This window comes from Euphorbia lathyris, chromosome 3, assembly GCF_963576675.1.
Source record: "Euphorbia lathyris chromosome 3, ddEupLath1.1, whole genome shotgun sequence".
Lineage (NCBI taxonomy): Eukaryota > Viridiplantae > Streptophyta > Magnoliopsida > Malpighiales > Euphorbiaceae > Euphorbia > Euphorbia lathyris.
In genome coordinates this window covers 103,168,713-103,238,295 of record NC_088912.1, presented here as the reverse complement: position 1 = coordinate 103,238,295, position 69,583 = coordinate 103,168,713, and the positions used below count along the sequence as shown (strand labels likewise).

The 69,583-nt window shown below is 34.5% G+C and overlaps 1 protein-coding gene and 1 pseudogene across 1 annotated transcript; one reads left to right on the top strand and one right to left on the bottom strand.

The window, feature by feature from the left end:
- Positions 1 to 37,330: 37,330 nt before the first annotated feature.
- On the bottom strand, positions 37,331 to 41,083 carry LOC136223847 (uncharacterized; annotated as a pseudogene).
- A 7,827-nt stretch (positions 41,084 to 48,910) lies between these two features.
- On the top strand, positions 48,911 to 50,361 carry LOC136222840 (uncharacterized). The gene is made up of 2 exons (XM_066010540.1): positions 48,911 to 49,071; positions 49,128 to 50,361. Exons 1-2 carry the CDS (start codon positions 48,911 to 48,913, stop codon positions 50,359 to 50,361), a joined length of 1,395 nt encoding a protein of 464 aa, XP_065866612.1.
- The last annotated feature ends 19,222 nt before the right edge of the window (positions 50,362 to 69,583 follow it).

Here is a 69,583-nt window from a genome sequence, read left to right as displayed (position 1 = left end):
TGTTAGTTTTGAGATCTTTCCTATGAATTCCGAGTTTGTTGTATCTGTGACTAATTGATTTCCATCTTTAATATAATTTCATTATTTATTTCAATTGCATTTTTATCTATATGTTTATGCTTCTACTTAGATTGAATTAAATCATTCAAAAGTCCAATTATATACTTGGTTCATATTGCGAGTCTAAATTCGACTGTCTATACCGAAGCCTGTAGATATTGACAACATCCACAATAAAGGACCCAAATTCCTGAACTTTAGAGCTAGTTATGGCATGTAACACAGGAATTGTGTGTTACGGACCCTAGAAGGATAAATCAGTTTAATTGCTTTAAGTTTGTGCAAATTCAGATTAAGGTATTAATTAGATTGTTCATCATATTGGATTTTGTATTATCGTACCATTCCATAACATTCTAGGAGTTTATGATTTGCTTTGGATCAACATATGAGTAGAATAATTTAGAACAAAACCCAAAATATACTTTTCCACCACCTAAATAACATGTGAAACCTGGTAGTTTGGTATTTTCGGTATAAATCATGTGGATTCAATACCTGGACTTGTCCAGATTATTACTTGATAACGATGAGGTACACTTATTCCTTATTAAGCCTTTGAGTGTCAGCTCGAGGTGCATCACCCTCACACACTTGGATGTGCCCAAGGGGTACCCCACTTTAGTGAAAGTGTGAGCACATACTTGATGCTTGGCTACCATATGCACGTGCGCACGTGCGCACGCCGCCGCTGTCCGTCCGATCCGAACCGGGTGTGGACTCTATATTTTTTATTGAAAAAAATATATTTTTTTATTTAATTAATTTAATTTCGGAAATAATATTTAAATTTATTTATTTTTGAAATTCTTTAATTAAATATTTTTTTATCTTTCTCAAACAACTCTTTTGATTTAGTCTTTCGGAATTAGTCTTTCCTGTTCCCCACTTTCATGATTTATCTCCCACCTTCTTCTCCACCAAAACTACAACACAACTCTATTTTCTTCTATAAATAGTTGTGTGATTTTTGTTTTTATACACTATAAAATACTTTCTGCTTTCTGAAATTCGAAACTAAGCAATAATTTTAGTGTAGTCAGACTGAGTTCGTACTGTGCAAATATGACTCATACTTCTCTTCCAGAATGGGATATTTTATCCTGAAGGCGACCATAATACACACTACTTACACTTTTTGGTAGTTCTGCGAACGTCTTAAAGAAGCGACATTGTCCGCGACTCATCCCATTATAGTGTTCAACCTGCGTTTATAGTTTTATATTAATCAACTCCTCGCTTGAATAAGATATCCATTATTTCATGTATTATTTTTGTTTAAATATAGGATTAGTAACCACCTCTTATAATCATTCATCAGTGCTCGACCACGAGTAGCTTGACTGGTTTCAACATAATCCGTCCTAATAATTAAAAAATAGATATAAAAATAATATTATTATAAGAAAGGCATAACATATTTAATTATTAATTCATTAGACAAGTCTACTGAAATTTACAAGAAGAATAACACATAAAAAACATTATCTAATAGATCAAATTCTCCAATTAATGAACATTTCTTGGGCAAGTGCATTTCTAGAATTGGACCAATAGTCCCAACCAGGTAAAACATAAATGAATTGCATATCACGTGAACAAACACCTAATCTATTCATTGAAATTGTGACTTTTCTTGTTTGACTTTTTGCTTTATCCTCGATTGGTACTGGTACTGACACATTAATAAAAGTACCATCTAATGTGCATATACAATTCTACAACAAAGTAAATCGTTCACTTTTGTTAATCTTTATGTAGCTTAATTCAAGTGGTGAAGAGTGTAATACCAAATCGTATGCCTTGAAAGGTCTCCATCTATTATAAGTGCAATCATCGGCTACTTGTGTAGGTTTCTTATCTAAAATCGTATGAAATTTTAGAACAACTTTAAACAAATGTTGAATTGTCTACTTACACTTTCTCCACTTCTAAAAAGAATAAATATTCATTGTCCTATTCTTTTTATGGTGAGCTAATATGTAACACTCGTTTTCATTAACTATAAAATATTAAGGCTAAATTCCAAAAAAAAACCCATGTGGTTTCATCGATTTCCAAAAAAAAACCCTGTGGTTTGTTTTTACAAAAAAAGGACTGTGTTATACGCCGTTATCCGAAAAACGGAAAATGACTTAACACCGTTAAAATTGATAACGTGGCAAAGGGTAAAATTGTCCGAAAATCTTCTTCTTCTTCAGATATTCTTCTTCATCGGATCTTCTTCTTCTTCAATGTCAATCCACCTTTAAAATTTACCAAATGCATCCCAAATTCAATCAATAAAATTTTACCTACAAAGCTGCTAGATTAGTATCAGATTATTTCAATCACAACAACTCAAATTAACCCAAAATTAAATTAAAAATTTCAATTCCACAACTCAGCAGAAAAAAGAGAAAATTTAGCAGAGAATGAATAAGTTTAGCAGGTAAGAAGAAAGAAAAGGGATGCGGCGATTAGGACGAGAAATCCGACATGGATTATCAACCATAAAGTCTGAACAATTCAACCACGAAAAGTCTCGAAATAATCACGAAAACACGTTCTTCCCCACCTTTGGGTTCTCCGTCTCCGGTCCTTTTGGCCAAAACACGTTCTTCAGCAATTTCTCTCCTTCTTCTCCGACGAACCGATCTGCCACGTATTCAAAAATTTTGGGATCTTTCAATTACCAAGTCACGCTTTGCTCTTCCGTATTACATCGGCACAAGTGGGTCGATTCGGAAAGCTTCGTACACCGCTGATTTCATCAGTGGCATCTGTTCAAGAGCAGCCATAGTCACCTCTCCACCGTTTGATTTCAGTGGGGCTGCAGTGGAGAACAAGGTTTAGAAGAGATTTGGGGTAAATGGAATTGAGATTGCAGGAAAGCAGAAGGGAGAGAAGATGAAGCCATGTTTGTGTAAATTGAAATTGATAAGATGAAGGGAGAGAAGATGAAGCTTTCTACAATGGAGAGTTAAAGGTTTGAAGAAGAAGAAGAGGATAAAATGAAGGGAGAAGATGAAGCTTTCTACAATGGCGGTCTTTTGGGGATTTTTTTTAATTTATTTTTGTTATTTTATTTTTTTTATTTTTTTATTTTAATTCAGACCTTTTTACCCCTCTGCCATGTCATCAAATTAACGGTGCTAAGCCATTTTTCGTTTTTCGGGTAACAGCGTATAACGCAGTCTTTTTTTTGGTAAAAACAAATCACATGGGTTTTTTTTTGGAATTTACCCAAATATTAATCGAATAATCATAGAATAGAAGAATAATTACAAAAAAAATATATATATATAATTTCAGAACAATTCAACACAAAACCAAGCTAATAAATTTCAACACAAATTAAATACAAAATAAGTGATCAGGCCTTTAAACCCCGCTTTTTATTTTTTGGGTCAATTACATGAATATCATAATTAAGTACAAAATTACAATTAAGTCATATCAACAAACTTAATTCTTAATATGTCACTATTTTCTATATATTATGATTTTACATCATAATTTAAAGATTCTAAACTTCAATTCATAAACCATAAACCGTAGAAAATATATTCTAGACTTCTAATTTATAAATTCTAATCTTTAAATATATTAAAAGTACTGATTTTAACTAGTTTGACATAATCCAAAACTATGACTTGATATAGTTGTAAATAGTTTTTAAAAGATGAATTTCTATGTAATTTTCCCTTATTTTTCTTTACCTAAAATAATACTATTTCTATTATTTAAGATGACTAGTTAACAAAACAATTTAAAAAAACAACACTTCAACTAAAATGATATTTAGATTTTTAAGGTCACATGTGAAATAATTTCAATTACCTCAAGGAATGAATTAGTATAACTTTCTATAGGTTGTAGTTGTATTCAATATAAATAGGTAAACAAGCTTCAAACTAACTATTCAAATTATTAAACAATGTCATACAACATCTCCCTTTTATAATGATAAAATATATAATTAATCTCATTAAAAACTTCCTTAAAATAAATTTACGGAAAAAGTACAAAAATAAACCTTATGGTTACACCTATTTTCGATCGGCATCATTGTGGTTTAAAAATTTACAAAATGATACATTGAGGTTCATTCTGTTAGCAAACACATGCCAAATTGACTAACAGTGTTAAAAATCAAAGGAAAAAGAGTTAATTTTGTCCTTATATTTATTTATTTTATAAATTAACCCACTTATTATCTAATTATTACAAACAAACCCCAAAATAAAGATTTAGAAAAAGATGGAAATTCAATTGATTTTAGAGAGAGAAATTAACAAAGAGAAGAGAGAAAAAGAATAAGAAAATTAAGAAATTAAAGAGAGATGGTGTATTTGATTTTTATTTTTTTATTTTGGGGTTCGTTTGTGATAATTAGATAATAAGGGGGTTAATTTATAAAATAAATAAATATAAGGACAAAATTAACTTTTTTCCCTTTAACTTTTAACACCGTTAGTCGATTTGGCATGTGTTTGCTAACGGAATGAACCTCAATATACCATTTTGTAAATTTTTAAACCACAAGGGTGCCGATCGAAAATAGATGTAACTATAAGGTTTATTTTTGTATTTTTCCCTGAATTTAATTCAACATAGAGTTTAACAAAAACAAACTTCAACATTTAAAACCTCCTTATACTTAAATAAGCTGGTCTAAAGAAGGTAAATCCTAAGCTGGATGTTTCCACATACTGACTGATCTAAAATGAGCGTCATTATTCTCTTATTCATGTAAGAGTATGGTGACAATGGGTGAGCTGTCAACTCAATAAGATAGTTAAATAAATATATTATACACCCAAATGCGCAAATAGTAATTTTATGCCATTTAATTCGTAAATGACCAAGAAACATCTAAAACAATTAATATTTAACGGTCAGTTTATTTAAAGGCCACGCTTATCATAGTCTAGTAATACTCATTGGTTGCATGACCATAATTAATATCTCGGGTGTACCATTTTGTAACAAATACCCGGTATCCTGTCATATTTTTTTTAGGTACCTTATCGTAATAAATACCTGGTACCTTGACACCATATCGTAACAAATACTCATTTTTCTCAATTTAATTTGCAACCACTGAATATACTAGCCCAGAAAAGCTTTTATTCTCACAATTTTCAACCTTTCACAAAGTTCATTTCACACATACAATGTATGTTACTCAATTCTCATATAAACCATCAATACCATTCTCAATTCAGTTAATGTCACAAAGATCATCATTATTATCTCATGTGAACAAACAAACTCAAATCAAACCAACAAGCAATTACCATCATCATCAAGTCAACATATAACAAAACATACCAAACATATATACTAAATATTCAATTAACCACTTACCTTTAAAACCAAAATAAAATCTAATTAAATGGTTCCTCTGGTCTACTTTCCACTTGATCTTCGTGTCCTAAAAACAATTTATTAAACATAACTACTACTCACAAGTTCATAAAATTATGGGTGCAAATATTATTACCCACATTCTAATATTACAAAACAGAGAATTAAGATAATATCTAATAGTATGTATATAAGTTACATCAAGAAAAAAACAAGATGTGAGCATTTCAAGGTAATCTCAGTCCACAACTGGTCGAGGCTATGGCAATCAAAGAAGTACTGAGTTGGATTAAGCTGCATCGTCCCAAGGAGAGAATTCAAATTCAGTCGAATTGTCTAGTTACCGTTAAGGCAATTCAGAATGGATTGGAAGGTTCCTCGTATTTAGTTGACATTATTTCCGAATATACTCATTTAGTACAAGATTTAGAGTTGTGCTATATCTCTTTTATTAAACATTCAGCGAACACGGCTGCTCATGCTCTCGCAAAAGCGATCAGTTCTGTGTCTATTCGTGGTGAGTGGGCATGTCCACCACCATTTCTTAGTGATATTCTTTCATTTGATTTATGTTAATAAAAGCTTGGTTTTGATTAAAAAAATTTATATCAAAACAATATAAAGACATTGATTTAAAATACTTATCTTGTTAAATATAAGGAATCTATTATTTCAAATAAGGACATTTTAACTCAAGGTTTCAAATCTAAAAAGTTAAAGTAGTTGCAATACTAGAAAAGACAATATATTAAATTAGGAGAAAGACATGAAAAAGAGGGTTAAAGGAACAAAGAAACAATTAAGAATAACAAGAAAATTACTTTTGTTTTATATGAATGGTACCCTTCACAAACAAAATAAATTAAAATAATGTTGAACAAATTGATAGAAATGGAAAATGTAATCTGAATGAAAAGTAAATGGATTAAACTTTGAAACACTAAGACCCAAAACAAATTGTACCTAATGAAGTTTTGTCTTATTTGCCAAAAAGAATAGTACTTTGACGATTTTTCTAGGTTTTGGAATAAAGATGTGTTCTTATTCTCTAATTTAGACATTTAGATTTAGAAGACAATTTTACTAAAATAAATAATTGCTTCTTTAAATTAAATAATAGAAAAAGTAATTCCTTAACCGAGAAAATATTATCAAAGCAAATATAATATATAATATCATTTGAAATAAAATAAAATTAATATATCTATTTTAATTATTATAAATATCATAAATATTATTTTACTATAATATTAATGAATGCATAAACCTTATCAAAGCAATATGGATATTAAAAGGCTTGCCGTGGAGTCTGATAATATGGAGGCTATTAGTATGATCTCTAATAATCATGCTTTTTGTCTTAGTAGCCAGAACCTTATCAAAGCAATAAGAAGTCTTGGCTCCTCCTTTGAGTCCTTAGAGTTCAGCCACATCTACAGAGAACAAAATCGAATTGCGGATCGCTTGGCGGCGGCTGAGCACGAGGGGATGTTAGGTGTTTCCACCCTTTCTGATCCTCCTATCTATCTTTCTTCTCTCCTTTTAGATGACAGAGTTGGGATTAGCTTTCCTAGGCTGATCCCAGGTTAGCTTTTGTCTCGGTGTTGGTTTGTTTTCTTTCCTGTTTCTACCAAAAAAAATGAATGCATAAACCTAATAAATGCATATATTTTATAATATTTTTTTTTTGCGAGCGTTACATAATATCTATAAGAAGATTGCAACAGTTTCTTTAATTGACATATTTATAGTTTCTTTTAAACTCTACATATCTCTAAGCATATCTCACAAAAAAAAACTCCAAATGTAAAATCTATTCATCTAAATTTCACTCTTCCATTTTGTTATTACTTTCTCTAATAATTAGTATTCTTAAATTAGCAAATCTTAATCTCTTTTTATTTTTCTTGTTTCATCTCATATTTTGTCCATTAAAAAAGTTGAACCCATAAAAAATCATATTACATGCATAATAAAAAATATATATTAACAATAGTGAGAATAAATTGTAATTCTTGTATATTTTGCTTCCTTCTCATCGATAAGCCAAAACGATCCATTTATTTAAGACTGACGTATGAACCTACTAAGTACCAGTAAATATTAGTTAGCATTGACTAAAATATATAATATATAATCGATTATAGTTAGATATGTCATCCAAAAAATAATTTTATTCTATAGTGGTGAAGTACACAATGTATATGCATAAGTAAAGTTATATCAATATAATAATCATCCAAATGAAATACTAATAGAACAATATGAATTAGGATATTATATTGTAAAAACAAAATTTCAATTTTATTTTAATATTGAATGATACGGAAAGTTGATTATGGTTCATATTAAAGGACATGGAAAATTGATTATGGTCATAATACAATTAAGATATTTGCACAAGCAACATTAAAAGACCAAAGTAACTAGACTCTATCTAAATGGCTCTAGAAGTAAAAATACAAAATAAGATATAAAGAGTTTACAGGTTATTTAAATTTTATTAAGTTTAACAAAGAGCCAATAATTTTAGACATATATGAAAACATATTTCTCTTATTTTTTATTGATATTTTTCAAGAAAAGAATTTTCATTCATTTATGTCGTTGGTTGATTGATATTGTTCTTTCTATTTTTAAGAGACAACATAATTAAGTTTAGATCCGATAATTTGACACGAACAAACTCCCACATGTCACTCAAAATGCTTATTACTAACATAAAATTTGGGAGAAATATAAAACCATTACTTGTTTGTATTTTAGAATGAATCTTAAGGCATCATAATGTTATGAGCTGCATATGGTTTCAGCTGAAATGTATTTATGATTGTGCAGGTACCAAGAAAAAATTTCCCCGATCCCCAAAACAAAAAAAATATAAAAAGATTCCCAATTCAATCTAACCGATCCAAAGAAGAAATTAAATCAGAAAATGAATAGTTAGTCAATTCAGAGGCATCCAATAAAAATATTTCGACTGAGGGACATTTTACATCTGAAACCTAAACACAAGTGAGGTAGGGGTTAGTATCCCCGAACTGACCCCTAAAAAAACACTGCAGTATTTCCCGAATTTTTTTGACGGGGATCCCCGAATTTATATCAATTAAAATTATATAAATATTACAAATATGTTATGTTATAATATAATTTTAACTTATTAATAATTTTTTTTTTTTTTTGGTAAGAAGGGAAGAAAAAAAAACAAACAAACAAAAACCTAACCCGGGATCAGTCTAGGAAGACTGACCCCAATCCTATCTTCAAGAAGATAAGGTAACAGAAAAGAAGGAGGACCGGAAAGGGTAGAAACACCTAACATCCTCCCATGCCCAGCAGCTGCCAAGCGATCCGCCACGCGGTTTTGCTCCCTATAAATATGGGAAAAGGTAAGAGAATCGAAGGCAGGACGAAGCCTCAAGATGGCTTTAATGAGATTCTGACTCTTAAGACAAACAGCATGTCTATCCGAAATCCTGTTGATAGCCTCCAAATTGTCAGACTCCACCGAAGTCTTTTAACACCCATGCGAATGGCGAGTTTAATGCCAGACAAGATCCCCCAAAGCTCTGCAGTAAAGGAGGAGCCCGTACCTAAGTTATGGGTAAACCCAGCCAGCCAGGCGCCACCAGCATCCCGAAGAACTCCACCAGCAGCAATTCTGCCATTACTAAGGCAGGAGCCATCCGTATTCAACTTGACAACCCCTTCCCTGGGCTTCCTCCAACCAACTAACTGGACCTCTTTAACCGGGGAGGGGTGAACCAGGGACTCTCCTTCAAAACTCTTTGTAATAAGAGAGAGTTCAACTATTTTTTTAACTTATTAATAATAATTCTATTAATGCTTACACTTACAACTTTAATAAAAAAAATTGTTTAGTTTACTAATTTCAGTTCTTAATTTGTATGTGTATTGATTGATTTATGAAAAAAAAAAAAAAAACGATATAACTGTAAAATGGGTCAAAACATCTATATTTGTATGGAATATTTGATTTTAAAGTTTCTAAAAACATTGATAAATTTTGAATTAATAGTGAATTACATTCAATTTTGAATTAACTCTATTATCAAACATAAAAAAACCAAAACAATATAATAAGAATATTTGACAAGGAAAAGACTAAATCTACACTTATCCAACATATATTCTGAGATCTATCAAGATTAAAAAACTCCCTTAAAAACAACAACATTACATTCCCTCTATACACCATAAACCACAAAATGACACTCGTCTAATCTTAGATATAAATGATTTACCACAAGCTTTTATTGAGAACAGCATTCCCTCGACGAGCATAAAGTTAAATTAAGACACTTTTTATCTATCAAGTCATAAGATTTAATTGATTAAGTTGTTTAATCATACAGTAAAACCTCTATATAGGAATACGTTTGGGACCAGACAATTTGTATAACAATTGTGAGGTTATTCTTATATAGAGTTTGGTACCCAAAAAAAATCAACACTTAAAGTTTATAAATTTAATGTTTAGCATATCAAGTCTACGAGTTTTATTTCCAATACCTAAAGAATTGGAAGAGTTTTGAGTTTAGTTTCCAATACATACAGAAAAGAGTTTTATGGGAAAATGGTAAGAATTTATAGTTAAAGTTGGAATTTGTGTGCCAACTCATATTTAATCTCAATAATTTTTAAATTTTTTAATAAATTTTGTTTAAATCCTTAATACATATATACATTATTTACATAATTATTCTTATATAGAGGTATAGTTTCTAAAGGTGAGACTTGGATTATGTATAACAATTAACATTTGGGAGGTTATTCTTATTTATAACCGGCCCAAGTTGGGACCGAAATTTTTTATAACAAATTGGAGGTTATTCTTATATAGAGTATTCCTATATAGAGGTTTTACTGTATAATAAAAAAATGAAGAGATTATAAAGTACAAAATTACACAACATACCCCATTGTTAAGTTTCTTTAAATGAATAATTGGACTAGCTTCTCGTTCCTCCAGAGTCTAATTCGTTTTTGCACTATAATAATCATCCACTTCTTTAGGAGAATTTGAATCCCCTATAATTACATAATAAAATCCTCACATCAGAACAAAAAAAAAGTTGAGAGAGGAAAATAAAAAACAAAATTGCATTATTTGAATACTCCATCTCTAGGACATCTCATAAAAAGTGATAGTGTGTTCGCTTTCAACAGTTGCTTCAGTTCACATTCACAAACTAAAACTGACATTGATGCTACAAAATCAAAGGAGCTAATTCAACCAAAAAACAATAAGAAAATTACCTTCAGGTGTATATTTGATTCTCTTAGGTGGGCAATCATCAGAATAGAGAACATCTGTGTCACGAGGCATCAAATACTGCAAAGAGCAATTGCTTCAGAAAAAGAAAAAGAAAGAATAATGACTTCTCTGGTCAGCCAATAACCAATCCCTAAATGATCAACATATGATGCACTTCTAGGTAAGGCACCATATCTAATGCTCAGTTGAGCTTACACAAGAGACATTAATGTGCCGCTACTCCAAGCCTTGAAGATAGAGATATTGCCTTATGGAGCACAACCATTTTAAGACTCCTAATTGAAAATGCCTCAGAAATGGGATAAAGTTTGAAGTGAAACGACAGTCAAACTTGAACCAATTGAGTTTAATTTTTTTTTTATGGAAAAGGAACCTGATTGAATCATGTGATTATACCTAACATTTTTTTAAAGAATTATACCTCACATAAATTATATGGGTTTTATTGGTTTTATATACCCAAAATGAATATATAATATATATACATACAATGTTGATTGATGCCTTGGATTTATATAATTTTCAAAAATAATTTTAAAATAATTATATATTTAATATATATATTATTTATTTATTATGTCATTCGGTCTTACAATTCCGAGTCATCCGATCGGAACAAGTGATCCGTGATCCATCTCTTCAAATCATTGGTAGAAGAGGTATATATAGTATTATGTATTTTTTTTTTGGATTCTAATCATAAAAAGATGTGATTAATATTGAAGCAGGTCATTTTTAAAGCTTAATTTGCTTTCAAATTTGGCAGTATGGTTTGGATCTTGTTTTTGTGAAGAATGCACATGAATTTGTTCACGAGTATATGAAAGAACCCAGAAAATGTTATTGATGAGATGCACCATTTGAGATACAAGAAAATGTTAGTAAAAATGTGTGGACATATGAGCAACGAACGACCTTAAAAAATAACATCACAAAAACGATTTGAATCTCATGTCAAAAGCAATTGCGAAATATTGTCGAGTTTGATCATACAAAAAACACATTTATATAGGCTAATTATACTTAATCTGTGCGCCACTAATCATCATACTTGTGTACTTCGAGTGGGAAATCATTATCCCAGGCATTCTCATACTTCTTCTTAAGAACCTTGCGCCATGTTTTACACTTGATACAATTCCGTATGTCATGTTCCTCCTTGCCACACTTGATCCAATCCCATAATTCATGTTGCTCGTTGCGATTGAAAGTTAATACCTTTGTGCCATTAACATTTAGTAGTTTATGCTTAACTTCCTCCAAATCCTCCTTCAAATGATATGCAGTTTGGACCAAAACATGAGGCACCATGATGAATTGCTTCCTACTCCATTCCAAATCAAAAGTCAATTTTCCAGAAAGTACCATATCCTCTCCAAACTGATGAACATGTTGCACCAACTCGTACATTTTAGGGTTGTACATTTTATCTGTAATGTATTTATGATTCTGCATATACCAAGAAAAGTTTTGCCCCATCCCCAAAACAAAAAAAAAAAAGATTATAAAAAGATTCTCAATTCAATTTAACTGACCTAAAGAAGAAATTAAATCAGAAAATTAATAGTTAGTCAATTTAAAGGCATTCAATAAAAATCATTCAATGAAGGATAAAACATAAGTTAAGAACCGATCTAATCTGAAGAAAATGCCTACAATTTTTTAATCCCAAAAAATTAAGTAATGTAGATGAACCGACATCGATGGAGTGAAATTTTTTAATAAAAAAACAAGTAAATACATGTTTTGTTGTTGAACTTATTAGCTGCAACATATGAATTTCTGATTGTAGGCTTCGATTCTAGTTTTGTGTTGCAGCTGATGTTTTGTGTTTAGGCTTCACTCTCTCACACGTTTTTATTTAATTCCAAAAGGCAATCAAAACTGATAATGAGATATTAGGAGGGAATGACTCATTCCACTAGTAATGGGAATTCGATTCCAATTCCAACACAAACTCAATCTAACCAAACCACCACAATGAGAATCTTTGTTTCCCATGTCCATTCACATATGATTTTTAGCAATGTTATCACCGGACATCAAACCGGATTTATAAAAGGGTTACGGGTCAATTGGTCGGATCGGATGGTTCGAATTGGTCAGACCGGATGATACAATAAATAAATGAATACTATTTATATATATTAAATATATCATTAATTTAAAATTAATTTTTCAAATTATATATATCTAAATTAATTATAAATAAAATTTAATTTGTTAGTATTTTTTTTATCAAACTTGATTTAAATATATAATAGAATTTTTTTAAGTAGAAAGTCGAGATCTAATTATTCTTTTTTCATTTTTTTCTTATTAAGGTATCATAATAATAAAAAAAATTAAACATAATTGTTTTGGGATGAGCACAAGCAAGTAAGGCATAATCTGTAACACATACCCTATTTAATGTTATAAAATGTTATATACCTTAAACCCATTTCCATCTTTCCATTTTCTTTGCTTAGAAACAACAAAAGAAGGCAGCAGAATTTGGTTTTTCAGATGGAGAAGACTACATATTTCTCTCTTCATTTCCCTCGTCTCATTTCTCTCGTGTTCGCCTCATCAGATCTCTATTTTTTAATTTAATACATTTTTTAAATAAATATTCAAAAAATCAGGGTTGTCCTGGTTTTCGGTTTGACCTCTGGTTCCCGGTTCAACCCCGGACTAGTTTGGACCGGACTTTTGATCGGTTTCTGGTTCAACCGGTCCGACCAGCCAGTCCCGTCCAGTTTTTATAACAGTGATTTTTAGTCCAACCAAATGACACCTTAGTGTAGTCATTCATTTTCCTTGTAGTTGGTTTGTTTTTAGCTTTTTTTTCCTACAAAAATAATAATACAAACAAATCAAATAGTTAAAATAAACTAATTTTTTGAAAAATAAATAAAATAAGGAACATTATTCATTTTAAATTATACACTATAAAAGGTTATTCATAAAAAAATAAAATTTATAATATAACATGAATAATAATTTTAATAAATATGTAGTCAAATTTTTTTTATAAAATAATGTTATAAAATGTTATATACCTTAAAATGGTAAATCTCAATTTTCAAGCAAAATACCCGATATGAACAGCTACAATACAAAAAAGTAGTTTCTTGTTGTTATGAGAATTAATACACTGAAATCCCTAATAAATCCTTAATATAAATGATAGATAATGCGGGTAAATTACATATTTGGTGTACAACCTTTAGCCCAAATCACATTTTGGTGTACAACCAAAAATTTGTCACACTAAACTGTACAAGCTTCAGGTGACCTCTCGCTAAAGTGTACAGCCGGTTTTTGTGACCGATCAATGCTGGTCAACTATGCCACGTCATCATTTTTTATTGTAGAATTAGAAAAAGTGGGACCCACTCTTTATGGAATGACTAATATGAGCTAATTCCATATAAAATTACTAAAATACCCTCATTTTCTTCCTTCAACCCCTCTCTCCCATTTCTCTCTACATCTTCTCTCTCACTCCTCTCTCTACCATTTCTCTCTCACTCCTCTCTCTCTACCATTTATATGCATTTGTGTTAACATGTATAAAAGATAGGGAAAAATAAATACTGATCAGCAAGACAATTTAATTGAAACTGAAACTGTAATCATCAAAAAGCTCAAAAACTAAATAAATTGATATTGTGAGCAAATGAATCTGACAATTTATGTTGTAATAAGCAGATTCAATTATTTCTCATTGTGGCCGCAAATTAATGCTTGTTAGCTGGTCTCGTTGTTGTCTACCTCAGAATGAAGGAGGCAGATTCTTTAATGAATGCAATGATGCTTTATAAACTCAGTTGGCATATTCTTTAGGGAAGTGATTTCATCACAGCGCTTGTCCGCACATGCTTTATTTCCCCTTGTAATTTGCGGCCCAACAAAAAATCCTTCTATATATCATCTATAGCCTTAACTTTTTTTTTTGTTTTTTTGTATTATGCTGGTTTTAAATAGATGGAATTTAAATTTAAATTTATTCTAAATGGTAGAGAGAGAGAGAGGAGTGAGAGAGAAATGGTAGAGAGAGGAGTGAGAGAGAAGATGTAGAGAGAGAAATGGGAGAGAAGGGTTGAAGTGAAGGAAGAAGATGAGGGTATTTTAGTAATTTTATAAGGAATGAGGTCATATTAGTCATTCCATAAAGAGTGAGTCCCACTTTTTCTAATTCTACAATAAAAAATGTTGACGTGACATAGTTGACCAGCGTTGATCGGTCACAAAAACCGGATGTACACTTTAGTGGGAGGTCATCTGAAACTTGTACAGTTTAGTGAGACAAAATTTTGGTTGTACACCAAAGTGTGATTTGGGGTAAATGTTGTACACCACATATGTAATTTACTCTAGATAATGCAAAATACAATATATATTGTGATGACATAAATGAAAATAAATAGAATAAGAAACTTTTATTTCTTATACGTACTGAAAATACTTCTCCTCCTACTACTACACTAGGAATACACAAAGTTTATATAGAAAAGTTGTGTATTTCACAAACTAGCTTTGATATATCATCTCTCACCAGGTTTCTCTATTTCTGATCTTTTGGTAATTCATCATCGTACTCATGGATATTAGGAAAAAATAATCACTTTATATTAAAAGGTAATTAGAATAATCTTTCGGACATGATTTGAAATTTTATTAACAAGTATTAGGGGCGACAACAGAGCGGAGATTCCCTGAAATCCGTGGATCGAGATTGATGAGGATGGATAATCACTAAAATATTTCGGGTGAGGGAAATTTTGCATCCAAAACCTAAAGAAGGGTGAGGTGGGGGTTAGTATCCCCGAACTGACAAAAAAAAACTGCAGTATTTTCCGAAAAACTTCTGACTGGGATCCCCAAATTTATATCAATTAAAATTGTATAAATATTACAATATGTTATATATATATGTTATGTTATAATATAAATTTAACTTATTAATAATAATTATATTAATTCTTACACTTACAACTTTCATAAAAAAAATTGTGTAGTTTACCAATTTCATTTCTTAATTTGTATGTGTATTGATCGATTTATGCAAAAAAGAATACGATATTAACTGTAAAATGGGTCAAAACGTCTATATTTGTGTGGAAGATTTAATTTTAAAGTTTCTAAAAACATTGTTAAATTTTGTATTAATAGTGAGTTGCATTCTGTTTTGAATTAACTCTATTATCAAGAACCAAAAAGCTAAAAAATAAAATACAATCAGAACGCTTAACAAGGAAAAGACTAAGGGTCCGTTTGTTTTATCTACTGTTTGCTGTTGCTGTTTACTGTTTACTGTTACGATTTGCTGTTGCTGTTACGGTTTGCTGTTTGCTGTTGGAAAAAGCTGCTTTTCCAAAAAGCAGAGATTCTCTGCTTTTGTAAAAGGCTGCTTTTCGGGTGTAAAAGGCAAACAGGAGACCGTTAACCAAACACCTAATGCTGCTTTTCAATTGTAAAAGTCAAACAGGAGGTTACTAACCAAACACTTAAAACTCTCCATTTTGAAGTGAAAAGGCAAAAAGAGCCTGAAAAGGAGCAACCAAACACCCCCTAAATCTACACTTTATCCAACATATATCCTCAGCCAACCAAAACACTAAAATAAAACTCGATGTTTCACATAGGTTTTAATATACAAATAAACTCTATCAGGATTAAAAAAACTCCCTTAAAAACAATAACATTACATTTCCTCTATACACCATAAACCATAAAATGATACTCGTCTAATCTTAGCTTTAAGTGATTTACCATAAACTTTTATCAACAACCAAATATTGATTTTAAATATTAATTAAGTAATTTCTATTTTTTTAATGGCAGGTAATCCCCATCACTCATGGGCATTCGTACAGAACGGGGTGAAAAAAATCTCCGAATCTTTTTTTTATTCCTTGAAACCATCCACATAAGTATTGGGAACATAATGAGGGAATGCATCCTTGTTCCCGTCCCGCTCCATTGACAACCCTAAAAACTATAGTCTCCTAGTGTCCTAGTGAGACAGACGAAGCTTATATTTTATGTTAGCAGAAAAAATGGAACATGTGGTTGGCTAATAATGGGGTAAACTACACCAATGGTACCTGAACTTTACATAATTTACACTTTGGTACCTAGATTACATTTTGTCCCAAAAATATACATGAAGTAACAATGACCGGATAATTTAGTATATTTTTACCGGTTATGACTGGTCAACGTGAGTTTCATGAGTTAATTACATTAATGGTACCCAAACTTTACCATAATTCACACTTTGGTACCTGGATTTTATTTTATCCTAAAAACTTGACACAAGTAAATGTGACTGAAAGGTTTAGTTCATTTGATCGGTTAGTGACCGAGTAACATGAACTAAACATTGGGACTCACCATACACTCAATTAACATAAAATTATAATATTGTCATTTATGAGCTAAATGACAGTATTATAATTTTATGTTAATTGAGTGTATGATTGGTCTCAACTTTTAATTTAAAATGGTCAAACTCGGATTGATCAATCACTGATCAGTCAAATATACTAAAATATTGAGTCATCTTTACTTGAAGTGTATTTTTTGGACAAAATGAAATCTAGGTACCAAAATGTGAATTCGGATAAAGTTCAGGTACCATTAGTGCAATTTACTCGTCAAAATCGCATTGACCGTCCATTACCCGGTAAAATATACTTAATTGTCCGATCATCGTTACTTCGGGTATATTTTTGAGGTAAAATATACTTAATTGTCCGATCATCATTACCCGGTAAAATATACTTTTTTGCCCTTCTCATAATTTTGATCAAAAACTAAAAATTCTCTCTCCAAAATCATAAACCCGAAAAACAATAATTGAAATTATGAAAATAATTGATGTGTAACAACCTGAACCACGAAAATGGACGATTACGAGTCGGAAACATTAAAATTTATGTTTTTTTTATCAAAGAACTCATGAAAATAATACATATTTTTCATGACGATTTTATATTTTTTGTCACAAAAAATTGGAGAATTTTGCATTTTTCGTCATAAAAAATTGAACGATTTAGTATTTTTCGTCACTAAAAATTTTACGATTTTGCACATTCAAAATTTGGCCTAAACGGATGCGGCATCCGTTCGGCCCATGGTGGGGGCGGACGTGACACTCCGCCCCACCAATGGTGAGAACGGATGGCGCATCCGCCCGGCCCATGGTGGGGGCGGATGCACCATCCGTTCTTGCCATGGGTCGGTCGGAGTGCCGCGTCCGCCCCCACCATGGGCCGAACGGATGCCGCATCCGTTTAGGCCAAATTTTAAATTTTTCTCTCAAATTTTTTTTCTCAAATTTTGAATCAAAAATTATGCAAAGGGTAAAATTGTCAAAAGATGGCGGTAGTAAGGAATTTAAGGGCGGTAAATAGCAATATCCAAAAAAAAACATGAATATCATGAAAATTGTCTTTGTACCTAATAATGCTTATAAGGAGAAGCGTGTTGGGAGATGGAAGATTAAAAATGCTAGAGTAGAGTGTGATTCAACTGATGATCTTACTTTGAATACTAATGCTCATATGATATATTTAATATTATGTTTTCTTCCCACTTGCCATTTTATCGTTTGGAAGTATTAGAGTTAACATTTTTTAAACTTTATTTTCCATCCAGCTCATAAATGAGCCTCATATGTCACATTCCATGTTCAACTGTAATTATGAAGTTAGTTCTCCTGATTTTACCATATTACGGGCGTATATAATTTGCTTATGGTTTTTTCTCTGATAAAATGTGTAATTGGTGGAATGGATATTGCCTTTACTCAACTTTCATGGCTACATTTGTGGCAATAGTCATTTAACTCTAGTATAAGATTAAATTTTCTTGAATCTAGAGAGGAAGTTATGCATATTTCTTCATTAACTTTGGTTTTCAATGTATACATTTGCTTGAGTTGTGACCGTACGACCTTTTTTAGTATTTTGGTGTACAACTAACTGATTTATGTGCTAGGATGTTTTTTTTAGTCATTCACAAGATTATAATGTAGGTTCATATATTCTGTATTTGTTACATTATTGTGCACATGCTTTAACAAATTTATTCAGAATGCTTAAACAAGTATTGAAAAGTTCCATAAATAGGCCTAATATCTTAATTTTTTGGTAATTCATGTAGTTCTTGATATTGTGGTTAGCATTAAGAAAAAAAATTATTTGTAATCTCTAATAAGCGAGATTTCTACTTCTACATTTTGCCCCATCTTCCTTTACGCAATCTCTAATAAGTTTTTTGCTCTTTTTTTTCTATTTTCACTCATTTCTTTACTTAGCTTTTATTCTACGGTTCCTAAATCTCGAAAAAGTTCTTCTAAGAGACCCCATACTTTAAGTATACTGTTAAAGTTCACAAAGTGAACCTAAAGAGTTCCTTCGTAGTACTTTGGCACCCATGTTGAGAGAGATGATTGTTAGTTTACCTAAAGAGCTAATCACTCACCTAATAGCACATTGGGTATTGATGAGCCGAGGAGCAGTGATGCACTCGAGGTGATCCCTACTCCAATGTCAACTAAAATATAAGTGTACCTCATCATTATCATGTAATAAATATGGTTAAGTCCAGGTATCGAATCCACATGATTTATACCCACAAGTATTAAACTACTCGATTTTACACGTTATCTATGTGGTGAATACTTTAGGCTGGTTTGGTGACAATTATAAACTACTCCTAAACTATAAGTGGGACAGTTTTTATGCGTTTCAAATCCTTACGGGATGATACTGATGATATTAAGTTACAACATGTGACAAACAATATTTCAGAATATATACGAGTAACAATTTATTTGCAAAGGCGATTATATGTAAACCGACCAACTCCGTGAAATACTTAGATCGTGGTTCCCTCTTAAGGTGACTCTAATTCTTAGGTTCAGAAAATAGAGCCCTTAAGTTCTGTGGCTCATCAATTACTATGGTTTCAAGGTTGTCAATTTCGGTAAGGCAACACCTATGTGAATCCTAATGGATTTCGAAATTTGTAATCAACCTACACAATAATCAATTATGAGAATCAAAGCAATGAATAAACATTAACAAGTATAGTGAAACTGAAAACCGTAATCATATATTATTACTGTGAAAAGCGTAAATGCGGAATACAACCGAATCTAGCACATAGGAAGAGTACAAAGTAGTTAACAAGGAAAAAGGGAAGAAGAATCATCCCTTAGAACTAGCTAACCAGACTCAAGACCATTGCTTCATATTCGGAGGTGGAACTCTCAAGCTTGGGGAATGCAGATGGAACGTAACTTCGTTGGAGTAACGGGAGAGTTACAACAAGCTCTCAAAGTATAGGGATTTTCTTACTCAAAAACTGAATGCCTAATTGAGTGCTATGCACTCCTATTTATACACAAAACAAGCTTGGGGTATAATCATAATTTACAAAGGACTTTTGAACGTTTACACCATAATGCTGAAAATAGGAGTCACTCGACGTGTGGCTCGATTTTCTCCATCATGGCAACTTTCATACACTTTGACAAATTCAGCATTTAGACTGATTAGGTCCACTCGACGTGCGAAATTTTCCACACATCGTGTGAATAAGCTCCTACCCCTTTATGCTTGTTGCCCATATTACTCACACGTCGAGTGGTGTCCACACACCATGTGGCGTGTTTGTTGTCTAGGGAGCAAAGACCTGGTTGACTGCGTAATTCACTTGATTTTTCCTATTCTTATTCCCACTCGCCGAGTGGCGGTACCACATGCCGAGTGGCTGTAAAAAAAGGTTTTTTTTCACATTAAAACTGAGATTGTCTCTTGTGTGCATTCCTTAAGCTTGTAAAATACGACCATTGAAACCGAGATTACTTGATTTATTATTTAATTTACTTACAACGAAACGAGTTTCAAAATAACTAAAAGTTAACTAAGAGCACATGTTTTATTATATCTCATTTTATTGAAATATGCGAAAAACTAAACATTAAACATCATTAATAGCTCAATAATAAACTGTAATTTACCCTAAAAAATAGGGATAAAATGTCTCTATCATGTATTTTTACTCAGTATCTAGAATGGGAAATGTGATTTCCCTTGTATGGAGGGGTTGTTGCCATTTTAAATGAGTTCAATTTAAGTCATTGTCAAATTTCCCCCAATATTTTGCTTGCTTTCTTTTGAAAAAAAAAAAATCAAAGTTGGTTTAGATGTGAGCCTACCTAGTCCATTGTTTCGGTTCTTCTAACAGCCGAGCAAGAAAACAGATGAAGACAATATCTATTGGTCTGCCAGTTCTTTACGTCATCCTTTCTTGGAGAAGAAAGTTGAAAGTGTTAAGAACTTTAAACCAAAGTGGTTTTGGATAAAACCAAATGTTATAACTCTAAAACATCCATAATTCTGTGGGTTTCCCTTCGCTACAAAGTGGAACGAAACCCCTTGTGATTCAGCTTCCTAGAAAACTGCCAGTACCTTAAGCTCCAAGGCAAAAGATGGAGCAACGCTACTTCAAGCTTATAATAAGCGATGGAAGTATTGTGGGATGCTTGACTTGATTCGTAATGAAGGCTTTTCCGCCTTTGTGACAAAAAAGGGGAAGATTGTTTACCCTAGATAAAAAAGATTTCAAATATAGGTGATTCCTTTTCTCCTTTGCCTACTTTTGATTTTTTTTGGATGCATGTGGTTCTCACAATATATCTCTTCGCTCCCAATTCACATCCCAAATTAAGGAGTTGAGCACTGCCTAGAAATCTTCGAGAGTCCCTAAATCTTCAGTTGCTCAATTATCTATTGAGGAACCGAATGTGGAGGTTGACTGAAACCAATCCCCTTCTAGAGGCCCAAGCTATTCAACTGGTATTAACATCTTCAGAGCCCAAAAGTCTTAAGGTTGAAGTTGTTTCCCATTCTGCTGAGGTAATTCCTTCTATAAATTCTCCTACTCAAAATGATCATGATGTTGCTGATGTTGATCCTCTTCCAAGCCTTAACATGACTAATGAAGTTTCCCCTCTTATTAACGAAGAACAATTACTTGAAAATCATCATGTGATTTCAGTACCATCTTCGCTAGAGGCCGAACACCCAGCCCAGGATCATCATGAAGCTATGATTAGCTTCATGATGATCCTGGGCTGGGTGTTCGGCCTCTAGCGAAGATGGTACTGAAATCAAAGGATGATTTTCAAGTAATTGTTCTTCCTCAATAAGAGGGCAAACTTCATTAGTCATGTTAAGGCTTGGAAGAGGATCGACATCAGCAACATCATGATCATTGCGAGCAGTTCAAACCAAGCAATGGGGGAAATTTGATAATGACTTAAATTGAACTCATTTAAAATGGCAACAACCCCTCCAAACAAGGGAAATCACATTTCCCGCTCTAGATACTGGTAAAAATACCCAATGTGCTAGTACAGTTAAACCTCGATAAATGAATATTCGATAAAGTAATAACCTCGATTATATAATAAATTCTTCCGGTCCCGACTTGGGCCAATGGACTAAAGTAATAACCTCGCTAAATGCATTAAGTAATAGAAAATATTTAAATCCTTAAGGGCCCAATGAAAATATAAAGTAATAATTATTAAATTACATACTATATATATATACACACACACCAAAACCTTTTAATCAATCAACTAGAAGTCATTTCTTCTGAACAAATGCATCTATAGTTGATTGTTTTTTCTTTCCACCTAAACCAAAATGAACACCATTCTTAACTTTTTGTAGTGCAAACACAACTTCTGGTATATTTTGTTCATGTTGTAGCAAGTAGTTGTTTAAGGTGACCATTGCTTGAAAGGCCCCTTTTGACGATACATTTGCGACAACACAACTATCATCTGGCTATGGATCATTTCTATCATGATTGTTCATTATTGATTGGATAATTTCTTCATCTGTAAGCGATTCCATAAATGCATCATTCTCGCTAGGATAGTTCAAAAGATGTTCGACATCCATCACATTTCTATAACATAAATTAGAAATGACATCACTTAATCCTTGGATATCTTCATCTAATTGACCAACTTCTGGTTCAGGAATATTAGCATCTTCTGAACGAATATTACAATTATTTGATTGATTTGTAATTATGCTAATGTGATAATTACAAATCAATCAAATAATATATTTCCTAAACAAAATAATTACATATCTAATGAATATTTATCGATAAATAAATAATCTCGCTTAATGAATATTTTTTTTCGGTCCCAAGGATATGCATTTATAGAGGTTTTACTGTAGGTGGGTGGTTAACTCTTTCGGTTTTTAAAGATAAACTAACAGTCATCTCTCTCAACCAAGGGTATCGATTAACAATTTCATTCAAGAGAATGGGGTAAAAGTCGAAGGTTGAGAAGTAACTCGTAGGTGCATTTAGGCTAAGTAAAGAAATGAGTGAAAATGGAAACAAAAAGCAGAAAACGATGAGATTGCAGAAAGAAAGATAGGCAACATGTAAAAGTAGAAATCTCACTTCTTCAATAGATATAGAAGAGAAGGGCCAAAAGTAAGTAATTATTACCTACTCTCTTTGATCTTCTCGAAAACTAGGGTAATAATTATAATTTCTTGAAACGGCGGTAGCCACGTAAGGTGTGTAATGTATGTAATTGTATATAGATAATAGTTTAGGGACCTATTAGCATATTAGCTCAGGAACCTATTAGCATCTATACCACTTTGTATATAAATACCTAATGTTCCAATAATACATTATTGAGTTTTCCCAAACTACATGGTATCAGAGCCTGCCCTAGTGTGCAGCGTTTTTTCTTTTGTGTTTGCCCTAGTGTGCAAACTGATTTAGGGTTCCACCTTCTTCCGATTTACATATTTCCGATCACCACCGAGTCTCACCTCCCAGCCCATCCGTCTACCCATCCCCAGATCGGCAGTTTCGCGTCGGTCCGGCATCATTCCGACCGGCGAGTGCACCGCACGCGCCACTTTAACTTCGGCGAGCCTCCTCCACGCGCCGGCGCGTGACGGCGCGTCCGGCCACCGATCCAACTCCGACCGACACCGTTGGCTTCGTCTCCCTCTGATCGGCCTCCCTATCCACTTTATTTTGTGTTCCGGCAACTTTTGTTTTCGCACCCGTGAAGGTTGGTCCCTGTTTGTGTTTCCTTTTTGCTGAAATTGGTTGGGTTGTGTTTCTTCTTTGCTAAAATAGCTCAGGACAGGGATAAGAAAGTTGAATCTAGTAAGAATGTGGTTAGTAGCATTATGACAGTTTCTCCTAAGATTACTGATCATAAATTGACGGGTTCCAACTATTTAGACTGGTCTAAAACAATTAAGATTTATTTGCGTAGCATCAAGAAGACCCGTCACTTAACTGATGATCCTAAGACAGATGATGAGGATTGGATGGCAGATGATGCCTGTTTATTTTTTGGTATTAAGAACTCTATTGATGCGTCTATTGTTGGTTTGGTTCGTCATTGTGAGTATGTCAGACAACTTATGGACTATCTGCAAAATATGTATACTGGGAAGGATAATTTATCTCGCTTATACGATACATATAAATCTTTCTATACTATTGATCGCCAGGGTCAATCTGCTCATGATTACTATATGCAGTTGAGGGAAATTTTTCAGCAGTTGAATGAATTGCTGCCTTTGAGTACAGATATAAGAGTGTTGCAAGCTCAACGGGAACAAATGTTTGTTCTTCGCTATCTGTGTGGACTTGGTTCTGATTTTGAGGGTGTTACCTCCCAGATTCTCTCTAGTGCCACCATTCCTGATGCTGAGGAAGCTCTTAGCCGTGTTTTGCGAAGTGGGCTGGTTCTGTCACCCACTCCTGCTGTTCCTGCTTCATGTGCTCTAGTCAGCCACAAGCCTTCATCTGACCGCTCTTATAAGGGTCCGACTAAGGGTGGTACTCGGGATACCAGATATCCAACTGAAGGGAACAGAGTCTTCCGGGACACCAGATATCCAACTGAAGGGAACAGAGTCTTTGAGTGCTATTACTGTCATGAGTCGGGTCATACCACACGTACTTGTCCCAAACTTAAGCCAAAGGGGCAGCACAGGCACCGGTCTGCTCACATTGTCACTAGTGATGCTACATCCTCTGGCCCGACCTACACCCTTACTGTAGATGAGTATGCTAAGTATCAAGAATCATTAGCTCCTCAGCATTCTACTTCACCTATCACTGCTATTGCTAATTCAGGTAATTCTAATAAGTGCCTCATTTCTTCGTCTTCAAAGTGGGTCATTGATTCTGGTGCAACAGACCATGTGACAGGTAATTCTGAATTGTTCACCTCTCATAATAAAATTTTTCCTTCACATGTTGCTTTAGCTGATGGTACACATTCCCCTGTCATTGGTTCTGTCACTATTAACCCAACTTCTTCTCTTTCCCTCTCCTCTGTTCTTAATGTGACTGGATTTACATTCAATCTAATTTCTGTGAGTCAGCTTACTCGTTCACTTAATTGTTCTATCTCATTTTTCCCTGATAATTGCTTATTTCAGGATCTCATGATGAAGAATATTATTGGTAGTGGACGGGAAGCTGGCGGTCTCTACGTCTTGGATACAACTGTTAGAAGACCGGTTGCTCTCTGTAGTGTATCCACACCTTTTGATGAACATTGTCGGTTGGGACATCCGTCTCTACCAGTGTTGAAGAAATTATGTCCTCAGTTTCAGGATTTGTCTAGTTTAGATTATGAGTCGTGTCAGTTTGCTAAACATCACCGTTTGTTTTCCCCTCCCTGAGTCAATAAAAGGTCCAGTTTTCCGTTTGAATTAGTTCATTCTGATGTTTGGGGTCCTTGTTCCGTTGTGTCGAAACCTGGTTTCAGATATTTTGTTACTTTTGTGGATGATTATTCTCGAACTGCTTGGTTATATTTAATGAAAAGTCGTTCTGAATTATTTACTCATTTTACTACTTTTTGTGCTGAGATTAAAACACAATTTAATGTTTCTGTTCATATACTCCGAAGTGACAATGCAAAAGAATACTTTTCTAGACAATTTCAGTCTTTCGTGATCCAGAATGGTATTCTCCATCAATTTTCCTGCGTTGATACACCATCCCAAAATGGTGTTGCTGAACGCAAGAATCGTCATCTTCTTGAAACTACTAGAGCTCTTCTGTTTCAAACACGTGTTCCTAAACATTTTTGGGCTGATGCTGTCTCTACAGTATGTTTTCTGATCAATCGTATGCCTTCTTCCGTGTTACAAGGTGAGACTCCGTATGGTACTCTCTTTCCTCATAAACCTGTGTTTCCTGTGTTACCTCGTATTTTTGGGTGTACTTGCTTTGTTCGAGATGTTCGTCCACAAGTCACTAAACTTGACCCCAAAGCCCTTAAATGTGTCTTCCTTGGATACTCTCGTCTTCAAAAAGGGTATCGTTGTTTTTCTCCTTCTCTTGATAAATATCTTGTATCTTCTAATGTCACGTTTATGGAACATCTTCCCTTCTTTCCCATGTCGTCTGATATCTCCACAGGTGATACTGATGTTGATGATGAGCTGGTCTATCACGTTCACCAGGTCTCGGATGGATGTCCCTCTAAGCCACCAATTACTCAGGTATATTCACGACGTGAGAGACCTCCTGCTTCTGATCCAGTACCAATTTCTGCTCCGCCTTCAGATCCTGCTCCTGAGTCAAGCCAAACCACTGATGAACTTCCCATTGCCTTTCGTAAAGGTACAAGATCTTGCACCCATCCTATTTCTGCTTTTGTTTCCTATGAGCGCTTGTCTTCTCCTTCACAGTCTTTTGTTGCTTCCCTTTACTCTACTACTACTCCTAAATCTGTATCTGAGGCGTTGTCCCATCCGGGCTAGCGCCACGCCATGATTGATGAAATGAATGCTTTGGATGCTAATGGTACTTGGGACTTGGTACATTTACCTGTTGGTAAGAAACCTGTTGGATGTCGTTGGGTATTCGCTGTGAAAGTTAACTCTGATGGTTCTGTTGCTCGACTAAAGGCTCGCCTTGTTGCAAAAGGCTTTGCTCAGACTTATGGGGTTGATTATTCTGACACCTTCTCCCCAGTGGCTAAAATGGGCTCTATTCGTCTCTTTATCTCCCTAGATGCTCACTCTAATTGGCCCTTGCATCAGTTAGATATAAAAAATGCTTTCCTACATGGGGACCTTCAAGAAGAAGTTTACATGGAGCAACCACCAGGGTTTGTTGCTCAGGGGGAGTATGGCAAAGTTTGTCGTCTCCGCAAATCTCTATATGGGTTGAAACAAAGTCCTTGAGCATGGTTTGAAAATTTTTAGTCAAGCAATTGAGATTTTTGGGATGAAGAAGTGTAAGTGTGATCACTATGTTTTTTATAAACATTCTGCTTCAGGTATCATTCTCTTGGTCGTCTATGTAGACGATATTGTTATTACAGGCAGTGACATGTCAGGAATCTCGTCTTTGAAATCATTTCTCCATGGTCAGTTTCATACCAAGGATCTAGGAGCTTTGAGTACTTCTTAGGAATTGAGGTGTCAAGGAGTAAGAAAGGAATTTCCTGTCTCAAAGAAAATATGTTCTTGATTTGTTGTCCGAAACTGGAAAATCTGAAGCTAAGCCATGCAGTGCACCTATGACACCGAATGCGCATCTCACATCAGAAGGAGAGCCCTTTGAAGACCCTGGAAGATATAGGCGTTTGGTTGGAAAGTTAAACTATCTTACAGTGACTAGACCGGATATTGCCTATTCTGTCAGTGTTGTTAGCCAGTTTATGTCATCTCCCACTGTTGATCACTGGACTGCACTGGAACAGATCTTATGCTACTTAAAGGGAACTCCTGGTCGAGGCTTACTTTACAAGAATTATGGTCATACCTAGATTGAGTGTTTCTCTGATGCAGATTGGGCAAGAGACAAAGATGATAGGAGATCCACTACCGGTTATTGTGTCTTTGTTGGAGGTGATTTAATTTCTTGGAAGAGCAAGAAGCAACATGTTGTTTCTCGCTCCAGTGCAGAATCTGAATATCGAGCGATGTCTCAATCAGTGTGTGAGATTATGTGGATTCGTCATCTCCTCTCCGAACTTGGGTTCAACGTCACCACTCCGACAAAATTATGGTGTGATAATCAAGCAGCTCTTCATATTGCTTCCAATCCTGTGTTCCATGAACGTACTAAGCACATTGAAATATATTGTCACTTTGTTCATGAAAAGCTAGAAGAAAACATCATTGCTACAGCCTATATTGGCACCAATGAACAGCTTGGAGACATTTTTACCAAAGCCTTAAATGGGGTTCGGGTAAATTACATCTGTAACAAGCTGGGCATGTCAAATATCTATGCTCCAGCTTGAGGGGGAGTGTAATGTATGTAATTGTATATAGATAATAGTTTAGGGACCTATTAGCATATTAGCTCAGGGACCTATTAGCATCTATACCACTTTGTATATAAATACCTAATGTTCCAATAATACATTATTGAGTTTTCCCAAACTACAAGGTGATAATAACATCAGCATTCAAATTCAATATTTAAACGGGCTCATCTTCCCAAAGAGCTTTTATTAAGGTTAGGGGGGACATCTGATATAGCACAGAATAAAAGAAATGAGCCTACACTGAATAGAATGAATGAGTCTGGACACGTGTATCAACCGGAAGCTATAGCATAAAGTATAAATAACTGGACACATTGACAAATGAGCATTCCGAACTTCAAAGATACAATCCTAGTCCCAAGAAAATGTAGTATCTTACGAAAAAGGGAAAGGTGCTAGAGCAAATTAATTGCTTACACGTGGAAAGGCACTGAATCTCAGGTATATTTCTGGATCCCCTTAACAAACGTCACTATGTACACATTCATTCTCCAAACACATTGCTTTCAAATCATTTTACTTCTCTCAAATACATTACTGATTTAAGCATCAGAGAGGGTACGTCAGATCCCGACCCCTCCTTAACCGTTTGTTGATTATTCCAAGTCTTCTCAAGTCACAGTATGATCATTGTTTATACTAAAAGACATCACCATGAAACCACATATTTTACTTTTCAAAATCACCATTTCTATAGCTTTCTCTCTTCTAACCAAACAACACATAAATGACTTAAAAATGAAAATTTTGAAGATACAAAGTTGATGATCTCAAAATAAACGGTCATTTTGAGACATTGATTGAAGTAGCCATAATGTTATAAAGTTGATATTTGTGGAAAATAACCTTGACCGGAGTTCTGCATTGTGAGGTATCGTTGGAATCGGCGGAGGACACTCCAATGCCAAAGTCAATATATTGATTGAGAATAATAAGGATAACTGACAAGAGCTATTTTTAAGAATTAGAAAGCAGATCTGGAACACATTGAGATTGATGTATTTATATAGATTTTTGTAACCTTTAAGCATTAATGATGTTATATCCGAACAATCGTGTCATTAATGCTTTTTATTATTTTTATTGGTTGTCCTTGAAGTTCATCCGTTTCTGTTTTTAATGTTAAAAATGGCAATAACCATTGAGGTCTATTGAGTAGTTTTAAGGGAGACGTGATGGCGGATCCTTATGGGTAGAGAATTGATGGTGGGTCCTACACATTCAACTCCTTTTAGCACATACCTTGACATGGCATATTCTACTCCATGCCACATGCCCTAACATAATACCAGTGACGATTTCTATGTGATTCCAAATTTAATTAGCAGTTAAATATCATGCTTCTTCTAGTAGAAGCTTAAACATCTCCAATTGATAAATATCCAGAACTCACTAGCCACCCCTCCTCGTACCCTTTATTTTTTCTCAGTCAGGGAGAAAATTTTGACCACTTACCATTCAGTTGACTTAATATATGCAACATGACTTTTCCCTTAAAAAAACAAAAGCATAATTTGCAATAATCTCACTAAACTCATACACATTTGAAATATCATTTAGAAAGACCACATTGTAGAGTTTTATAAAAAGAAAAGCCACAATATATATGAAAAGTCAACTACAACGCGAATAGTCCTCACAGATCAACATCGTCTCCGATTGAGGAAAAATAAGGAGCGTATTGTCACTTTCAGAGAATTGGAAGGGCTAATGGATTATCCATTAAATTCAGAGGATAAAATGCAAATTCTAAAAAATAAATACTATGAAACCACGTTTTTTATTTTCCCAAAATCATCATTTTTTGAGTTTTCTCTCTCTAAACATTCATTTTATCTATCCTCATCAAACACCACCTAAATGACCTCAAAATGAAAATTTACAAGATTTAAAGTTCACTTATAATTCTTGAAAATTTTCATTGTAAGATCGTTAACGGTTATTTTTAAAGTGTCAAACTAAAAGATACTCATTTTTAGAAAAGCAAGGAACATCAGTCCCATCTCAGTCACCAAAGAAAAAAAACGAGAAACCTCGGTCCTCTCTTGGTAAAAAAATAATAAAAGAAAAACCCGCAGGCGTGCGTTTGACAATTCATGTAACCACAGGTTTTTCAAGTACTCGTAAGCGGATTAAATGCATTGTTGGTCACTCAACTTTCATTGTTATCTCAAAATGATCAATTTATCTCAATAAAATTATTCAACTTTAAACTTTAAGAGAAAAAAGACACCGGAAAAGTAACGTGACTGCCATATCAACAATAGTAAACTTTCAACGATAATCGAAACGACATATGACAACCACCTAACTGGACGGAAAATCTCAAGTGATGAGGAACAAAATCTAAGCAGCAAATCAAAATACATTTCTACAGCATAATCCTAACATGGGCCGCATCAATTTTAACTTGATAACAGCAAGATATAGTGCAGTAATTAATCTAACTAAGAAAAATATTTAAGTTGTGGCAAAAAAAAAAGAAATATTTAAGCAATCTGCCAAAAGAAAAAAAGTAGGCCCAATACTTTTGAGGTGGCTTTAGCCAAGTAATATCTATGTGAATGAATATATAGAATAAGATCGAATTAAGGGTCAAAATGGCCGCTGAAGTTGGCATGCAGGATAAGTTTAGGTCAAATCGAAACTTAGGTATCAACTTAATCTAGAAGTTAGCAGAACTTCACAAATTAGCCTAAGTTTGACAAACTTTTAGATATTAAAACTGATTGTTTTTTGACTAATTTGTCAGTTTTTGCCAACTTCAGGACTGAGTTGATACCTAAATTTCGATTTTGGCTAAACCGATCCTGCCTGCCTGCTTCAGAGGCCTTTTTGACCCTTAATTAGAATAAGACCACATCGGCAAGTTTGGGCTAATTTGAGGTGCCTTTAGCCAAGTACTATCCATGTGAATGAATATATAGAATAAGACCGAATTAAGGGCCAAAATGGTCCCTGAAATTGGGGATAATTACTAATCTAACCCAATCAAGGACCCCAATTTACATATCTAACACACCTTCCCTCCAAGTTACCAAATTAGACACTTTCACTCATTTTGGACAAAATTACTCTTATTCTAGTTTGAAGGTTCATCTTCTACCTCCCGCTGCTTCCACTTCGACTTCCTCACCTGACCTTTCCTATTCAACTTCATAGTGGTTCATATTCTTCAGTTTCAGTTCGTTTCAACTGCATTATACGTTTTATTTTCATCACTATATATAATCCGGTCCGTTCTTCTCTGCATTTTCATCTCCTACCTCCGGTGTGTTTTCATCTGCTGCAGCGCGACGAGGATGGCGAGAAAACGGAAGGCGGCGGCAAACGAAGAGGAAGGACGGACGAAACATAAGGTAAGCATACTTCATCTTCTTCTTTGTTGTTTGCGCCATTAATGAAGCTTGAATGCGACATTAATGGCTACCGTGGAAACCTTGTCGCATTCGTTACCTAAATGCGCTCAAATGCGAGCATTGTACATGTATATAAACCTGTCGCATTTGTTACCTAAATGCGACAAGCTATTACCTTAAACCTTGTCGCATTCACAGATGAATGCGACAAGATTGTAAGTAAAACAAGGAATTATACATAGAATATGTCAGATTTGTTAGTGAATTTAATATGTGTATGTTTAAAATTGTTACAACATGATCCCAGGAAAGCCAAAAAGGGCAAACTGAGTTCCATTTTCAAATATCCCAAGGCGTCTGATTCGGATGCTCAAATAATAGTGAGGTTTAATTTGGATTCTAGGGTCATGATAAAGAAGTACTTGAGTGAAAAGCAGTTAGAAATCTATAGGAAGACATGTTTTTGTCAATATTTGGATATGAAGATTTCTAGTTTCTCTTCTACAATAGTTCATCATGTCCTATCGCGGGAGATTAAACATAAAGAAAGTAAACACAGGGAGATGTGGTTCAGGGTGAGAGGAGGTGATATAAGATTTAGAGATTGTGAGTTTGGCCTGATTAGTGGTTTAAGGTTTGGGGTAAACACGGAAGCATTCATGGAAAGGATGAATGAATTAGAGATGTCGCAAAGGTTGCGAAAGAAGTACTTCAAGCAATATAAGACAATAACGACAATTAACTTCTTGGAAGTTTTGAGTGGTATAGAATGGAAGAAGAAGGATGCGACTGACAGATTTGACCAAGATGCTGTGATGATTGTCATGCTGTACTTTATGCATGGCAATGTACTGGACAATGCTAACGATAGGCATGCAAGGGATTGGATATTAGATCTTGCAGATTATCCAAAACTGTTTAATGAGTTTCCATGGGGTACATTGGCTTGGGAGGAGACATATAGGACATTAGACTGGGCCATTAGGAAAAGAATGAAGATAGTCAAGGCAAATATAGCGGGAAATAGGGGACGTGTTCCATATCAACTTATTGGATTTGCATACGTATTCCAGGTATGGTTTGTATTTTTATATATGGTATTGATTTGGTATATGATTTCTGTATATATATGTTTGGTGTATGAATGCGCTCGAATGCGATTATTGTGTACATATGTGTCGCATTTATTGTTGAATGCGCTCAAATGCGACAAGGTTAACAATATAACCTTGTCGTATTTGAGCGCATTCACCTCCAATGCGACAAGGTTAGCAATATAACCTTGTCGCATTTGAGCGCATTCAAATAGAATGCGACGAGATTATAAGTATTGAGTGCTGATCAAAACATACCTCTTCTTTGCAGAGTTGGATTCTTGAGTTGTGGAAGGTGACTCATGCATATTACAGCAAGAGAAGTGGCAACCCACTTCCACGTTTGCTGAGATGGACCTAGAGAGTAACCCCTTAAACCAAACAGTTAGAGAAACGTTTACTGTAAGTTCAATTAGATTTCTGTGTTTTCTATTTATTTACCAATACATCGCTATTTTTTTGCAATGTAAGATTGTTGATCCTCCAGACGCGCGTCTTGTGGTCGAGGAGGAAGAAAAAGAGTTGGATTGGTACACGTATTTGGTGGACCATGTTGAAGGACGAGAAGTTGATATAGATGCAATATTTTCCCAAGTAGGGAAAGGTCAGGAGAAAGTGGAAGATGATGAGGAGGGAGGTGAGGGAGATTAAGATGATGAGGAAGGGGATGATGAAGTTGATAGATATATCATTGCATCAAGAACACAAATGGTCGGGATAGATCAACTCCAGAAAGTTCTGATGGATGTGCTTGATAGGCATCATAGGTGGTGCAAGAGAGAATTTAGCAAGGTCGGTAGTAGGTTGGGCAGCCTAGAAGAACGAGTATCATTGAATGAGGGGGATATAAAAGATTTAAAGGCGACTAGTCGACCCAATACTAATCAGATCGATGAAGACAATGTGAATGAGGTTGAGAAGGTTCGGGAGAATGAGGAGGCTGAGGCCAGTATTGTTCGGGAGGAGGTAGACATGATTCAAGAGGAGCCAAGTAAAGATGGAAAGGAGCAAGAGGCAGCTATTATGGTTCAAGAGGAGCCAAGTAAAGATGGAAACGTTCAGAAGGAGGTAGATATGGTTCAAGAGGATTTGACCATGGGCGATGAGGTTAATATGGGTGGAAATCGAGAGTTGTAGGAAGGACAAGAAAACGAAAGAAGCGAAAGAAGCGAACCATCCACCCATATTAACCTCATCGCCCATGGTCAAATCCTCTTGAACCATATCTACCTCCTTCTGAACGTTTCCATCTTTACTTGGCTCCTCTTGAACCATAATAGCTGCCTCTTGCTCCTTTCCATCTTTACTTGGCTCCTCTTGAATCATGTCTACCTCCTCCCGAACAATACTGGCCTCAGCCTCCTCATTCTCCCGAACCTTCTCAACCTCATTCACATTGTCTTCATCGATCTGATTAGTATTGGGTCGACTAGTCGCCTTTAAATCTTTTATATCCCCCTCATTCAATGATACTCGTTCTTCTAGGCTGCCCAACCTACTACCGACCTTGCTAAATTCTCCATTGCACCACCTATGATGCCTATCAAGCACATCCATCAGAACTTTCTGGAGTTGATCTATCCCGACCGTTTGTGTTCTTGATGCAATGATATATCTATCAACTTCATCATCTCCTTCCTCATCATCTTCAGCTCCCTCACCACCCTCTTCATCATCACCTCCCTCCTCATCACCTCCCTCCTCATCATCACCCTCCTCATCATCTTCCACTTTCTCCTTACCTTTTCGTACTTGGGAAAATATTGCATCTATATCAACTTCTCATCCTTCAACATGGTCCACCAAATACGTGTATCAATCCAACTCCTTTTCTTCCTCCTCGACCACAAGACGCGCGTCTGGAGGATCAGCAATCTTATATTGCAAAAAAATAACGATGTATTGGTAAATAAATAGAAAACATAGAAATCTAATTGAACTTACAGTAAACGTTTCTCTAACTGTTTGGTTTAAGGGGTTACTCTCTGGGTCCATCTCAGCAAACGTGGAAGTGGGTTGCCACTTCTCTTGCTGTAATATGCATGAGTAACCTTCCACAACTCAAGAATCCAACTCTGCAAAGATGTATGCTTTGATCAGCACTCAATACTTATAATCTCGTCGCATTCTATTTGAATGTGCTCAAATGTGACAAGGTTATATTGCTAACCTTGTCGCATTTGAACGCATTCAACAATAAATGCGACACATATGTACACAATAATCGCATTCGAGCGCATTCATACACCAAACATATATATACAGAAATCATACACCAAATCAATACCATATATAAAAATACAAACCATACCTGGAATACGTGTAATCCAATAAGTTGATATGGAACACGTCCCCTATTTCCTGCTACATTTGCCTTGACTATCTTCATTCTTTTCCTAATGGCCCAGTCCAATGTCCTATATGTCTCCTCCCAAGCCAACGTATCCCATGGAAACTCATTAAACAGTTTTGGATAATCTGCAAGATCTAATATTCAATCCCTTGCATGCCTATTGTTAGCATTGTCCAGTACATTGCCATGCACAAAATACAGCATGGCAATCATCACAGCATCTTAGTCAAATCTGTCAGTCGCATTCTTCTTCTTCCATTCTATACCACTCAAAACTTCCAAGAAGTTAAATTGTCGTTATTGTCTTATATTGCTTGAAGTACTTCTTTCACAACCTTTGCGGCATCTCTAATTCATTCATCATTTCCATGAATGCTCTCGTGTTTACCCCAAACCTTAAACCACTAATCAGGCCAAACTCTCAATCTCTAAACCTCATATCAACTCCTCTCACCCTGAACCACATCTCCCTGTGTTTACTTTCTTTATGTTTAATCTCCCGTGATAGGACATGATTAACTATTGCAGAAGAGAAACTAGCAATCTTCATACCCAAATATTGACAAAAACATGTTTTCCTATAGATTTCTAACTGCTTTTCACTCAAGTACTTCTTTATCATGACCCCAGAATCCAAATTAAACCTCACTGTTATTTGAGCATCCGAATCAGACGCCTTGGGATATTTGAAAATGGAACTCAGTTTGCCCTTTTTGGCTTCCCTGGGATCATGCTGTAACAATTTCAAACATACACATATTAAATTCACTAACAAATCTGACATATTCTATGTATAATTCCTTGTTTTACTTACAACCTTGTCGCATTCGTCTGTGAATGCGCTCAAATGCGACAAGGTTTAAGGTAATAGCTTGTCGCATTTGAGCGCATTTAGGTAACAAATGCGACAGGTTTATATACATGTACAATGCTCGCATTTGAGCGCATTTAGGTAATGAATGCGACAAGGTTTCCACAGTAGCCATTAACGTCGCATTCGAGCGCATTCAAGCTTCATTAATGGCGCAAACAACAAAGAAGAAGATGAAGTATGCTTACTTAATGTTTCGTCCGTCCTTCCTCTTCGTTTGCCGCCGCCGCCTTCCGTTTTCTCGCCATCCTCGCCGCGCTGCAGCAGATGAAAACACACCGGAGGTAGGAGATGAAAATATAATAAAAATGCAGAGAAGAACGGACCAGATTATATATAGTGATGAAAATAAAACGTATAATGCAGTTGAAACGAACTGAAACTGAAGAAGATGAACCATAATGAAGTTGAATGGGAAAGCTCAGGTGAGGAAGTCGAAGTGGAAGCAGCGGGAGGTAGGAGATGAACCTTCAAACTAGAATAAGGGTAATTTTGTCCAAAATGAGTGAAAGTGTCTAATTTGGTAACTTGGAGGCAAGGTGGGTTAGATATTTAAATTGGGGTCCTTGATTGGGTTAGATTAGTAATTATCCCCTGAAATTGGCAGGCATGATCAGTTTAGATTAAATCGAACCTTAGCTATCAACTCAATCCCAAAGTTGACAAAACTTCACAAATTAGGGCAAATTTGACAAACTTTTAGGTATTAAAATTGATTGCTTTTGGGCTAATTTGTCCATTTTTGCCGGACTGAATTGATACCTAAATTTCGAATTTGGCTAAACCAACAAACCTGCCAGCTTCAGGGACCATTTTGACCCTTAATTCGAATAGGACCACAAATCAAGTTTGGGCTAATTTGAGGTAGCTTTAGCAAAGTACTATCTATGTGAATGAATATATAGAATAAGACCGAATTAAGGGTGAAATTGGCCCCCGAAGTTGGCATGCATGATCAGTTTAGATTAAATCGAAACTTAGGTATCAACTCAATCCTGAAGTTGGCAAAACTTCACAAATTAGTAAATTTGACAAACTTCTAGATATTAAATGATTGTTTTTGGGCTAATCTGTCAGTTTTTGCCAACTTCAGGATTGAATTGATACCTAAATTTCGATTTTGGCTAAACCGACCCTATCAGAGGCCATTTTGACCCTTAATTCGAATAAGACAACGTCATCAAGTTTGGGCTAATTTGAGGTGGCTTTAGGCAAGTACTATCTATGTGAATGAATATATAGAATAAGACCGAATTAAGTGTCAAATACCCTTGATGATATGGTCTTATTCGCATTAAGGGTCAAATTGGCTCCCAAAGTTTGTAGGCTGGGTCCGTTTAGCCCAAGTCGAAATTTAAGTATCAACTCAGTCCCGAAGTTGACAAAAATTGACAAATTAGCCCAAGTTTGACAAACTTTTAGGTATTAAAACTAATTGTTTTTTGGGCTAATTTGTCAATTTTTGCCAACTTCCGGACTGAGTTGATGCTTAAATTTCGACTTGGGCTAAACCAACCCTGCCTACAAATTTTGGGAGCCAATTTGACCGTTAATGCGAATAAGACCACATCATTGAGGGTACCAATTCAATTCCAAAAACTCTAATTACAACATAGACACTTGAACTATGAGAAGCCAATAGGACCTGTACAAATTCTAGTAGGCATCTACTTGAATTACCAAGGCAAAACAACAGGTCGGTTTCATAAGGATTGAATAAAACATTAGGAAAGATACCAAATGAAGTTCATGTTGGCTTCTTTTATGATTAACAATAAAAAGCAAAAGAATTGAGAAGGAACCAAGACGAAGAAATGATAAACAGTGAGCAATGCCAATTACCTTTCTCACATTTGAGTTCCACAGATGCATTAATTGTTTTTCATCTATGTTAACGTCCACGAAGTCATCAAACATCTAAAAAAGAGCATATACATCATCAATCAGATTATTCCAAAAATAAATTCAAATGAGTACAACATCATGAAGGAAAAAAAAAAATTAAACTGACAGAAATTCTTCCAAATTTGTTTATACTCATTTGATCTAAAGTTTCCATATGAATGAGAAATTAAATTAGTCCAACTTGAAGAGTGTAAAGTACACTCAGTAAACATTGTTAGTGGAGAATTTATTATAAATCATAGCAAAGCAAGTTCATCATATATGTAAAAGTTAGTTATTTAATAACACATTCTCATTATTAGTTTAATTTACATATAAATTGTCATTAGATATATCTATCCCTAACTAGGGATGTAAATGAACCGAGTCGTTAATGAGCGGCTCGAGGTTCAGCTCGATCGTGTTCGGCTCGATTTAAAATGAGCCGAGCTTGAACAGGGCGAAACTCGGCTCGGAAGCTCACGAAGTTGAGCGTACATTTTGAGACAAGCATTAAAAATCAGTGACCAATGGTGCATTTAACCCAAGAAACATATAAGACGCATTCATGCTGAAATACTGGATTAGGGAGAATAAATCTAATAAAATCCATTTAATAAATTTATGGTGAGTTAACTTATAACCATATAAAAAATAGGCTTTACACATCCCCAGCCCTCGAATTTGTCCAAAAACTTCAACTGACCTCCCGAACTTCAAAACGTTACAACTAACCCCCTCAACTTGCTTATTTCGAACAAATAACCCTTCAAATGCCACATGGCAGTGCGTGAATGGCAGTGGAGGTTAGTTGTAATTTTTGAAGTTCTAATCACATGCTGCCATGTGGCATGTGGGGGTTATTTGTTCCAAATAAGCAAGATGTTGGGGTTAGTTGTAAGGTTTTGAAGTTCAGGGTCCGTTGCAGTTTTTGGACAACTACGGGGGCTGGGATGTATTATGCCTAAAAAATACTATTCCTGGTTTGTTGGTTTAGTTTAGGAAGGATGGATTAGATAAGCATAAGATCACAGCATCAAGAAGCAAACATTAATTCTTTACCACAAGGGGAAAAAAAGTAATACAGCATATGAGGGGTTATTTGTTCCAAATAAGCAAGTTGTGGGGTTAGTTGTAAGGTTTTAAAGTTCAGGGATCAGTTGCAGTTTTGGAGAACTTCGGAGGGCTGTGGATATATTATGCCTAAAAAATACTATTCCTAGTTTGTTGGTTTAGTTTAGGCAGGATGGGTTAGATAATGCATCATATATCATGAAAATCCTAGGTAGCTATGAAGCACGGACACGGGTGCGGACACGGCAAACGGCATTTTTAGAAAATATGAGACACGGGTGCGGCGGGGACACGGCAAATTTTATATAATTAATTATATATATATTAGATATAAAAATATATAAAAAACATGCTAAATCACAAATCAGAATCGTGATGTTAGGAGAAGAACCTAGGAGAAGAATCGCAGCGCATGAGAAGGAAGAACCCAGGAGAGAAGAAATTGTTTCTGATTATTCCCAAACGAAAATGAAATCTTGATGTTAGGAGAACTGCGTTGGGGTTGAAATCGCGATTTGCGCAGGAAGGAGAGAAGACCTAATTCTAATTCGTGCGATAGAGATTATAATTTAGGATTTTTGACAAATTGCATAATTGATCCTTAAATTTTATAAAAAAATTTTAAAAAAACCCTAATTTTTAACTTTTTTTTACCCCAGCCGTGTCCCGCCGTGTCCCCATCCGTGTCCCATTTTCCGGCCGTGTCCCGCCGAGTCCCCGAGTCCGGCGAGTCCGACTCGGCCACGGCGACCCCAGGAAGAGTCCGTGCTTCATAGCTAGGTAGAAAGCAAAAATAATCAAAGCAGATAGCATAGCATACAGCCACTCTATTAATCATTTCAAGCTAAAACAAGAAATAACCTACTTTTATATTCATTCTCTCGTGTCGTCATCCTCATCCTTTTCCACGTGACTGATATAAAGATCAGCTACCAACTCCTCTAGAGGAATAGATTCCTCATCAACAGTGGATGCCATCTCTGAAGGTTGATGTTCTTTATTACGATATAAAGAGATATAAAACCTCATGTCAAAGTTCTCTTCCAAATCCCTTAAGAACTCTTCATATTCAGTGTTCGTCTTTTCCAGGTCATCTCTACCTCTAGACTCGTCAACTTCCATATTGAGAGACTTCAGCTTCCAAGAACGAGGCTTCCCATGTTTGCTTTGGCGTTTCTCTTCATAGCTCTTTCTTATCAAAATTACTTCAGGAAGAACTAAGTCTTCATACTTTTCTAGCTCAAAATTATTGATGTTGGCACCATACATGTCGTATCCAAGTGCTCGATCACCAGGTTTCAAAAGATAGCCAAGGTGTGTTTTCACCGAGAAAACAGTATCATTCTTCCCAAAATCTGATAAACGAGCTACTTGGAACTCAGTTAAATCATACATTGACCCTCTGATGTTAACTTTTCGACCAACATCTAAAACGATATACTCCACAAGCTGCCTGCTAGTAAGTAGAGACTTAAAAGGAGCTTCCAAATAGCACTGTAAGTGTTAAAGGATCCAGTAGAGCTATGATGTCTGTCACTTTTGTACAGATTACAATTGGACCGATATTTCCTAAGCTAAGACCAATATTTGGAGGTAGACAGATCAAATCATCCTGACAAATTGGGGAGATTTCCACAGAATAAGTATACTTGTAATTGAAGTTGTTACTGTGGCTATCTTGGGACACAAGTGTCTTATCAAGGCAACTCCTAACTGGTGCAACTTTACTTATAAATTCTAAAAAATTCAAAACATGACTTGGATGTCTGAAGAAAAAATCAATACCTTGATCCATCTGTTTGATTTTAATAGCATGGACAGCAGCATCATGCTTCAAAATCAGCTGTTCCAAGTAAAAAAATGTTCGCCTATGAGGAACATGCTGCCGAAGCTCAACAGAAGCAAGCCACCGATAAGGGTTGTCCTGAACTCCTGCGCAAGACTTGCACATCGTTTCCTCCTCAACAAACTTAGCAACAAATGATTGTTCAAGTACTACACCACTAAGAACCTCTTTCTGAATTGTCAGGCTCAGCTTGATTATTTTGGAATGTGGCCCAGTACAAATAAATTCTGCATCTACCATCCTAACATCTTTTGGAAAGTCCAATAGCTTTATACAATATGCCAACAACTCCTCGGACTCTAATTCGGCCCTAATCCAAGTGCTTGGTGGCTGAAGGTAGGTATCACACTTTGGGCAATGTCTAACAAACAATAGCGTCTTCAAACCTTCAGTTATATCAACTTCTGAGCACAAACAATCCACACACACATTAGCAGCATTGGGTTGCATAGGAATGCCACATTTACAACATAACACAGACATACCTGCTTCTTCAGCCATGGCTGTTCATGACATAAAATATACAAGAATTAGTACCATATATACTGCTGGAACCGATAAGCTCAAAGATCACAAGGAGAAAAACACAAACATGTGACCCATTGTCACTAGCCAGAAAGCATAACAGATGAATAATTACATAACCGTGTTTGCTTAAATCTTGCAATAAATGTAAGCATAGCAATTATTTAGCATTTACAAATAACAAGTCTTAGGATGGGAAAAATGATGCAAAATATATATATACTACTATTCACATCTCATATTGGCATACTATACAGAGTTCACACTAAAAGAAGTAGGCTTAATACATCATGCGCCCCCTGAACTTGTTCCAAAACGCCAACTGACCCCTGAACTTTAGAAATGTTTTATTGACATCTGTACTTGTTTAAAGTGAACAGCTAACCCCTAAAATCCATGTGGCGGAGTAAGGAGAGAATTTGGAAAAGTTGAAATGTGCACATTTTAAACAAGTTCAGGGGCTAAGACCATCTCCAACCCAACATCAAATTGATGTTGGGAAGGAGATTTGGTGATGGTTGGCTTTCCAACCCATCATCAAACCGTGTCCTTATTTTGATGAATACGGTTTTCTCCATCAAATTTGATGCAACATCAAATAATATTTTATTATTATTTTCTTACTTTTTTGTTTACTTTTTTTATATATAAATATAGTTATTATATATGTTGTATATAATATTATTATTTAAAGGAAATCTTGTGTTTGGAGTGAGGAAATGAGGAAATGGGTTGGAGCAAAAACACTGTAGCCACATCAAAATAGAGAAAGAAAATGAAGAAAATACGGTTTGATGTAGCAAAAATGATGAAATGGGTTGGAGATAGTCTAGTAGATCACTTAAAGAAAGTTAAGGGAGGCAAATATGTACCTTTTAGAGAGTCAATTGTTACTTTAATAGAAGTTTTTCAAAGTACAAGGGGGCAATTGACTTTTTTGGACAAGTATAAGGTACATATTGGCATACTATACAGAGTTCACACTAAAAGAAGTAGGCTTAATACATCGTGAGCCCCTTGAACTTGTTCCAAAATGCCAACTGACCCCTGAACTTTAAAAATGTTTTATTGACCCCTGTACTTGTTTAAATGAACAGTTAAGCCCTTAAAATCCATGTGGCGGAGTAAGGAGAGATTTTGGAAAAGTTGAAATTTGCACATTTTAAGTAAGTTCAGGGGCTAATAGATCACTTTAAGAAAGTTCAGGGGGCTAATATGTACCTTTCAGAGAGTCAATTGGTCACTTTAATAGAATTGTTTCAAAGTACAAGGGGGCAAATGACTTTTTTGACAAGGGGCTAAAGATGTATTAAGCCAAAGAAGTACTGTATAACAACTAACTCATGAATAATAGCTGCTGCAAAACAGCAAAACCGAATATGATGAAGCATAATTAGGCCTTATATGATTCATACACCAATATATGAATCATATATTGATTGGCACATATGATTCATATAATGGGATTGAAGGAAGAGAACAAAGTCAATAACTAAAGAAATTGGGATTGAGGATAAAATCATTTTAGTTATAAGTATAACTTATATATAAGTGTAAACTTAATTGTCTAGCTCAATGTTAAAAACCTATGTTGCACTGAAACAGAAACGGGTACAAATGCGGAAACCAGGAAATGTAATTTATAAAAAACATATGAAACGGAAACGTGAGGAAATGTGTAATAGGGACATATTTATAAATATTAAAAATATAATAATATATTTAAAAAAAAGAATAGGATGAAGAAAGTACAAGTTCAGTGGAGATTCAAGAGACAAAAATTATAGGAGAAAGAAATATAGGTAAGTTATTTAAATTGAAGGATACAAAGAAAATGATACAAAGAAGGAATTATCAGTCAAATAGGAAGTTCCAATTTTCCTAATCTTAGACCTTGTTTGATAAACCACTTAATTGCTTAAATTAAAATGTTAAGCACTTATTTAATTTAAGTGCGTTTGATAACGGTTGTTTCTCCACCACTTAAATTAGTTAATTAAGTTAAAAACCACTTATTTTGATAAGTCTAAATATTTAACTTAATATTTTAAGTTAAACATTATCAACTAATATTTTTTATATAAATTAAATCATTCAATATTTTCAGTGCTTATTTTTTCAGCACTTAATTTTCAGTTTTATCAAACAGAACCTTAAACCGAATAGGAATTGCAAAATAGAAAGTTTGAATTTCTAAAAATTGAAAGCACCGTTTCATATTTTGGTTAATTAAGAAAACGTGTTAGTATCAGTTTCTGAGAGTTCCCATTTCCTCTACTGGAAAAACTGTGAAAAGCATGTCATAATGGGTTTCCTTGCATCATAGTAAAAAACACACACCATACCCCAATTGTTTACAACCTCAGAAACCAATTCTACAATCTTTCAATTGCACACCTAAACCAATCCTACCATCTTGCAATTGCACACCTAAACTACCACACATACGATGAAGGCAAATGAACGAATTACACAATTGAAAAAAATTTGGATCGAGAATCGATTATATTATATGAATAAATATACGATGGTGTTGCTAACCGTTCAAGTTTGAAACGCATACATGTGTGATCCAAAGAGATCCAAAATCGGAATCGCAGGAAATAAGAATCCACTTTGCCACACATAGGCAAAAGATATTATACGTATAAACTCAAAGGTGCAGTTCAATTTTCAAATTGGAAAGGCATACTTATAATATAGGCACATTATATTTTCAATTTTCAAATTGATTGGCTCCCTGTCCTTATACTCTCCTCAACTTGCATAAAATGTTCAGTTACCTCTCTGAACTTGCGCAAAATATAATCAATTTGATCACTCGGTTACAAAAAAAAGTAAATTAAATGCGAAAGTTATATTGCACACATTTAAAAAAAAAAAGTAAAACACCTAAGATCGGGGGTATACGGTTCTAATATTAGAGAAGATAATTTTTATAGTTGAGCATGTAATAACTTATATTTTAACCTATTTTTTAATTATGTAATAACATTCTAAGATGTGGAATACATTTTCCGCATTTAATTTACTTTTTTGCAACCGAGTGATCAATTATTTACATTTTCCGAAAGTTCAAGAGACTAGCTGAACATTTTATGCAAGTTAAGGAAGCTATTGGGACACTTTAAAAATTCAGGAGGTCAACCAAATTTTTTGGACAAGTTCGGAGGGAAAATGATGTATTAAGCCTTCTAATGTTAGTAAAAATCGGATCCGGTCAAAAAAATCAGAAAAAATAAAGAGTTAAAGTTAGAGTTTTAATCGGAATTCAACCGGTATAAAATGATGTGAAAATTATATTTCTATTTATTTTTGAGGAAAAATGAATCAATAAATTAAGGAATCAAATCGGAACAAAAAGTATCCTGCAACCAACACGAAGCAGAAAAAGCAATGACTCGCTAGCATTGGAAAGGGCATGTCGTGCAACGACATGGGCACCCCTATTCGCTAGGCGTGGAACAAACGACACTTTGAAGTCGTGTCTTGAACCTAAAATAACTTTACAATCCTTAATAACAGAACCAAAGTCCGACAAGTCGGAATCCAAAGAATAAATACTATTAACTACTGAAAGGGAATCAGATTCAAAAATAACATTTATGCAATTCAACTCAACTGACCAAAAAATAGCTTCCCGGAGCGCCAAGGCCTCCAACAAACGCACATCGTCGCACAACAATGCTAGGGTGCTTCTGCAAGCCATAAACGATCCATCGGATGACCGGAGGGGAGCTCCTAGACCACCCCGACTCTCAGGACCGAAAACAGCAGCGTCACAATTGAACTTCACAAAACCGATGGGCGGTCTGATCCAGTGCGTCGAGATAGGCCGTCGGCTTGGCGCTGGATTCGATGACTCCGACGGAGGAATAGCTGCAAGCTGAGGTTGCAAGATGAGGGCGTCGTCGGCGGCAACCTGATTTGGAGCAGCTCCTTCAATCTGACTGGGGCCGTCCTCGAGACCTCCATTACGCGATGCGCGCAGTAGGCCTAAGGAGGCGACATCCGTGGCATTGACATGCTCGGCAAATGGCGGGCTGGACTCCTCCTCGACACCAGTGAAACCAATAGGACTAGCAGCAGCACCACGGACAGGGACAGCAACATCGATGAACCTAGAAGCAGCAGTAGGACCGCAGCTCGACGAACCAACAGCAGCACAACCAGGAGCCGCAGTAGGGCCGGCGTGCCGGGGGGCAATTTGACGCGTGAAGTACGCCATTCCGCTAGCTGCCGAACCGACATGGCCATGGCCTGGACTGGTAGTTGGATTTTACCCTCCCAGAGCACTTGGTTCCAGATAGTCCAAAGCATCATTGCCATCCTACAAGATGGCTCCATTCCCAAAAGAGTGAGTACCTACAAAACAGCATCGGTTAGGTAATCAGCTTGGAATATGTCCGTGTTGAAACCGGCAATATTCCAACATTCTTGGGCATAGATACATCCAACGAAAACATGATAATCGTATTCCACACCCACGTGACAGTACGAACAATGGGTCGGGATGGGCATGCCTCTCAAGGATAGTCGGTGTCTAGTGGCCATACATCCCGCTGCCAGTTTCCAGATGAACAGTTTAACCTTTGGCGGAACCTCCAATTTCCACAATTTCTCCCATCCAGCGTGGCCCGCTCCCACATGCAAATCACTGCAGAGGGCCCGATAACCCGATTTACATGAATAGATCCCAGACTTGGTATGATGCCAAAGCCACTCGTCCTTCACTTCTCTAAAAGGAAGAACCATTCTGCACACCACATTCACATCCGCCTCTAATAATAGGCCAACCATCTTCCCTCTGTCCCAAGTTTTCCTTCCTTGAACGAACAAGTCAGCCACCTTGAGATCACTTTGAACAATCCCAGGGCCTTCTTGCACTAAGAAAGGGGCACTAGAATTCAGCCACGTGTCCTGCCACATAGAGATTGTCCTTCCATCTCCAATTCTCCACCTCACTCCCAGCTTCAACACCTTGATAGCTCTCCAAACATAACTAGGTATATTGCCCAATTTGGAGGATAGGAAGGGAACCTGAGGAAAATATCTGGCTTTTAAGAGTCTCCCTACCAAAGTGTTTGTCTCCACTAATAGCTTCCATCCCTGTTTACCAAGCAACGCAAGGTTGAAGTTTTGCAGATCTCTGAACCCCAAACCTCCATCGCTCTTATTCATACACATGCGGGACCAACTGTGCCAATGGATCGATCTTCTACCTCCCGGTTTCATACCCCACTAGAATGAATTCATGATCCGCTCGAGCCCTTTACACAGGGATTTAGGTAACTGGAATACACTCATACAAAAAGTGGGAAGGGATTGAGCCACTGCTTTGATCATTACTTCCTTACCTGCAGTTGAGAGGAACTTGAAGCTCCATAAATTCAATCTTTTTCATAACCTGTCCTTAAGAAAGCTAAAAATTGCAGCTTTAGACTTGCCAGTAAGTGAAGGGAGGCCCAAATACCTGCCCGTGTCAAGAGGGTTGTGAACTCGGAGAGCGTTGCTAACCTCCACGCGCATCTCAGTGCTAACATTGGGGCTGAAGAAAATGCCTGATTTTTGCAGGTTAACTGCCTGACCGGACGCCGCTTCATACTCAGCTAGGATTGACCCAATGTTGTTACATTCATCTATTGAGGCCCTGAAGAACAAGAAACTATCATCTGCAAAAAAAAACAAATGGGTAATAACAGGAGCTCCCCTCGCCACTAAGCACCCGTGTAAAGCTCCTTCAGCTTCAGCCTTACAGATTAACTTGGATAGCACCTCCGCACAGAGGATAAAGAGGTAGGGGGAAATGGGGTCTCCCTGTCTCAAACCTCTACCCGAGGTGATGGGGCCCACAAACTGCCCGTTAAGCGACACAGAGTACTCCACAGTTGTTACACACAACATGATCCAGTCCACCCACAATAAAGAAAACCCCAATTTAAGGATAAGCAATCTCAAGAAATTCCAATCCACATTATCATATGCCTTACTAATGTCCAATTTCAGGGCTACCTCCCCTGGTTGCCTCTATTCTTCCTTTTCATGTAATGAAGGGATTCAAAGGCCACAATGATACTATCAGTAATAGACCTTCTAGGGACAAAAGCAGATTGGTTTTCAAAAACTATCTCAGGCAGTACTCCTTTCAGCCTATTGGCTAAGACTTTGGCAATTAACTTATACAAAACATTGCACAGGGAGATAGGCCTAAATTCCTTCATGCTTTCAGGAACGTCAATCTTTGGAATTAGAACAATAATCGTATCATTCAAATTGGTCAGAAATTCTTTTCGCTCGAGATACCCAATACAGGCCTTCACAATTTCTCCACCAATAACATCCCAAAAGGCTTGATAAAATCCAGGGTTCAAACCATCAGGCCCAGGTGACTTATCAGGGTGCATTTGAAACATGGCAATCTTAAATTCATCATAGGAAAAAGGTGCTACTAGGTCCCTGTTCATTTCATCAGATACTAGAGGGGCCATCAACTCTAGAGCATTATAACAAAGGCTACTAGGGCTGGCAAATAAATCAGTGAAATACTCATAGGCAACTCTATTGAGCTCAGGATTACCTTCAATCCATTGACTGTTGTTACTCCTTAGCCTGCGGATATGGTTTCTCTGTTTCCTGGCTCTTACACAAGCATGGAAGAACTTTGTATTCTGGTCCCCCTCTTTTAGCCAAAACATCTTAGCCCTGTGTTGCCAATGTGTAGCTTCCGCCTCAAGCACCTCATTCAACTCTCTTATAGCCTGGAAGTACCATCTCACCTCGTCAGGAAGCACACAGTCAACCAGATTTGCTAGCTTCCTCTTACAGGCCGCGATCTGCTTCTGAAATCTTGCCCTGTACTTCCGCCCCCATTGTTCCATATTACTTGCACAGGCTGAAAGCTTTTCAGTCAAATTTTGACCGCTGCCCATGGCCGGCCCTGGGCCTTGAATTTTGGGGCGCAGGCCCAGGGCCCATGAATATAAGGGGCCCCAAATTAATTTTTATATTTTAGTATATATATTTAAAAAAAAAACCTACCGTTGTTTGTTGTTTGCGTGAGCGTCGAGCTAGCGTGCGTCTCCTTCTTTCTTTCTTCCGCGATTTCTTTTGTTTCCTGCGTTGCGCGTCTTCAGCGAATTTTTCCACGATCTCTTTCCGCGATTCTCTCCTCAGCCGCGTTTTGTCTCTTCCTGCTTTGAAAACTTCCGTTGCTTGCTTGCTTGTTGCTCTGCTCCTCTTGTCCTGGTAAGTAAAAAACATGAATTTATAATTTATTTATTAGTTAGTTTTCAATTCAAGTTTTGCTGTTTTGATTTTTTGATTTTGTTTTTTATGTTTTTTGATTTTGCTGTTTATTTATTACTACTAGTTCACAAGTTTTGCTATTTGATTTTTTTACTTTGCTGTTTATGTTTTCTGATTTTGATTTTTTTATTTTGCTGTTTATAATTTATTTATTAGTTCAAATTTTGTTGTTTGATTTTTTGATTTTGCTGTTTATATATTTTGATTTTGTTGTTTGATTTTTTAGATAAGTTTGATATTTGATTTGATTTTGGTGTTTACATAATTTAGTTCAAGTATTTTGATCTTGCTGTTTGATTTTTTAAACTAGTTTATGTTACTGATATTGTTTATATTTATTAATTTTTTTTGAAGAGTCAAGCAGGAGCATCAATTTTTTTTGAAGAGTTCAGGGAACGTCTTATTATCAAGTCAAGTTATTAAAGTTTAGAAGAATCTGAGGGACATCTTATTATCAAGGTGTTATCTTTCTTTTTATATTTTATTTGAATTATTTTTGTTCTTAAATCATAAGATGTTGTCTAAAAAGCATTTGTCCGGAAGTGAAAAAAGAAAAAAGAGAAAAAGATTAGATGTTTTAGTAAAATCACAACAAGGAGCTATTGATAAATTTATAGTTAAGAAGAAAGATTCGAATGAGAATCATAATGGGGAAGGTGCAACTAATGTGGACGAGTCAATAGATAATTTGGTTGAAATGATATTAGTGACTATAATGCTAATGATTTGAGAGAGGTAAATGAGGTGTCTGAAAATCCCGATGTTGGTAAAGAACAAACAATCCATCCTTTTAATGATATTTATGATCCTAGAAATTGGGAAAGTCTTGATAATAAGGAAAGAGACATTTTAGTTGAAAAGGGACCTATAAGGGAAGAGAATTTGAGTTTTCCTTTAGACAAGTTGTCTAGACATTTTTCATATGCCTTATACTCTAGAAAACTAAGCAATGGTGAGATACGTGATAGAAAGTGGTTGGTTTATTCTAAACATGTTGATAAAGTTTATTGCTTTTGTTGTAAATTGTTCAAATCTAGTACGAACAAATCTTTGTTAGCAAATGATGGACATAATGATTGGAAGCATCTTGTTGAGAGACTTGGGCAACATGAGAATAGTATTGAACATATGAATAATATGAATACTTGGAATGAATTAAGAGTTCGATTGGATAAGAGTGTAACAATTGATAAAAACTTGCAACAAGAGGTTATGAAAGAGAAAGAACGTTGGAGACAAGTTTTAGTTAGAATCCTTTCTATTGTGAAATGTCTTGCTAAACATAATATGGCATTTAGAGGCTCTAATGAAAAGTTATACCAAGATAGCAATGGCAATTTTTTAGGATTGATTGAAATGATTGCGGAATTTGATATTGTAATGCAAGATCATGTACGACGTATTGAAAATCATGAAATTCACTATCATTATCTTGGACATAAAATGCAAAATGAGTTAATCTGTCTTTTGGCTCAAAATGTTAAAAATTCTATAATCAAGATAATCAAAGAAAGCAAATACTTTTCCATTATTCTTGATTGTACTCCTGATGTGAGTCATCAAGAACAAATGACTTTAGTAGTACGATGTGTTAATATGTCCGGTAAGAAGATAAAAATTGAGGAGTACTTTCTTGAGTTTCTAAAAGTGGATGATACAACTGGGTTAGGGCTTTTTAATAAACTTTTAGAAGTGTTGAAAGGTCTTGATCTTAGTGTTGATGATGTGAGGGGTCAAGGTTATGACAATGGTTCAAATATGAAAGGAAAACACAAAGGAGTCCAAACTAGGGTACTTGAAATTAATCCTAGAGCTTTATATATGCCATGTGATTGCCATAGTCTTAATCTTACTCTTTGTGATATGGATCATTCTTGTGTTAAAGCTATTTCTTTTTTTGGGGGTTATTCAACGTATATATTCATTATTTGCGGGCTCTACAAAAAGATGGCAAGTTTTTCTTGATAATGTTCCTGGTTTAACTTTAAAATCTTTGTGCAATACTCGTTGGGAGAGTCGGATTAAAAGTGTGAAACCTATTAGGTTTTAAACTCCTCAAATTAAACTGGCTTTGGAGGAATTAAAAAAAACTGTGATGATGCCAAATCAAAGAGTGATGCAGATAGTTTAGTAGATGCCATAGAGAGTTTTGAGTTTTTGCTTAGTATGGTTATTTGGTATGAAATCTTGTTTGCTATTAACATGGTAAGCAAGAAATTACAATCTAAATCTATGTGCATTGACTCTACCATGAAACAGTTGGAAGGTGTAATATTATTTTTACAAAAGTTTAGAGATGAAGGCTATGAATCTTGTTTGAATGCTGCTAAAGATGTTGCTTTTAATATGGATGTGGAGCCTATTTTTCCAACAAAACGTCGAATTACTAGAAAAAAACAATTTGATGAGAATGATTATAAAGAGGAAATTAAGACTCCCCAACAGTTATTTAAAGAAGAGTATTTTTTGATTGTTGTGGACATGGCTTTAGTTTCTTTAGAAAGTAGATTTGAGCAGTTAAAATATTTCGAAAGCATTTTTGGATTTTTATTTAATTCAAAAAAATTGAAATCATTAGATTCTAATGATTTAAAAAATTGTTGTGATAATCTTCACTTTACTTTTTCCCATGACGGTGTATCTGATTTTGATTTAAATGATTTTTTTCTGAATTGAAAGTATTGCAAATTACTTTGCCATCTGATGAATTAATGTCAACTATTGAAATTCTTGAGTTTGTTAAAGCTGCAGATTGTTATCCAAATGTTTCTATTGCTTATAGGATTTTATTAACTTTGCCTATGACTGTAGCATCAGCTGAACGAAGCTTTTCAAAACTAAAGTTAATAAAAACTTACTTGAGGTCATCAATGTCTCAAGAAAGGTTGAGTGGTTTAGCAATTTTATCTATTGAGAAATAAATTTTGGGAACTATGGATGTTGATATTATCATTAATGATTTTGCCTCTCGTAATGCTCGGAGAAGTAAACTTTTTTAATTATTTGCATACTTTGTTTTGTAGGCAATTAAAGATGATATTCAAGGTTGGAAAAGAGTTAGAAATTGAAGAATATCAACATAGAGACCGTTCTTTAGTGGTTTAGAATAATTTTGATTATGTTTAGTATATTTTGAAGTTGTATTCTTAATAATATTGATTTTGTTTAGCACATTTTAAAATTACAACATGTGTTTGGGGGTTGTTAGGGGGTGCCAACCTAGTTGGGATGTCCGACAACCTCTATTTCAACTTTTAAAGAAATTTTATTTTTTATCAATTTGGTATTAAAGGGCCCAATTTTATTCTGTCGCCCCGGGCCTACAAAAGGTCAGGAACGGCCCTGCCCCTGCCCATCGCTCAGCCTGCCTTCACCATCTCCCTAAAATTCGGCTCACGGAGCCATTCCTGCTCAAAACGGAAATGTCTCTGAACATGCTCCCTATCCGAATACGCAAACTCCATGAAAATAGGGGCATGGTCCGAGTACGGTGATACCAGGGCCCTGAGTCGATGATTTGGGAACTTATCCCTCCACAGGCAGTTAATCAAAGCTCTATCCAATCTTTCATTATATTTCTATTTCTATTTAATTTTATAACATAGTATAAATACTAATATAGTAAAATTTATTTAATATCAAAAATAATATTAATTAATAAATTAATATGAAAAATAAATATAAAACTTGAAAAAATATATTTTTAAAACTAATAATTATTATTTTTATTAATAACTAATAATAATTATTATTTTAATAACTAATATTAGTTTTATTAATAACTAATATATAAATATGCTATAGGATATGATTTAACTAGACTTTTAAGAAAGTTTAGATTTACCCTTAATATACGAAATTAATTTCTTTTAATATTTTTAATTAAGATCAATTTTATTATTACATAATAAAAGGTTTAAATGAGGTGAGTGAGTCCATATCAAAAAAAAAGGTTTAAATGGGTTGAATTAATCATTATCTAATCGTGACATCGTACTTTTCAAATATCGAGTATATCTAAAATATTTATTATGTTACTACCGTAGTTACAAACAAGTTGACAAAATGTCAACAACTAAATCTGCTACATAATTTAATCATAAAAAGATCTTAAAATGAGTGAAGTATTTATTGTATTGCTAACACAGTTACAAACAGCTTATCAAAATATACAAAATTGTTTCAACTTATCGATAAATTGTTTGAAAGATCACTCCGTTTTTTTTTGTTCGATGGGAATAAAATTGATCTTACTTGAAAACATTAAGAGTAAATTTGCACTAATTTATACATTATGGGTAAATATGCACTTTTTAAAAATCATAGAAATAAATTTAAACATTATCTATTTATTTAATCATAATATATTTTTGGGATAAATACCAAACTTGTCCATATCATTTTGAAAAAGTTCGTATTTACCTAAACTAGCTAGGCCCACGTCGACTATAGTAGGAATTGGAGACATGCACGCCTCATTGTAACCCATAAAAAATAAGGTACCAAACAAGCTAGTAAAATTAAAGAATCTCACACACTTCTCCACCTGGATGGCGTTAGTAGGGTATATGATACTCTTCATTTAGTGCTCATTCAGAGTCACTAGTTGTATCCTCTTTGATAGATCAAGGTACCCTAGCAACTCCCGAAAGTGCCTTCTATACTTTCTTCTCATAAAAGCATAGGTCAAAGGGTAGAGCACTCCCAATAAAGGACATAACGGTAATGACAGCAAAATATATTAGTGTAATGGTCATTTCACCCACAGATAGGTAAAATATATGTGTGGAGTCCATCCACCTTTTAATAAACACAATCAAAATAGCCTTGCATATATTAGGAGACGCTTAAGGAAACTAATCCATCATATTATTAAACTTGGTCACTTGGACTCGGTTCTTCACCACAATATGGAGGCAGGCCCATCACTCCCTCAACTTAGTAATGCCCCGATGTTTTTGTTCACTTTACGCTTTTGTATTAAAAAATGCAAAAAATGGAGTATTAAAATACATTTTTACATGTTCATAACATCATGCACGCATTTCTCGTGTTTACTCATGTTTTAAAAAATGAGTAAACATGGGACAAAAACATCTTTACACAAGTTTTGAGGCATTTTTTTTGCCCTTCTAGAAGTCAGGGGTGATCAACCCTAGAAGAGCCTGTAAATACTGATCACCTTTGTTCATATATTCATCCATATTTCCTAATAAAGGTCAATCGACCCTTGATTTTTACAAATCAGGGTCAATCACCCCCCTATCGCACAACTTATAGTTCCAATTTTTATACCAAAAACACTCAATCCAACATTAATCTAAGTAATTTTGGCATGCATTTATGGGTATATACTACCATTTATCCTAGCATGCATCAATCCGTGTTTAAAAACAATGAAAAGTGAGACATCAAAGAAAAACCAACTTGTTTTCTATAAATGTGCTCCTCCTCCTCCTCAAATCAAATAGGGATCGACTCTCCGTGTTTAAGGTTCGTAATCTTTTTTTCTGTAGTCTACCCAACTTTTCACCTATTGGAATCTTCATGGTGGTTGTAAGATCATGAACAAGTGCGTTTGGCACATTTGGGCATGGCATTATAGGCTTGGTTGAATCCCTTGATGGGCTTGAGTTTTGTGTGTGAGGAAGAAGATGAGTGCGAAGAGGCTGAATTCTTTATCCTCCCTACTCGGTCTTTCCTTGCAACTTTTTTAAGAAGAGAATCCATGATGGTGGAGAGGAAATGAGTTTTCTCAATTATCAAATGAAAGAGAAAAGCGAGGGAAATGAGAGGTTTTCAAAATCTACACGTCTACTTATAATTGTCCAATGAAGGCTGAGCGACCTTTACGGTTATTCAATTCTCATTAGATCTCATGAAAAGCCTTTTATGTTTTACAGGTGTTTAATCATTAAAATTTCCAATTTCACCATTAGAGAAGGGGAAATTTACTTTTGATCCTCAAATTGTTCCCAAGGGAAAAAATGAAAAACTTTCATCAACAACTAGAAGCAAAATCATTCATATTGGTTTTCAATTGAAGGGGCAAAAAAAATTATTGTCAAAATTATTTTATTGAAGAATTAATATGATCCGACAATAATATAGCACTTTCTCGGCAATAGAGACAAGAGGCAACTCTCCTGCATTCATTCTTGATTGATGGTGTTAGATTTTATTAATTAAAATTTTTATTTAGATTAATTTAATGTTACTTGGTAAAACTTGTTAAAATTTAGGCAAGTGGCTGGTTAAGTAGTTGCTTTTTCTCATTATGTTATCCTAATCATTCAACCCATAATATTAAGTTTTTAAAGTCAATATTTTCTCTGCTTATTAAAAGCAGAGACATTCACATGCCTACAGGTATATAAATACAAACCAAGAGAAGAGTAAATGTGACGGGTTTGTCGAAGCCCGACAAAATTGATTATAATTTTTTACTGATTCCTCTATTAGACTATGTTGGAAAATTTTGAATAAAATTATTTAGTAATTTAAATACCAACAAACACCTCCTTTCATGAATAGTCGTGTCTGTTGTGAACAGTCGTGTTCGTATGTGAACAGTCGTGTCTGTCAGTGTACAGTCGTGTTCATTCGTGAAAAGACATATCCTTTCGAGTTCTATTTATATAGAATGGATTGTCAAATTCACAGTAAGTTAAAAGTTGTTGAAAAAGTTTATGAAAAAACTCTCTGTCTGTTCACGGTGTTTTGTTTTCCTACTCCGGTGATAACTAGGCTACACACGGTTTGAGTTCGCTTGCGTAATCTGTTGTATCCTGGGAGACGATCGTCAATAGCGACGACATCTGTCTTAAAGAAACTGCTAATACAGGCCTCAGATTTGTCTAACTCCATTCTTTTAATTTTCTAGTTTTACTGTTTATATGTTTTTCTGTGTTTGTTTGTTTTTTGGTTAATCACATCTAATATTTTTAAGACAGACATAATCGTTTGTCTTACATTCTTAAGACAGATGATCGTTGTCTAACATTCTTAAGACGGATAAATTTATGTTTTCTGGTTTTCCAAAAAACACATACAGAAAAATTGTTTGGAACAGATTCTTAGTTCTTTTTCGAAGTGCGGATATAAATGCATTGTTCCAATCATCAAAAGATAAATATTATTATTGTTATCAGCACTAACCAGGTTTTGTTGATGTTAATTTCGGAGTTGGTGTAGTTTGTGAGTAATAGTAATTGTATGAAAAATGAAACATCATATTTTATTGCCTTTAGTTTGGTGCTAAATATTTTTTCTGTATCACCTGGGAAGTATTCAACACTTCCAGGAATAGTAATAGTAAGATCAGGTCGAATCCCAAGAGAAAAATTAACCTTTTAATTCAAATGAGCAAATAAAATAAAAGGGGAGGTTGATTGTGATGGATGATTAAATCAAAATAAACAAGTAAAGTAAATTGGAATTCAATAATGAGAAAACCTGATTTAAGAAATTGGGTTCATTGGGTGTTCGTTGATCCTTGATTTAAATGATAAACAGATTAAAATTCAAATCTTTGATTAAAGAGTATAAGGATTACCTAATTCACTCTTTCACTTTCCCTTAATTTATTAATTTAAATGAAGCATCTAAATCAACCTAGTTATTAAGAAAAGGGAATGAAACATATCCAATTTCTCATTAACCGAATTAGGATTAAGAAAAGTTTATCAAATCAATTCCTATTGAGAGGAACGTCAACAAACAATAACAATTGACTAAATTTTCTTCTCAGTCAATCTCAAACAAAAACACGATTAATAAAGATCGATTTTTGCTACTTATTGTGATTCATTCAAGACAACTACGGATCAAGAATAAATACTTAGCAATAGAAGATTGAATATGATTCAATAATCATAAAAAGAAATGAAGAAGAAAATCAGAACTTGAATTAATACCTGAAAGATTTAATACATGAAACCTCACAACTCAACCAAATGAATTCCCTCTTGAATCAGAAAATAAAACTTAGCTACTCATAATGAAAACAATTCAACAATACAAATGAAAAACTATAAAACCTAGTTCTTTTCTCTAAGGAATGTCACGCCTCTATTTGTAGGGGAAAACCCTAAGAAGAACGATTAAAATATCCTTAAAAGATAAGGAAACAAACTAAATCTCTAATTAATAGGAAATATTCAAATCCCAACTAAAATAAGATACAACAAAATAATATAATATCTCAAAATCAAATCCAAAAATATCTTCTTTTCTCTTCCAAATTCGTCCAGCCATGTGCCCACACCTTAACTGAACTTGGCTGCTTTTCTCAATTACAGATGAGACAGGACATGCCCACGCCTTAACTGAAACTGGTCTCTGATTTGCAAATATTCCAAAATGCTTCAAAAAGCCATTAATTTTCAGATTTTTCACCAAACACCCTAAATTTTCTCCCAAAATAAAATATGAGATAAAAACATCAATTGAACACCAAATATTTTCAAATTACATAGAATAAGATAGAAAGTAACAAGACTAAAATAGTCTTGTCAAAATGCTAGTATAATTAATCATTTTCATCCTAGTGTTAATCATCACTCCTCTTGCAAACAATTCTTCAATCCTAATTACCCTACCTAAAAATTAATCTAATTATTTTAAGCCTTTTCTTTTAGGCAGTGAGTTGAATATGTAGCATAAAGAATTCTTTTGCAAGCTTTATCCACCAAATTGTTATTTCATCCAAATTCTTTTGCGGTCTTTCTTTATAATTATTATTTAGGACATTGAGAAATATCAATTCGGAAAATTCTTAGCTGCATATAGGAATTTCAGTGGATTAGAGTATCTTGCTAGAGAGACGTGGTTGATTATTACATGGTGCATACATGTCATTTTCTCTCAAAGAACAACGCAATTCAATGGGCTTCAATCCATAAATCCACGAGCTATTCTAAACTTACTTTTCTTGATAAAATTGTTATTGTTACTATGCTTGAATTTGATTTTTTGGTGTGCTCCATTTGTTGATTTTGGCTTTTACCGATTTTATTTTTCTAACGTTCTTTGAGAGACAATTCTTTATCTTTATCATGGATTTAGTTAAGTCTTTATCTAGTAAGCCTAAGAAAATTCGGGTCAAAATTTTCTTTATTGGCAACAATAAATGAAATTCTGGCTCCGTGAATTGGGTCTTTTTTTCTGTGATCATAAATGATGCTAAAGAGAAAATTTTCACGGTATAGATACCCATTTTTTCCGGGGTAATCTCTCATTTTTTACAATTTTTGTCAGTTATTTTATAAGTATCATATTGTAAATACTTGCAAAAATACAACAACTTTGTGAGTTATTTTATAAGAATTGTGTTGTAAATTCTTGTTAAAAATAGCAAAATATATTTTCTTAAATTAATGGGATAAAAATATAAAGGAAGATTATTCCTTACCAAAATAATATATATTAAAAAATTAAATTAAGCAATTTCACGTATTAAGAATTTGTAGTTTTTTTAGTTAAATATTCCTAATTACTATTTTTGTTTGTTTGATCTATTTAGGAATTTATACCATAAGTCTTACATTGTTTAGAGAAAATGACTTGAAATTAAAATTTTAATTAATGTGGGTGTTTAAGGTTAGATAGTATAAAGGGTTTAATAAATTGATAAATAATAAAATAAGGAAAGGATGCAATTTTATTATTTTAGTGCCAGAATTTTACAAAATCAGGCCCAGGAGTCAAAGGTGGTGTAAAGATTAAAGTCATAATAAAAATACAAAAAAAAAATTGATTGTACTCCCAAGCCCAAACCCCAAATCAGTTACACTCACCTTCTTCTAAAAATAGTTTAGAAGGTTCACATACTAATAAACCATGATTAGCAAACTAATTGAGATTTAACAATATCTATATATATATATATATATAGTGGTAGGGCCAACAAGGTAAGGACAGAAAAGAAAGGACCATGAAAGAAGTGATAGAAAGGCAACTCAAGATAATATATCTGGATTCTCAAGGAAGTTTCTACTGTTCCCCATCCCTCTCAGCCACAACAGACTCCTTTTGTACTGACAAACCCATGTTACATTTAAGTCTCTTTTTTGCTTGCATTTATGTCTGGTATACTTTCTAGAAGAGGAAAAGAAACAACATTAAAAGGGGAGTTAGAAGGATTCTGGTGAGTGCCTATGTTATAGAAACAACCTAGATCATTTTTTTAACAAACTTAAGAACTTTAAATGAGAGGGAGGATATGGCATATTCATACCTGAATACTTAAGGATCTTCAAAGTTGTATGTTTTTTTCTCATCTATACTATATATAATTACGGAAGCAGAGAGAAATGAGAAGAAGTGTTTTAGAGGTCTTTTTGATGAGTTGTCAACGTAGTAAAAAATCAGATCAAAAATATTTAATTAATTAAAAATAAATATTTAATTAATTAAAAATAACAAATTTATATTTATAATATATTAAATAATTACTAGCCTATTAATTAAAATAATAAAAGAAAGCAAGAGTTACAGGAAGATGAAAAAACACAAAGCAAAGGAAATCCAAAAGTCACAAATAAACTTCTATATAAAGCATGATAGATAGTATTTCACCATTATATTCTTTGGTCACGATAGATAGTATTATATTTCTGAAGGTAAATATTCGATTTTTTTTCATATGTTGTAGTTATTTTGTTCTCAATTATGTTGTTGTTTTATTTTTATTAAATAATAGTTGTTATAGTTTCATCTTTCAGATTCATTTCTGTTGTTACCTAGGTTCTATACCTCTCGCTATCTTATCCATGTTTTCTTTTTTATTTGTGTTTTTCTCCAAACTGATATATTCAATTGAAGAAATCTAACAGAAATAGAAGATGCATGAACAACTAAAACTGGAAAACACAAAAGTGTCAAAAATTACAACAAATTCTTATGTTTCTCAAGGTAATTATTCTATTTTTTTTTCATATGTTGTAGTTATTTTTGTTCTCAATTGTGTTGTTGTTTTCTTTTTATTAAACAATAGTTGTTATAGTTTCATTTTTCAGAGATAAAATTCCATTTCTGTCGTTACACAGGTTCCATACCTCTCGCTACCTTATCCATGTTTTCTTTTTTATTTGTCTTTTTTCTCAAAATGACTAAAATAAAGCTTTTGTAAATTTGTATTCTTTTTTAGTATATGTTGCTATGTGTTATCGTTTCGATTGCTAACTCTTAACTAAAATTTAGATTTTCGGCTTTATATGAACTCAATTTTTGGCTTTCTCAATTGTGCTGTTGTTTTATTTTTATTAAACAATTGTTGTTATAGTTTCATCTTTCAGAAATGAAATTCCATTTCTATCGTTATCCAGATTCCATACATCTCGCTACCTTATCCATGTTTTCTTTTTTATTTATTTATTTTTCAAAATGACTAAAATAAAGATTTTGTATATTTGCATTCTTTTTTAGTATATGTTCCTAGGTGTTATCGTTTTGATTGTTAACTCTAACTAAAATTTAGATTTTTGGCTTTTTATGAACTCAATTTTTAGTTTTAATTGAAGTTATATTAATTTTTCTAATTCGGAACATGTTGAAATCCACTCATTTTTTTAGTTTGAGTTTACCTAATTGATATGGATTGTATTTTTTTTATTTTTATGCATTTTGGTACAAATAGATATAAAGTTTCACACGGTAGTTGTTCATTGAAGTTTGAGACATATTAAATAAAATATTAAATAGATATTGAAATATTATACTTACAATGAAGTTTATTTCAATATAAATTATGTTATATTATTATTATTATTATCAAGAAGTTATTTTTTTCCCAATTTTCTAGACAATGAGATTGTAAGCGTCTAATACGCTTGATAAGATGTTTATTCTTGAAGAATGTGGATTATGCTATATACGAATTCAAAATCCAAAAATTAAAATAAATTTTAATACTCAAAATCCTAAAAATGTACATTAATTATGGATATTGAGATAATTGCTTTTGCAATATTGGCTTATATAATTTTTAACTATTATATTATGGTTCGTACAAAATTGTTAGTATTTCAAGAGTTTTTAACAGATGAAAATGAAATATGATCATAGGACAAATTATTGAAAAATATTAATTAAAAAAATATTATTATTTGAATCTCTTCAAATTCTCAAATGTTGAACATAATGATTCTAATTAATATAATTAATTTCATATATTAATTATAAAACGTTTTTTTTGTACTGAGTGGTTACAATTACGATTTAATTCTATTTAACTAAAATTAATTTATGGACTTAATACTTCATTAAGAAAAAATAAAATGTTTAATTAATGGGCAAAAAGTATTTTCACTCTCCTCTTTATACGCTTATGTCTCGACATTCTCTCTTATTTTCAAAAAAAAAACCCGAGAGGAAGATGGTTCTCTCCTAATTATCTTTTTCGTCCCTTCATTTTTTTTTCAATTCTTTTGTTTGTTTTTCTTACTGACAAAATTCAAGAATATATAATTATTAGAAAATATTAATGAAGTCAAATAAGTGATATCTGCGAGTATGACTGATATTCTATATAGTGAAAGAATGAAGAACAAATTGATCGAATGTCTTGATGAAATATTTTCGAGATGAAAATAGGAGAAATCATCATCTTAAACTGATTTAATTAGATATATTGGGTTATTGTAGCAGAATGAATAATTGAATTCGAATACTTGGTGATCATGAAATTCCATCACCCAAAATAATTATCATCAAGATGAATTTGTGACTAATTCTTACGAATTTTATTTTTTTATATGTAACATATTGAATTGATAAAGTTTCTTCATATGCAACATTAGAAAAGTATTGATTGTAATAGTTTATAGAATAATATATTGATGTTGCTTCCATTTTAACATAGATTGTAATTCTTTTGTATCGTAGATATAATATTTCATTTTAATTGTAGTTTAATTCAATTTTTGTTTAACCTATATTGTAATTCTTTTGTATCGTAAATATAATATTTAATTTTAATTATAGTTTAATTCAAATTTTGGTTTTTTATTATATTCTAATATATTTCTTAATTAATCTGCTATTTTATTATTATTGTTTCACGGAATATTTAGAATATGAAAATGTATTAAAATTCCTAAAAAGTACAAATCATTGAGTTTTGTAAAAATAAATAAATCATTCATCTTTAGTTAAAATTCTATAAAAAAAAGTAGTCAATTATTTTTAAAATTAATTTAATTTGAATTAACATTAAAATATATATATTAATTTCAAATATACATCATATAAATTTTTTTATAGCATGATATAAAATTATTTAAAAGTAAATATGTCAATTTATTTATTTATCTAAATTATATAAAAGTTTCATACCCCGTGCATCGCACGGGTTTTCGACTAGTTTTTATAAAAAGTCTGTACATTAAAAAAAAACTCTTTTTTTCCCTAATCCTAAGTTCTAAAATAAATAGTATATCAGGAGAACATGATTTGTACAATAAGTTTCATTAATAAAAAAAACTATTACAAAGAAAAAACGGAACCAAATGATAGATAAAAGAAATGGGATGCAAAGAAATACTAGAAGATTGAAGGCCTAAATAGAACTATGAATGAAGAAGTTTAAGGAGGACAAAGAAGAAAAGGGGAGTGAGAGGCATACCAATGGTTTAAGTAGAAAATGAAGGGCGAGACTTAGGTTTTCTAGAAAGTTAAATATATAGATAGGGTTTGGAAGGTTCATAAAAATGGGTTGGGTTAAGGACAATTTAGTGGGATGGGCTTTTGAATGGAACTCAATTTTATGTGTGATCTATGCAAACTAAATTTTTGACATTCTATAAATATTCTAGATTAATTAAAGGTACCATGGAAATATTGAATGAAAATCATTCAACTCAATATTTCATAAACAAGAATTACACAATTGTATTTACTGGTGATAGTGGCCTTGTATTTGAAAATTATCAAAATTAAAGACTTTTCTTATCTTTTTTTAGCTTATGTGTATTGACTTGCTGGAATGGTTCAATTTACACATCTATGTTATGGGGTTAAAAACAACTAATAAAAATATTTAGATGGACTAATTTATGCGCCTATATTAGAGAAACATAAATTAGATGTTACAAAAATGATAAAACTTTAAAACAGATTAATTTATGTGCCTATGTCATAGAAACATAAATTAGACGTTGCAAAAATGATAAAACTTTAAAACAGACTAATTTATACGCCTATGTCATAGAAAGATAAATTAGACGTTATAAAAATTATAAAATTTAAAAACGGACTAATTTATGTGCCTATGTCATAGAAACATAAATTAGACGTTACAAAAAATGATAAAATTTAAAATAGACTAATTTATGTGCCTATGTCATAGAAAAATAAATTAGACGTTACAAAAACATTGCAAATTAAAATGAATTAATTTGCGTGCCTATGACATAGAAACGTAAGTTGGACGTTACGAGAAAATAATGAAATTTAAACGGACTGATTTATACGTCTATGTCATAGAAATAAATTAGATGTTACACGAATCAATAAGGAATTTAACGAGTTAATTCGTTGTTCTAAGTAGTAGGAGATATGAATTAAAATGTTACCTAAATCCATAAAGTCTAAACGATGTAATTAATGATACTACGTTATATAAAATATTATATACCTACGACATTAATCATGTAACAAAATTATATGCCTATATTATAAAAAATATAAAATAAAATACAAATGAAATCAAGATAAATCAAATAAGATTAGCACAAAATCACATCTTTTGGTACCAATTTTGGATGGGGTATGGTGATTACTCAAGGTTTTCTTCTCTCTACTTACCCATTAGATTATAGGTTGTTGAGACCCTATGTGTCACATGGTACTTTTTAAATAGTTTTTCAACTACACGATTGCATAAATGAGTGCCTCTATCATTGATGATCATTGTTGGTGTCCCATACCTATAAAAAAAATGTGACTTTTGGCAAATCCTACAACAGTCTTAGAATTATTAGTCCTAGTGGCTTTTGTTGGTCCCGTGTGATTAGTTCCAAGGGGGGGGTTAGGAACTAATGTAACTTTTTGCTTAATTAATCTTGCTGACTTTATAATTTTAACGAGTTTATTGACTCAGCTTTTGGTCAGCTTGGCCAATCTTGATGTAAGACAGCTTTGGTCGGATGTTGACCAAGACTGTTTCACTTGTGAGTAGGGAATTGACACTTTTATGATCAGCTTCCAACTCAGCACATTAATTTACTCCGTATCAGCTTTAAACAGTTTATATGCTGAGTAAATATGACAAACAACACATGCACACACACACACACATATATATATATATATATATATATATATATATATTGAGTGAGTTAGAAGTTACTCAGTATCACTTATCCTGGTTCGGCCTCTCTGCATATGTCCAGTCCCCAGACTCCTCCGGGCTTTTAGAATCCAATACTGAGCTCTTTAAGGGTAGAGCACAAACCGGTTACAAGGCAGTTGAATATGCAAGAGTACCTTCTGTTGAAACACCTTTTCCACAAGATTTTGATTTGACAAAATCATCCATGATTAAGAGGCAATTAAATTTAGATGCTTTGATTTAATTGTACTAATATGTTTGTTCAATATTGAGTACAAAAATATATAAAGTAAAGACAGGACAAAAGTCAGCATAAGCAAAGCTGAGTGGAAAGCAACTCAGCATGACAGAATGGAAGCTGAGTGGAGTAAAACTCAGAAGCAAAACGAAGCTGACTAAAGTTGAGGATTTCTTCAGAAGCGGTTACACAGAACGGAGCTGACCAAGTATGCACTCAGCTTAGAAGTCGAACATCCGAAGATTACGAAGAAAGCTGAATGTCAGTCAGGACAGCATGAAGGATCCGTTCACTAAAGGACAAAGTCTGCCAATCTTCTGCACCAATAATTGGAACCTCGAAGACACCTAAAAGACTAATTCCAAGAGTCATGGGACGTTGGATTATTGGTAAAAGACAACTGGCACAAAAAGACAAGCCAGACGCAAGAAGACAAACCTGACGCCTGAAGAAAACAGTGAAAGGGAATGGCGGAGCAGTCTGAAGACTAACCAGAAATTGTTCCCCAAAAGAGCCGTTTTGGTGTTAACGGTAACAACAATTCAAGGATCCAAATCTGCAATTTCCTTCTATAAAAGGACAATGAAGAACCTTGGATTATAACCGAAGTATAAAAGAGAAAAATAAAAAGAGAGAAAATCTTGAAAGCACTCAAATACAAAAGGATCTTACACCCACTTTTCTATTCTCTGTGTAAATGCTAGTTTGATTGTTGTGTAATCATCTAAAGTGTTCTTTAGCATAAAAAGAACAAGTTTGTGATCAATAGGAATATTGAGAGTGTTAAGCTGAGTGCTTGGTTGTAAGTATTCAGTGGTAGAGAAATCTAGGTGCTGGGTTGTAGCACTTAGTAGGAGTTGAGTAGACGAATAGAGGAAGGTACTCTTGCATATTCAACTGCCTTGTAATTGGTTTGTGCTCTACCGTTAAAGAGCTCAGTATTGGATTCAAAAAGCCCGGAGGACTCTGGGGACTGGACGTAGGCAGAAAGGCCGAACCAGGATAAGTGATACTGAGTAATCTCTGAACTCTCTCTTATATTGTATGTGTTGTTTGCTAAATTTACTCAGCATATAAATTGGCTAAGCTGACCTTGAGTAAATAAGTGGTGCTGAGTTAGAAGCTGACCTCCAAGAGTGTCAATTCTCAACTCACAAGAAAACAATTTTAGTCAACATCTGACTAAAGCTGTCTTCAAACATATCTCACCAAGCTGACCAAAAGCAGAGTTAATAAACTCTCAAAATTACTTCCAGTCAGCTTAATTAAAATGCAAAAAAGTTTAATTAGTTCCTAACCCCCCCCCTTGGAACTAATTATCAGGGACCAACACCTTCCTCTATTCGTCTACTCAACTCCTACTAAGTGCTACAACCCAGCACCTAGATTTCTCTACCACTGAGTATTTACAACCAAATACTCAGCACAACACTCTCAATTTACAATTGATATAACTTGCTCTTTTTCAGATAAAGAACACCTTAGATGATTACAAAACAATCAATCTAGCATTTACACAGGAATAGAAAGTGGGTGTAAGATTTCTTTCTTGTTTTTGAGTGCTTTGAACTTGTATTTTTCTCTCTTGTATATTCTGTAATTCGGCAAATGTCCAAGTGATATCTTTGTCCCTTTTATAGTTGTAATCTGAGGATCAAATCATTTGAATTTGATTTGTCCGTTGAATCCAAAACGACTCTTTTGGGAGACAAGCTTCTGGTCAGCTTCAGATGTGCAGGCCAATCATGTTTTCTGATTTCTTCAGATGTCAGGCTTGTCTTCTTCCTACAGGCTTTGTCTTCTTGCGGCAGTTTGTCTTATAGCATCGAACAGTTGACCCATGCATCTTGGAATTTTGCTTTTGCGTAATTCAAGGCTTCTATTATTAGTGCAGACAGTTGTCGAATTTGTCTTTTAGCTAACCGATCATTCATGCTGTCCTGAAGATCACCCAGCTTCACTTCAATAATCATTGTCTTTGATCGTCACCAATTCTCATACTGAGTTCTTTTTCCACTTAGCTTCCGTGGTCAGCTTCGTTCTGTAGGATCTATTTCTTGAAGCAGACTTCTTTTGTGTTGAGCTTCGTTTCACTCAGCTTCTTTGATCAACTTCATTCTGAAGCTGTTGTTCTGAAGATGACTTATCTTCTCTTATGCTGAGTTGCTCTTCATTCAGCTTGTGTTGTGTTCTCATGCTGACTTTGTCTTGTCTTAATCTTTATTTCTTTTTGCATTTATATTTATACTCAATATTGAACAAACGGATTAGTACAATTAAATCAAAGCACTTAAATTTAATTGTCTCTTAATCATGGATTAAACTTAAATGATTTTGTCAAATCAAAATCTTGTGGAAAGGTGTTTCAACAAACTCCCCCATTTTGATGTTGGCAAAATATTTAATTTATGAAACTCAGTATTGAAATTCCCTATGATTGAATTACATTTTATTCTTCTGAAATTACTCCCCCGTAAGGGTTGCATATATTGTCTTAACTTAACTCTAAACCTTCTGAGTAATTAGAGAAGACATGTTTATACTGACTTAGTTCAATCCTAGACTTTCTAAGATCTACTTCAGATGAACCTAGGTCAATTTTCAGAAGAGTTCAATGTTTACTCAGTTTGATACATGAATAGTTTTTGTATCAGAGTTAGTGTGTACTGAGTATTTTTAATTTGAAGTTATTTGTTTGTTCAATTTTTAGACAGATCAGCATATATCATTAATAAGCATCGCATATAGTTAAGTCAATTTGAATGAAAGGATACTTAACATATATATTCGAGTCATCAAGCATAAATACAGAATAAGCTAAGTCCTAAGATTGACTAAGCTATTGCTTCCTATTAACTTGTGCTTGATGAGCAGCCTGATACAATTTTCCTTTGCCTTTTTCTTTCCGCTGCTTACTACTTGAAGCTTCACCTGTGTCTTGCTGAGTTCCATCAACTTGTGCTTTCTCCCCCGTTTTGCCACCATCAGGCGGAGGAGGATTGAAGGTATCATTGAGAGCAGCACGAGTCAGCTTGACTCAATATGCCTTGAGACGTTTTGTGCTTTCAAATAACCCATCAAGCACTGGAACTCCATCATCCAGAACTGTACCAGGGACGCGAATCGATTCGCTAATCATGCTGAGCATGTATTCCTGTGACTTAGCTAGCCAAGATAGTGCTTCCGCTAGCTGGGCATAAGATTGATGGTACATTTTAAGATTGATGGTACATTCCTGTGACTTGTCGTAAATGTCACGATGAACGTTTGTGTGACGCACATAGCGAAATAGGCTTTGAGTGGTTTGGAGGATAGTGTTGGTTTTGACCACATCAGTTTCCATCTCCTCTTTACTCAGATTCAGAAGACGGACAACTTCACTAATTTCATCCATCGTACATTAGGAAGATGAAGAGAGAAGGTCACGAGTACCAGTCAGCTCAAAAGACAGCTTGGTAAAACAATGATCTAACTCAGCAGAGGTAGCATAGCCCGTGTTGACTGTAGGTAAAACATTGATCTGTCCTTGAAGTGAATTCATGTGATTCACCATCATCAATATCAGCTCAGTCAGCTTGATAAAGGATTCTTGCTTGGGTTGCTGGGTTTGGACTGAGGTCATGACACTTACTAAATCTTTGAGATTCTTGATCTCATTGAGAAGCTGAGTGACAGACGAAAACTCTTATGATTCAGCATTTGCAGACCCAGCAGCATCGGCATGAGAAGTGTTTAAATCTTGGAGAAGATGTTGAGCTGAGTCAATGATGCGACGTCCGGACTCAGTTTCATTAAGATAAGCAAATTGTGCCTCAGGATTTAACTCAGTGGCCGGAATTCTAGTAGCACCTGATTGAGGAGGTGTTTGGTGTTGTCCTTGAGTAGAAGTGCCAGTATGGTCAGCAGCTGGACTTTGATGTTGATGAGCAGCAGGAGCTGACTGCTCAATGTTCTGCGAAATAGGATGGGAAGGAGGTGGATTTCAGAGATAGTTACCTGCTCAACATGGACTTGAGTTGGTGCAGGGAGAGGCACCTCAGGTTGAGCAGAATTTTCCTCAGCTTGCTTGTCTCCTTGATTAGCTAGGACTTCGAGCTCTTGCTCGGCTTGGTTTGGATTGTCTGGAGTCTTGGCATGTTGCTCGGTATGAGTAACAGAGGCTTGTTTTTCCTGTGTAGAGGGCTCAGGATGCGATGTGAAGAACTTGAATTGAGTATCCGTAAGGTCTGTGATTTCATCCCTCAGAGGCGAATCATCTAGGAGGTCAATAATTGGAGATCTATAGGCCTTCTTCTTAAGCCTTTTCAACTTTTTGGTCTTTGGGGGGGAGATGGGTCAGCAGGAATGGAATCAAAAGATGATTCTACGCCGAGATCAGTGTTGAGTCCTTCATTGACCATTTCTTGTTCTGGGAGCTCAGCATCAACTGTCTCATTCTGTTCAGCTGGACTTTCAACTTCCTCAACATTCTCTGTTTATTCTTGCTCAGCATAAGCTTCTTGATGTTGCTCAACATCCTCATCATGATCATGCTGACCTTCATGGTCGCTTTGTTCTTCTGCTTCTTGATCAGCAGGAATTTGCTCAAGGTCAATCTTTTGGCTTCTGATGAAGTGAGAATCATCAGGAACAGCAAAGCCGAGAGGGACAGCTTCAACTGGACTCAGCTCAGAAGTTCTCTTCTTCTTCTTCAGAGGGGTTTCCTCACTTTCCAGTTCATCAGGCTCATCTTGCATCTTTCTTTTCTCTACTGACTTACCCTGATCAGCATCAACTTTCTTCCCTTTTGACACAACCCGAATTTTCTTGGGGACAGCATCAACATCCTTTGAGCTGGTTTGGATTGCCTTGTGTTTCTTTTCTCGCTTGGTTTGGACAGCAGCTTCGGCTACAGCGATATTTTCTTCCTGAGGTAGCTCAACATCAGCTTCTTCCTGAGCTTCCCCCTGAGCTTCCCCTTGAGCTTCCTCGATGACCCCTGTTCCCTTCTTGGGCTTGATAGGTTGGTCATATACTAACCCAAACAACAACGCAGCCGTAATTTCAGTTCCCACGGTTTCTGTTTCATTTATCAAGTCGATTTGGTGATCTTCAAGGATTCTCGTAATAAGAGAACCCAGCCTGAGCTTGATAGTACTCCGTTGGAGTGCTCCTACTAGAAATACGGGCATGTTGAGGGGGTTGTAGGTCAGCATGTGCCAAATGAAGCACTGCTCGAAATTTGAAGCGGATGATGTTGCGTTGATTTTTGAAAAGATGAAGTTAGTGAGGAGATAGTGAGCCATCTTTTGGTTTTGACCCATACATGTACTAGATATTTCCCCTTTGTGACTTTCTAGTTTACAGAATGATACAGTGTGGTCAAGCTTTTCCTTAGTGGTCCTGAATTCCGTTCCGGTGTTTGGAAGGTTTAGCAAGGTTGCGAGATAGGAAGGGGTAATGGTGAGCTTCTTACCTTTAACGTGAGTTACTAGATGGTCAGCATCACTTCCATCAACACAGAGGTTGGAGTAAAATTCACGTACTAACCTAGGATAGGTTCTTCCAGCAAGCGAAAAGAGTCCAGCCCATTCGTTTTTCGCAATCCATTCACAATATGTTTGCTCATGTGTTATGAA

Coding starts and splice junctions, on each gene's coding strand:
- LOC136222840 (XM_066010540.1), top strand. CDS start 48,911: ATGTTGTCTAAAAAGCATTTGTCCGGAAGTGAAAAAAGAAAAAAGAGA. Junction 49,072..49,127: donor GGTGCAACTAATGTGGACGA/GTCAATAGATAA, acceptor TAATGATTTGAG/AGAGGTAAATGAGGTGTCTG.